At 40.9% G+C, this 72,089-nt stretch overlaps 5 protein-coding genes across 16 annotated transcripts in view; 4 read left to right on the plus strand and 1 right to left on the minus strand.

The window, feature by feature from the left end:
• hdac5 (histone deacetylase 5) overlaps positions 1–87 on the plus strand; it is a 60,720-nt gene extending 60,633 nt beyond the window's left edge. For all 10 annotated transcript variants that reach the window (XM_048246424.1, XM_048246415.1, XM_048246419.1 and 7 more), the window contains one exon: positions 1–87. This exon is cut by the window's left edge and continues 1,316 nt beyond it. The gene's annotated coding sequence lies outside the window, so the exon portion shown is untranslated.
• Positions 88–4,749: 4,662 nt separating this feature from the next.
• On the plus strand, positions 4,750–14,868 carry lsm12a (LSM12 homolog a). The gene is made up of 5 exons (XM_048246471.1): positions 4,750–5,034; positions 9,617–9,750; positions 13,553–13,662; positions 14,140–14,266; positions 14,686–14,868. Exons 1-5 carry the CDS (start codon positions 4,866–4,868, stop codon positions 14,779–14,781), a joined length of 636 nt encoding a protein of 211 aa, XP_048102428.1. The 5' UTR covers positions 4,750–4,865; the 3' UTR covers positions 14,782–14,868.
• A 2,851-nt stretch (positions 14,869–17,719) lies between these two features.
• On the plus strand, positions 17,720–19,682 carry si:ch211-237i5.4 (slit homolog 2 protein). The gene is made up of 3 exons (XM_048246455.1): positions 17,720–17,937; positions 18,130–18,532; positions 18,788–19,682. Exons 2-3 carry the CDS (start codon positions 18,260–18,262, stop codon positions 19,562–19,564), a joined length of 1,050 nt encoding a protein of 349 aa, XP_048102412.1. The 5' UTR covers positions 17,720–17,937; positions 18,130–18,259; the 3' UTR covers positions 19,565–19,682.
• A 9,602-nt stretch (positions 19,683–29,284) lies between these two features.
• nags (N-acetylglutamate synthase) lies at positions 29,285–46,235 on the plus strand. Its single transcript, XM_048246443.1, has 8 exons — positions 29,285–29,832; positions 31,122–31,384; positions 31,603–31,819; positions 32,438–32,618; positions 33,777–33,816; positions 34,033–34,164; positions 35,113–35,295; positions 45,530–46,235. Exons 1-8 carry the CDS (start codon positions 29,467–29,469, stop codon positions 45,723–45,725), a joined length of 1,578 nt encoding a protein of 525 aa, XP_048102400.1. The 5' UTR covers positions 29,285–29,466; the 3' UTR covers positions 45,726–46,235.
• Positions 46,236–53,537: 7,302 nt separating this feature from the next.
• On the minus strand, positions 53,538–57,407 carry LOC125296495 (E3 ubiquitin-protein ligase RNF14-like). 3 transcript variants are annotated; one of them, XM_048246445.1, is made up of 6 exons: positions 57,018–57,406; positions 56,729–56,859; positions 55,996–56,451; positions 55,159–55,465; positions 54,772–54,944; positions 53,538–54,472 (listed from the first exon to the last, which is right to left on the minus strand). In XM_048246445.1, exons 1-6 carry the CDS (start codon positions 57,157–57,159, stop codon positions 54,338–54,340), a joined length of 1,344 nt encoding a protein of 447 aa, XP_048102402.1. In that variant the 5' UTR covers positions 57,160–57,406; the 3' UTR covers positions 53,538–54,337. The 3 variants fall into 3 exon arrangements, with proteins under 3 accessions (XP_048102402.1, XP_048102401.1, XP_048102403.1); XM_048246444.1 differs by having other exon boundaries at positions 56,729–56,862; positions 57,018–57,404; XM_048246446.1 differs by having other exon boundaries at positions 54,320–54,465; positions 56,729–56,862; positions 57,018–57,407.
• Between the last annotated feature and the right edge of the window lie 14,682 nt (positions 57,408–72,089).

Consider the following 72,089-nt stretch of genomic DNA (forward strand, 5'->3'; position numbering starts at 1 on the left):
CTTGGTGCCTTTTCTGAGACATAATAATACTAATGAAAATAATAATAATAATGATGATGATAATAATAAAGAACACCAACAATGGAATGGAGAAAGAAAAATCTGCATGTTTTACTCTCCTCTTTCACTCAGTTTTTACCATTGATCTTGTTTAAGTTTTGAAGTTTTGGTTGTAATTGCCTTAAGTTTCTTTTTTGTTGTTAGCCATTTTAGCCATGCAGGCAATGAGCACAGCTTGGATTCCATCTCTCTCTCTCTTTTCCTCTTCATCCCTCTCTCTCTTCCATTTGTCTCTTTCTCTCTTTGTGTTGTCCCTCTATCTTTTTTTGTCCGAGTGCAGCTCCTTTTAAGGGCTATATGGTCATCTGGCCAGCAGCCTGAATTTGTTTTTGTTTTTATTTACATGTTGATTTATATGTCCATCCTCTGCTCTTGGGCAGCCTGCAGGACACACACTAACAAACTCCTGAATACGACCAATCCGTATGTTATTTCCCTTCCTCTTGGCTGTAGATGCGTTTTCCATTGTCGGCTCTCCTCAGGAGGCAGAGTCAATAATGAGCTATTTCTTTTCCTTTGATTTTGAGAGGAAAAAAACTGTACATGGTCATTTTTTTATGGAAATCTTTTTTGTAAAAAAATAATACACACACACACACACACACATATATATATATATATATATATATATATATATATATATATATATATATATATATAATATAAGACAAAAACAGATATCAGTGTTAATCCACAGCGGTTGGATTCAACTACTTGCTTATCTGAAAAGAGGCATAATGTTTTGGGAGAGAGCATAAGCACAGTGTATTATTTGTGTTTTTGTTTATTTTGTATTGATGTCTTTGTTTTTGTCACTGCACAGGAATGTGGAACAGCCCTTTGTCAGGGAAAGCTCTGTTCCCTTCAGAACTGTCTAGGAAAAACAAAAAACAAATACACACACACAATGATAATTTCCTCTAGGCAATAAGGTGTAGCACCACTTTACAAAAACATAAAACACACATACACTCTTAACCCAACAATACCACAAGGTTCTTGGTGGCTAGTTCATCACCCATGTATTGAACTCTTCCTTCAGGCTTTTGCTTTGTGGTTTGTGCAAATGTCGGCCTGGGTCTGGTTCAGCTACCTATTGAGTGGCATCCTCTGTTTTTTTGCAGTCGGGGATAGAGATGATTCTGGGCATTTTGAGCTGTTTTTGCCTTTAGATCATCCACCATAGTGATGGGTGTTGGACGTTCAGCACTGAAAGACCTAAAAAAGTGTATGTGGTGCATTATCTCTTTATCCTTTTTTGAGGCATTGCTGTTTTCAGTGCAGCCTTTTCTTTGTGGGTCTGTGTGTGTTTCAATTTGTGTTGAATATCTAACACACATTTCTTGACTCATATCCCTTGTTCTTTTTTTACTTATTTATTTGGAGTCAGAAATGATTGCAGAGGAAATTTGCTCTTATTTTTTTCTTTAAAAAAAAACTCTAAATCCAGCCATTAATTGTCATGTTTTCAAGTCTATCCAAATGTGTTCACAACCCCTTCTCCTGATGATATCTTACTGTTTCTTGGAAGTCAATCATAATGTACATCTTGTACACTGACTATGGCTAAAATCACTTTGGAACTAAGAACATGATGGCAGCCGGGTCACTACCAAACCTGTTCAACAGTGTGTTACTAGATGATAATATCACCATGCGATTGTCTTTGTGGAAGCTCTTTGTAAAATTCTGAATATCCACCTTTAGTTGGCGATGTCACCAAACATTAGCCAACTTGCGCTTTTTCCACACAAACACACACACACACACACACACACACACACACACACAGTAATTTCTGTAATGTTGGCATTCATCATTGGTGAACTCTCATTGGAAAATGTGTGCCTCTCAGCATCACAGGATTACTGACATATAAATAGGAGGTTGGTTCTGCAACACTTTGTTTGAAACACACCTTAAGCTGTCGATGCCCAGCGTGAGCACACACACACACATACTGTAAAATACACACACTTCGTCTTCTACCATGTGTGTGATTACTATGTATGGGGACATGCTAACTGTTTCAGGAACTACTGTGACCTTGTTTTGTAATGGTTTGATGTTTAACACTGACCATTTGAAGTTTGTGCTGCAGTTGTACATCTTCGACCCATATTGCTTTTCAACATTTATCGGCTGAATAATTCGGTGGGAGGAGCTTAACCGGAGGACTGTTTTCATGATCGACTTGGCTTGTTATACAGACACACACACACATCCCAGTCTGAGAGATATTGCAACACTTGAACAGTTTAAAATCATTAACATAGAGGATGTTGGGGGAAAACACAAAACACACACACACACACACACACACACACACACCTAACACACACACACAATAGAAAGAAACTGCAATTTCAAAGTTTCATTCAAGTGGCCTCACAAACAGTACAGTAGATACCTGAAGACTATGTGTGTGTGAAAGTGTGTGGGGGTGTGTGTTTCTGAAGATTTCAGCTCATTCACCATTGATGATAGCTTTATTGTTGCTGCCACACTATTTTGCTATTCAGTAAATATGTATATTTATTGATATTTCATACGTTGTGTATATGTAGTGACCTATGATCGTCAAGGTTTAAAGAGTAATTGTATATTTTTTGACTTTTAAAAGAGAGGTGTCTCTTACATTTGTGTCCTTCCACTGCATTGGTGTTTCAATCTCCACTTTCCGTGGTTGGAAGTTAAATTATGTGACTGTCTTTTAACCTTATATTTTAATGTACTTTGTCTCTCCCTCCCTCTTTTTCTCTCTCTCTCTCTCTCTCTATCTATCTTTCTCTCTGTCTCTCTCTTTATCCCTCTGTACTCCTCTTCTCTCTGTTTTTATCTTCTGTGGTCATATTAAAATGCCAATGTTTTGAAATGATCAAAGCACATTCCTTAATTTCTTGTGTTCTCTTTCAAATGCTTTCCTGTTGCGACAATACAAGTGTGTATACTACTTGTTATACACGTGTATATATAAGTGCATAAATGTGTACACATGTGCAATACACGCTATTTGAGCAATCTATTACTGTGACTATTCTTCATTAAAATCGCTGTCCCTTTGAATCAGCCCTTTGTTTCTCTTCTTGTTCTTTTTTTCGAAGCGTTGGACACAGCTCCCACCCCATGGTAGCAAGTGTGCAGTCGCAGCAAGGATCCTAAAGGGAAATATAAAGTCTCATACTTGTATTATTTTGGGTGTCTGTGTACATTTTAAAGCCCCTTTATGCTTTCATTTTAATGTTGTTGGCCATGAATTTTGTTTCTCTCTTTTCTGTCTCTCTTTCTCTTTTTTTAAGTGGGACTGTTTTATTGGTCTGAAAACTCAATAAAGCAAATCACTGCTCCTGTATGTAATGCACTGAGTACAACTACTACTTGTCTGTGTTGGACTAAAAGAAGGAAGTATAGCCATGCTGAAAAATACAGCCTGACCAGCTTGTTTGACTAATCAATATGGTTGATCAGCTAGACCAGCAAAATTCTTGCGAAAACATACCTTCAGCTGGTTGACCTGATTTTACGATGGTAATTCAGCTGGTTTAGTTTGTCGTACGACCTCAAGATGGTCATTTTAGCTGGTGTTGCTGGTCTTACATTGCTGGTTCAACTGGCCATGCCAGCTTATGTTGGTCATTCTAGCAAACCAGAATGACCATTTTGAACCAACAATGCCAAGCTTGGCAGGCTGGTCACCAGCTTGACCGTCTTACACCAGCAGTATCCCATATGACAGGCTGGTCACACCAGCATGACCAGCTTCTTCAGATGGTCACTCCAGCTTGTCCACCTGTGGCCCAACCAGCTACACCAACAAAAGCTGGAAGAAAACCAGCAAAGACCGGATAAAACAGCCTACCAGCATAAGTTGAGCATAGAGAATTTTGCTTATGTCATTTTCTCTTTTGTCTGGAGAGTATTGATTGGCTTTATGCATGTGCAAAAATATATATGTGAGGATTCATTGCAAGTCTTTACATATGTAGGCCCTACTACCATTAAATTCACACACAAAAGCATTGCAAAAGACAGTAGTGGAATAAATCAGTGTTATTATTATCCAGTATTTAATTTCTCTTACCAAACACTTGGGCTAGAGCAACAATAATGGGACAGCACTGGTTGAGCCAAGGAGAAAAGGGCACAGTTTGAGATGAACCAGTCTTTTGCCCTCTTTCTGCAACAGGAACCATGTCTGTGTTTGAGGCAAGTGTTGTGTAACCTACTGTAAACATATGGTGAAGTAAGGCTGTAAATGGCCTTGAGATCATAGTTGGTCCTTTACACTTCGTTGGCCCTCTGCTCCAAATCTCAACCCTCTCTCTGGCACCACACATCATGTAGGCCTATATTCCATCCTCTTTGTCATCAATAGACCACTACAGGTCATTCCTGGTTTCTGCCATTAAAATCAGCTGATTAGGAAATACGTCTGATGGATTGGCCTATGCTTATTTTTTACAATCACTTGACAAGCAATTTCTTCTTCTTGGGGTTTATCGGCAGCCTGCATCCAAAATGTTGCATTACAGCAATTTAATTCCGCCTGCGTAATTTTTACAATCACCTGCCCAACTTATTGTCACGTTTATTAATCACTGTCAGTCAATTTCAGTAGGATATCACGTTTACTGTCAACTTTACAACGGGCAAACGTTTATTTCGCTAAGCAGTGTTAATCACTTAACATACTAACGTGGCGAGCTCCATATCTTTCGTAATGGGCCTAATGAATTTCCAACCATTCATAAGGTCCATTCATTCCCATGCTTGAGACACACCCTTGGCCAGTGACGTGATTACGTATGTTTACGCAAAGCTGGCGCTCCGGTTTCCTGGCGGAGAAGATGGCGGCTCCTGGACCGGGGGAGTATTTTAACGTTGGGAGCCATATCTCATGTCTTACATGCTTGGGACAGCGATTGCAAGGAGAGGTTCTCGCCTTCGACTACCAATCGAAGATGCTGACCTTGAGTATCCTTTGGTATTTCACACTGTCGCTGATTTGACTGTGTCTTCGTTTGCAGGGGAGGCCTGGGGTTACTGGTCACTCTTGCCAAATAGAGATCCGCGCAAGCGTAGTTGGGACATATGTTAACACGCTAACATTGATTAGCTTTTCATCTACTCCGTGTTAGTAAACCATTGTCAGATCATGCCAGTTGGTTAAGCAGGTTTGAGTTTGTTCCACTGTTGTTTGTAATGTTGTATAGTGTGGACAATATTTGACCAATTGGTTGGCCCTGGATGGCAGTGACTGCTTGTTTTGTTAGCTAACGTTGCTAGCTGATAGTTGGCAAGGTCTCTTGTCTATGCTCTAGACTCGTGAATGTATCTGCCAACTCTCACCAGGTTTCATTTTAGCAGCTTAGCCACCTTGCTATGATGGCTCGCTCGCTAGCCAGCTGCTACGGCCAGTATGTTTGCAGTGCCAGGATCACTATCTGGCAGTTGTAAAGGGGCGTAATGGTTTTCCTCAGTAGTGCTTGACAGTCGTTTTCTGTCGGCTAACGTTACTGTTTTGTGGAAACTTTAGGTGTCATTCTATGGCCACCAATGTACGAATACAGGTGGCTCCTCTTTTCCTAAGTGTATTTAGCATAGTCAGTGATGTCTTGTAAGATTCCAACTGACAGGAACGTTCGGTTAAGCCAGATAACGTTAACCTTAGCAAGCCAAGCCTGTTAGTTAGCGTGCTACATGCCCCCTAACGAGTCCATTCTGTCGTGGGTATTGGATTCTTTAGGCTCGCAAATTCCACTAACCTTCAGTTGCTCGCTGTCTAAGCTGGCTAGCCATGTGCAACATTGTGCATGTGTTTCATATGCACGTTGTGCTGTTCGTTACATACTTGTAACGTTATTGTGCTAGCTAGGTAACGTTAACGATACTACGCGCTACTAAACTTTAGCTGGCTAACTATCTGACCAGCAAGCTAACGTTAAGGTGCCCTGCCAGGTATTGATTGCGAGGAGAATAGCACAATGTGTGCTCCTACTACACATTTTTCTTTCATTTCGATTTTACGCACACTAACGCATAATTGGTTCTTAATCTATGTGTATGTCAGAAATCCATCAAGAGCTGTAAACATGTTGCTGACTGACTGATTATGCATAGCAAGCCAACGTCAGTCTCAGATCAAATAAGAATGTGCCTACTGAGCAGCTATTGGCTGCATGCCAGTATCGAGTTGCATCATTCCATGTCTTGTTCACTGTTCTTTCCATTTACGTTATTTTCTAAGTTACTTCCCGGCCTTTGTTTGTAATGTTGGGGGGGCGATATTTCTCCAATCCCAAATCTTTAAGTGGAGTTTAAAATATATCGTACGTTTTTATTAGCAGCTTATAGTTATAGGGTGTAGTAGTGCAAGTTACCTGTTGACTCATGGCACCTATCGTTTCTATTGGAATTCGCCAATTTTGAACGAGCAGACAGGCCAAAGACGGTTATACAAGACGGACGGACCCAAGCCATTGCATCGGAATCTTTAATTGCAACTTTTACACCTTTAATACTTACTAGGCATCCACTGTACAATGCCTATGTTTGCATTGTATTGAAGTAGGATAAGGATGGAAGCCAGAAACAGTATTGTGATGGTTTTATTATGTTTTAATTTACTGTATCTCTAGATTGCCCTGGAGCAGTTATGCTGTTGTGCTCATGCACATGATGCTGTTGTGTTTGTGTTCTGTTTTGGTATATGTTATCTGTGTCCAACATGAGCATGCTTAGATCCTGTATGTATCACGTTTCTAAGACCAGGATGTACATTTCTCAGGGGGAGCGCTTTAAGACATCATGTTAGACATCAGGGGGACATTCATGTACGTCCTTTAATGTTATTCATCTTATGTATGTCTGTATGCATGTCCTCTTTCTTATATGAGCTATGCAGAGATGCAAAAGTTGTATCGTAGCGTAGCGTATCGTATAGTATCGTACATGTCAGGTTGAAGGATGGAGCCAATGTCAGGTTTCAGTGTGAGGGTAGAATTTTGATCAGATAGTAACAGCATTTGTATCAGTCATGAAGCATTACACTATCACGATAATGATACATCATGATATTGCACATTTTCTGAAAATTCACTGAAAAATAATTAAGTTAATATAACTTAGCCACATAGAAGGATCTGTTTCTTACTACATTTAGATATACACTTGATAAACAAGGCCTAAATTGCTATTTAAATGTGAGCCTTTTCAAAAACCTGGTAATTTACTTATTTATTCTATTATTTAAATGTAGTTACTTTAACACCCACTTTATAAATGGCAGCTTGGTAGGGCTATTTTTTTGTTCATAACATAATTAGTGCACTATATCATAATATCATGGGGTAGAGTGACCGCAATAGATGATGTGATGTGGCACAGCCCTACATTACCCTGTCTTTGCTTAAGATGAAATGCTACTTTGATACTTATGACACCAGCGGTGGATGAATGGATGTATAATTCCATCTATGTCCATTGATCTCTTTTATAGCATCACACAAAAATGTGGTGAAATAATCTGCAGTTGATGCAATTTCTCCCTCTTCTGTCAAGTAAACTGGCTGCAATGGTACAGGAGACTAAAACATTCCACAATAGCTTTTATGTGTGGTTGGTGAGTTGTCATTTAACAAAGCCTTTAGGGGAGGATCGTATCTTGCTGATCTACCAGGAGTCATTTATATGGACTTTACATTTATGTTTACACAGTAATTTCCCTTTGTTCTCTAATTGTCTCATCACTTTAAGTCATGTCACTGCCTTTGTAATCTGTTGTCAAGTTACTCATTTTCCAAGGCACGGATAGATGAGCAGTTATTTGGGGGTTTTCTGTGAACACATCAATCATGGGAATCGGGTAGTGAAAGAGAGCTTCAGACTGCCTTTTAATTGTAACTGAATAGCATGGCATGTTTCATGGTGCTTTTACAGCATAAGTACAACTGTGATGCCCTAGTTGGGTGGCAGTAACTGGACAGCCTATTCAACCCAGGTGAATTAAACAAAACAAAATAATCCACCATGGATTTTGAGTAGACATATAAGACATGGTAAGTAGTAGTCTAATAATATACACCGAGGCACTGCTACTCTTGCATTTTAAGCACCAGGATCTTCCCAAAGCTGACCACTCTCAGGGATACCCCACTTTTGTATATCTGCAGTTACTAGCAGCATTGTGTCATGCAAGTCGTCCACACTCTCCCAGTGACCTAGTGCTTTACTAAACAGGCCTTTTCTCAACTGTTTGGTTCTGCAGGGGTTCACCATGAGATCCCTTGCTTCAGGTTTTAAAGCCTTTGCCAAAGGGTCACCTTTTGTAATCAAAAGGTCACTGTCTGTAAATGGCACAAACTAAGGAAATTAGCATAGGCAGGCAGAAACAAATTGAGTGAAATTATACTTGAAGCTCACTGACTGAGTGGGCATGCGCTCAAGGTGCCCTCAGTTTCTGTATTTATAGCCAAGTGCTCGTTTCCATAGAAACTTATTTAAAAAATCTCAGCTAATTATTGCAAGCCAGCCTTGACTGTGCACTTCGAAGATTTAACCCTGTCTGTATTTTTTCCCCCCTTTCTATTTTCTTTTTTTTCTCTCTATCCTCTTACCCTCTTCCATCTTTGAAATGCCTAGACCCAACAGTTCCATTGTTGTGTTGTCTCCTCAGGCCCTTTGAGCTAAACAACCTCTAGGCTAGTCACCAAGACTACCGCTAAAGGTTACACTCGGCACGTTGGGAGCAGCCATTTTGCCCTGGCGCTGAACTTGACAGATAGAATGTGGTGCGTATTGGGTGGGAGGAGTGGGGAAACCATTTTTATAGCTCTTAGAAGGAAGTCCGACTTTGTATGGGGTTCTTTGTGGTGAGGCCATGGCCTTGACAATGCTGTGATTATTAGAGGTGTCGGAGTTGAGCTCTTTTGTGTCTACTGTTGTTCCAGACATTTAGCATCCCAGTGGAAAAGTCTTTTCTCTTAAACTTGCGTCCAAGCAGTATTAGTTCTAGTGAACATAGAGCGCGGATTGACATACATTCTTACTTAGCAATTACAAGGTAATGACACATTGGTTGGTCACTATGTAATACTTGAGTATATGTACAACCTATCGGTGTCTTGCTATTCCCAAGATAAAACAATCCTTCCCTGAAGATTATCCAACTCTTTTATGTGTATAATCTTCAGGGAAGGATTGTTTTATCTTGGGAATGGCAAGACACCGATAGGTTTAAACGTTTTTCCCAGAACAAATGGTGTGCACTTAGCTTTTATTGCCCTATTCTTTTCTGTCCAGTTTACAATAGTTTAGTCTTTCTGCCCCAATTTCTCCTTTCTCTTCTGTGTGTCTGTCTTGCACTCTCTTGTACTGCTATTCTTGGAATGTTTCAGCTGATATGTAGACACAAACACTGACATTTTTGGTCATTCCCCTGATCTCTTTTGCACACGACCCTCTTTCAAATCTACACACGCACACACACACACCTCTTTTAATGAGGTCCCGTGAAGAGTTCCCCTGTGGTGGTCCTTGACTCAAACCCCCCTCACAGAGTGTCCTCCGGCCAGTGGAAAGCCCAACTTGCATGATGTAGTCCTGATCAACCTTGCCTACGTGTCGGAGGTCGACATCATCACTGATCGCACGGAAACTCCGCCCCCGCTAGCCTCGCTGAATGTCAACAAGGTAACAGCAAAGATTTTTTTTATTCTTTGGAACATTAGGTTCATCAACCCTCTCTGCTTCTGGGTTCTCACCAGAGATGGGGAACCAAAGACTAGCCTCGGATTCAGAAAGTAAAAGTCCTACCACGTATTAGTTCTACCTGTGCAGTGTGCACTTAGCCTAAAAGATGATTTCACTAATCAGCTGATGTAACTGGTTGAAGAGGTATTATTTATTTATTTATTTGGGACCACGTACAATTTTTAACATAAATTTTGCTATTTGATTCGTTGTACCCGAGTTAGCCTTAGGCTAATTTATATCTGCAGTCTCTAGGCAGGGCACAGTTTAAATCCAACAGACAACATCTAACAAACAACAAGACAGATCACAAATCCTACATCAATATAATGCACATTGTAACATACACACACACACAAACACACACACATACTTGGTCAGCACCACGTTGAAAGACAAGATAAAATAAAAGTAAGAAAAGCAGAATGTCAGTGGTTGCAGAGTTGAATGGTTTTTAATAGGGGTGTCATGATTCTCCAAATCCTCGATTCGATTTAAATTTCGATTTTAAAGTCACGATTTGATTTTCGATCTTTTTAAAATATTACTATTATTGCATTCCTTATGTTATTTACTTTTTTGGGGCCTTTTCTATTTCGGGGACTTTTATTTTGAAACCGCTTTTTATTTTGAAACGTTCCAAGCAGGCTGTAATGTAAACAGAACAAACAGAGACAGTGAAATGAAACAACACAGAATAATAATTTCATTGTTTCAGCACACTCTGAAGAGATCCAAGGTTATCAATGTGCATTTTAAGCCTTACAATAATTTTGGACTTGGATCTTTTCACTTGCTAAGTTGAGTAGGCTAAGTTAGTGTTAATTGACGTGAATGAACGACAAAATACTTCCACAACAGTGATTTCAGAGTAGCAAGAGGGCCTTCGATTTCGGTAGGTTGATGTGTATATTATAACTGGCTGCAACCTAAAATTAGAGGAGTGTTGACACCGCAGTTCAGCACGTGCGTGTGCGTCTTAGCATACATGCTGGACGTGACATTGGGGGTGTGGCTGCATCGTCGATTCTACTTTTGAGTTCGAAGTTTGAGATTGAGATGTAATTTTGATCGATTTCGATAAAAAATCGAAATCGTGACACCCCTAGTTTTTAAGTAATGTTTTAAAGTGTAGTAATGTTCATATTAAAAGTAGTCATTAGAATCAGCTGGTTTATTCAATTGTTGGAACAAATATATAGGTAACCAAAGAGTATAGAGGCCCTGGGCTTCTGTCATAGGGATGCAGGTGTCATATACTTTTTGGAATTTGGTCATTACACATCATGTAGGTTTTTGTTTCTTGGCAGACTTTTATCAGAAGCGACTTAATCACTTTCCCAATCAGTTTTCCATTTAGTGTAGCTTTACATCCACCTCCACAAATAACCAGATAACTGTTCATGGGACTGGTTGGCTATACAAATAGCCTATGATAAATGTCTTCTATCCACATCCCGAACCATACAATGACAAAAACACTTGCCTCATGATGCTTTATCTCACCTTTTGGAAATGTTTAATATAATCTAGGAAACAGGAAACATACCTGAAAATTGGCAAAAAGCTTTAATTATACCCATTCCAAAACCAGGAAAAGACCACACTGATCCCAACAATTATCATCTAATTGCCTTGACAAGTTGCCTTTGCAAAACCATGGAGAGAATGTTGAATAACCAACTCGTATGGATGCTTGAAGCTGAAGAACATTTGAATAATTTCCAGTGTGGTTTCAGACGAGGAAGGAGCACAATGGACCACCTTATAAGATTAGAGTCTTTCATTCGTGACTGTTTTATCAGAAAAGAACATATGATAGCTGTCTATTTTGATCTTGAAAAGGCGTATGATACCACCTGGAGATATGGCATTCTAAAGGATCTGCACTGCATGGGACATTTGCCCCTTTTTATATCAAATTTTTTGTCCAATAGACATTTTCAAGTTCAAATAGGAACTACCTTTTCAAATCCACACCTACAACAAGGTGTTCCTCAGGGAAGCATCCTCTCTGTTACTCTTTTTAGCTTCAAAATCAATAGTATTGTAAGTGCAATTGGTCCAAACTGTTTTTGTAGCCTTTATGTTGACGATCTCTGTATTTGCTACAGAGGGAAATATATGAGCATTATTGAAAGGCAGCTGCAGTTATGCATAAATAAAATTAGTAGATGGTCAGTTGAAAATGGTTTTAGGTTTTCCAAAACAAAAACTGTATGCACACATTTTTGCCTACTACGATCTTTGCATCATGACCCTTCACTTTACTTGGATGGTGAAGCCATCAAAGTAGTAAAAGAGGTTAAATTCCTTTGACTTACTTTTGAAAACAAACTATCTTTCATTCCACACATGAAGTGTTTGAGAAATAGATGCTTCGGAGCTTTGGACATTATAAAAGTACTGGCGAAAACAAAGTGGGGGGGCTGAACAAACTGTGCTAATGCGCCTATACAGAGTGCTTGTGAGATCCCGATTGGACTATGGGAGTATTGTTTATAGACCCTACCTTGAGGATCTGAACATCAACATGGACAGTGTAACGCAGACTCATTTTTGCTCTATTCCCCCGTGGAATTTGAGACGACCTGAAATTGTTAAGGATTTAAGTCACAGTAAGTAATCAAGAACCCACCCAAATGAGTACCAGCAGCAGTATATGGATGTGCGATGTCACTTCCCCTCCCACATTCCCATTCATACTGATTGTTCCAGAGCGGATAACTGTGTCATCAGCAATGGTAGTTGGACAGAATCAGTGTGGACTACAAATACCAGGAATATGTTCTATTTTTACGGCTGAGGCTCGTGCCTTATATTTGGCACTTGAATATATAGATCCCCTGTCAGTGAGACACATTTTGATCTGTTGCCCTGCCTTGAAAACCAAAAGACAACAATTTTATCATCAAAATTCTATAGCTGATGTTTTTAGTAATGTCCCACCTTTGAAGGTTTTAGAATATCTTATTAGCATAGATTTTAAGAAACATATATTTAAGTTTCTATAACGCACACAGTGCTCTGGCCATTAAATAGCCTTAGTTGCGGAAATGGCCTTAAATTAAACAAACAAACAAACAAACTATCCACATCCCTACTGAGTAGCTGAGAAATAATCGAGTCTCAATGTGCACCGCCATCAGACATGAGCATAACTGCAGGACTGCAGCTGCCATATTAATTTTGAGTATTTGGTCATTACACATCAGTATTAAGTGGCTCTTACTATTATCACTGTTTACCAAATTTCCCTCACGGGATCAAAAGGGTATATATACATACTTACTTACTTACTTACTTACTTACTTACTTACTTATTATTTCTATGTGTTGGTTCTTTTGATGTAAACATTGTGCACTCTCTGTCTCTCCCTCTCTTTCTCTTTCTGTCTTCCTGGACTTGTGTGAAGAGCACATAGCAGACCCGCCCTGTACGACTTAATTAGCCTTCATCATCAGCAGTAACAGAAAATTTTACTCTGTCCTTTTTATTTTTTAGAGTTGAGGCTGCACATTTATTTAGAGGCTGGATAGTTTCAGTTTTTAATTGACTATTTTAATGCATGATGGTAGTTGACTTCCGTTGTTTACGCCGTCTTTGTGAAGTATTCAATTTATTTTGGCATTTGAGTTGTTGTACTTGGTGAGTTGTTCCACTGTGGTCTATTTTGTTTAATTTGCATTGTTTTGGTGATCCAGTTGTTGACTTTTATTTGTGTGTTTGTATTTCCTGTAGCTTGCCAATAGAGCCCGGATGGAGAAAGAAGACAAGTTGTCTCAAGCTTATGCAATTAGTGCTGGAGTCTCCTTGGAGGGTCAGCAGCTATTTCAGACCATACACAAAACGTAAGGATCGGTCTATACACAGACACTTTAAACAAATACTATACAAAATTCTATGAACATAGACTGTACACAAAAACACACGGCATTGTCTATACTCGCATCCAGGAAATGCTGAAAACATAAGCCACAGTCTACACGCATACACCTAGCGACGAAAGACATGGTCCACACGCAAACATGACTGTAGGCAAAGTGCAAATCTGGTAAAAAAAAAGACCACATTAAATTGATCAAAATTCCATTTATAAAAGGGTAAATATCAAAGGGAGTGAATACTTTTTATAGGCACTGTAAGTGAAAGTGCTTTCTATGACCCCAGTGCTATTACACTCTGAAAAGATGAAAAGAAGGGTTTTTTCCCCTTTATCCTCCCTTAACCACACAGACTTTTCTCCTTTCGTGTGTGTGTGTTTCTCTGCATCACACATGCAAAGGTGTGTTAACCTATCCTTGATATTTTCTGATGTTTCTCTGCAGTATCAAAGACTGTCGGTGGCAGGAGAAGAACATCATTGTGATGGATGATGTGGTCGTCTCCCCACCTTATCAGGTGGACAACTGCAAGGGCAAGGAGGGGAGCGCTTTAAGTCACGTACGCAAAATAGTGAGTCTGATATGGCAATTTCATCCTATATATATATATATATATATATATATATATATATATATATATATATATATATATATATATATATATATATATATATATACACACATATATACACACACACACTCACATGGACATCTGAAAACTCATACATCTACATGTTTACTCTCTGTGTGTGTGTGTAAAAGTGCCCATTTGGCTAGAGTGGTTGTGCATTGAACAAACTATGATTGACTGTTCACTGAGAGATTCATGTTTGCATGTGTATATCTGAATAACTAAGATAATAATAAGACAGCTTTGAGAGCATTTGCTGCTACCTCTCCTCTGCCCCCATCCATCTGGGCTCTTGCTTTTTCACACACCCTCTCCTCTTGTCTTCTCTACTAACCTCCCTCTCAACCTCTCATCTGCAGGTTGAAAAGCATTTCCGGGACGTAGAGAGTCAGAAGTCCCTCCAGCGACCACAAGCACAGCAAACACAGAAGGACTCCTCCACGTTATCATCCTGAGCAGAGGCAACCAATCAACAAACAGACAGACGAACAGACCGACAAGAAAGATCAACACCACCACGGCGAAGGCAGTTCCTCCTTTTTTTTTTTTTTTTTTTTTTTTCCCAAGTCCCCCCATTTGATTTTTCTTTCGCTCTCCACAGCCTGAGAGCAGCAGTGTGTCTCCGTCAGGGTGGGAGGGGAGTAGGGATTGAAAGAGGTCTCGATGAGATGTCAAATGTCGATCTGTTCTCGAGGGTAGACCAGCACATCCTCCGTTATCAGGAGGAGGGGAAACTATCCCCCAAGGTTTTTTTTTTTTTTTTTTTTTTTTTTTAAAGATAATTTAATTAAATAAATATTTACCCCCATACTGCCCCTCCTTACCTTGATCCCCAACCCCAACCCCACCCCCTCGGCCAAACACCAGTAACCCCACCCCTCTCCCGTGCTCTACACATGAGCTCATCTGTTCATTCTTTCTCTTCTTGTTCAACTTCTTCCTTCTTCCTCTCTCATTCTCTCTCACCCCCCACCCCATGTCTCCATCAGTCTACATGAGCAGCAGAAGGAACAGAAATTGATTTCCGTCTTTTGTCACTCTGCCTCTGTCCCCACATTTGCCCTTTTAAAACAACCAAGGACAAAAAAGGTGGCTTGAAACGCAGTGGATGGAAGACTGCAAAGACCCTGTGTTTACAGCGGGACTGAGAGTGGTGCGCAGGGTTAAAGAAGCGCAGCTGCAAACGCCCTTGTTTGGAGCCATCAGCCGACAAGAAGTCAGTACCGTATGTGAAGGGTGGAAAAGGACATGGGAGTGTACTTGCATGGGCAGGTCTGTTTTTCCCTTGACTGGTTCTGCTGAAGGTAGCAGTGTCATCCCTTACTTCTGAGGGGAAGGTTTTTTTTTTTTTTTTTGTAACTCTTTATATTTTGCCCACTATTCTTGAATGAGTTTGATCCAGGTGAGAGGTTGGACAGTTCTTCTTTTTTCTTTTCTTTTTTTTTCTTCTTTTTTTTTTAAATCCAAGTTTCTATGTTTTGTTGAGGAAGGGCTTTACAGAATACAGAAAGGGACAGGACATGAGTTTCAGTGACTGATCTTTGAGCTGGAGTCTCTTTCTCATGGTACACCTCAAGAGAGGGAGCATGGTGCCCTCCCTCCTTTCCACCCATCCACAAACATAGGGCTATGCCCCCACTTGCTCGAAACACCGATCTCATCCATAATGGTCCTCGACTCTACATTACAATATTTCTTCCACGACGGGACCACAGTAGTTTTTCTTTCTGTTCTCTGTTTTTAAGCTCTTCCTCACTCCATCCTTGACCGACATTTCCACCTGTGAGGTGTGGGAAGCTCTCTTCTCTTAGCTCGATGCATTCCTGACGTGCTCCAGCAGCAGAGCTGCTTCTTTTGGCTTTTTTTTTTTCTCTCCAAAAGAACAAAACAAGGTTGACATCCAAGCAAAAGCCAGTGAAAACCAGGCCAGTCACCACACTCTCTGCTTTCCATGCTGCTGTTGTGGTGATGGCCTTTTTTTTTTTTTTTTTTTTTTGCGGAGAACGTGAAACAAAGACGAAGGATCAACCCTGGCTCAACCCAACGCCCCTTTTACGCTTCCATTACCTAACACACCCCCCCCCTCCCCGGACACTATCAATGAACAGAAGCCGAGAGATGCGCTCCCACGCTGTGAACCAGTCCGACCTCACGGTGTGAGTGTGTATGTGCGTGCGTGAGTGTGTGTGCGTGTATGAACGAGGCTGCCGATGCCTAGGTTTCTTTCCCAGTATTTTATTTTTTATTTTTCAATAGTAACATTAAAATAAAAAGTGAAAACAATCCTTATCTTTGTATGTTTTTTTTTTTTTTTTTTTTTTGTCTATGAATGTGCTGGTAAGTCATGACTTAAAAGGTAATAGACCTGTTAACTTGAAGAGGGAAGTTGGACGTTTTCATGCTGAAAACGTCCAACTTCCCTCTTCAAGTTAACAGGTCGTAAGGAATTACCAAAGATCATCTTTCTATGGATTTACTTAAACACTCTTAAATATTATAACCCTGGACTGAATGACAACCATGATGACAACACACAGGATGTACGCGAAAATGTGAGAACGCGAATGTCGCCGGCAGATGGCGTGAAATCGCTGATTTATTTATTTTTTTTCCTGTCCAACGTGGATCTGTTCTTTATGTGGTCCACTTTTTTATGTAAACGCGAACTTAAATGTTAATTAAAGTAAGAAAATGCGGAAGTTTAATGAAACAATAAAGAGTTCCGTCAGTGTTCCGGCGATCTTTAAAGTGGAAATTGCCAGGTTTTGTATCGCAATCAACTGACTCGGCCAAATGACACCCGAGAATGACCGGTAGGCCGATAGCCTACTTCTTATACCTACCTGCATGTGATGTTAGTAGAGCGAGATGAATTCAGGAGTTGTCATCGTCTTCTCATCTGACTTGTGTCTACACCAGTCACTGCCTGCCATAACGACCAGCTCATTGTGGGGGCCCCTCCCTTTTCAATCGTTTAAGGTTAAGTGGATTGTTACACCACGGACGGAAAGGGGATGCGCTTGGTCAGAATTATGTTTTATTTATTATTTAAGCACACCAAGGTGTCACATTCCACCGATTGTCTACTTCCATTTACGTTTTTGTGCTGTCCATTGTGCTGGGGTAAAGAGAAGGCTCAGTTCTCTTCTGGAGACAGACCATGGAGCATCCATTAGGGAAATCTGAAATTGCGCTTCCCACACGCGCATTAAAGGTTTATCCTAGTGTGGACTACCCACGCTTCGACAGTTATGTAATACGGCAAAAATAATTCTTTGAAATTGTGGGCCAACTGAAAGACTATGCATCTAACCCCACGAACCCATGGTGGAACACATTTACATGCATGTGATCTAAATGTAGATCATATGACTTGGACGAATTTGTTGAGGAAAGTCAACAATGAATTGTCTAACATGATGGGACGTCTAGCATGGGACATCTGCAGAGAGAGATTACAGGATTAGAGTCCATACTCCAATAGAGGAAGAGGGGGCTGTGTCCGAAATAGGCTAGATTCGGGGGAGAGCGTACATGGGTAAAGTTGATGCGCACTGGTGTGTTCGGACGCAATGAGATCAAACGAGGATTTCAACATGGGCAAAACAAAGGTAACATACATTTTATGCTTACTTTGTTCAAAATTTATTAATAAACGTTCATTCCATCATTAGGCTATATTTTTTGACATGGAGTGACGGTAGGGTGGACATTTTGGAGTTGCTTGTCATTTTAAGTTTCATCTGAAGAAAGCAATTTAATACTGGTCTCATCCTCCGTATGGTTTCATTTTACACTTACAGATGAATCGTTCACCATCATTTCCTCATATACAATGGAAGTAGGCTACTCGCTGAACTCACTGATAACACGGAGTAAGATCACCCGAAGAGGTAACCGTTTCAGAATACGACACAATTTCTTAAACAGAATATGCTGGTCTTCACTTTCCTACTAGTCGGTCTTTCTTCAGTGGGAAGTTCCAGGTTATGCTCGTACATATGTCAGTGCTACGAGCACTCAGACCTGGTAGACTGTCGCGCCAGAAAGCTTACCAGCGTGCCGCACGGATTGCCGCATGGCACGTGGCTCCTGGACCTCGGTGGTAACGTCTTGACAGAGTTGCGGAGCAGGACATTCGCCGGACTTTGGTCCATGCGGATTCTGGTCCTTTCGGAGAGTCATATTCAGCAGATTCACCCACAGGTTGGCAATGTTTGACCTTAATGCTATGAAATTATATACAGTTCATGTTTGGTCAATTGAATAGCCTATGTAAAATGTAGCCTACTCTATAAATCCCAAACAAATATCTACATTGAATGAATATGAAATTATTTTCAGTACCATACTTTATCTATACTGAAACACAGTTGTTATTGCTTAATGAACGAATGATGCATTGGAATGTAGATATCATATGGTTTGAACCTCTTTACATTTTCCTTCGGGGCCTTCTAGGCTTTCTACTCTCTCTCCTTCCTGGAAAAGCTGGACATGAGCCGTAATCACATCTCTGAGCTACCAGTGGACTTCTCCCAGAGCCTGTCCTCTCTGAAGGAGCTGCGTCTGGACCACAACGCTCTGGAGCAGGTAGCTCCCCACAGCCTGGAGCACCTTGAGAGCTTGGAAAAGCTGGACCTGAGCCACAATCACATCCTCAACCTGGGGCCCGGCGCCTTCCGTGGACTGTCCCGTCTGAGGCACCTCTACCTGCAATCTAACTGGCTGGGCACGGTACGCGACGGCTCCTTCTCCATGCTACCAGGCTTGGAGCTTCTGCTGCTGGGCCACAACAACATCTCACTAATCGAGACGGACGCATTTGCACCGCTCCACAGCCTCGCCTTACTGGGCCTAGAGGGCAACCGCTTGGAGCACCTCAAGTTCAAGACCTTCCTAAACCTGCACACGTCCGGCACACACCTGCAGCTGGCTGCCAACCCCTGGAGCTGCGATTGTGACCTGCACCGGGTTTTTGGCAAGATCCTCAGCGTGCGCCACCTGCACGTAGACGACTACCGCAACGTGACGTGCCGCGAGCCGTGGCAGCTGGCCGGCGCCTCGCTGGCCGGCATAGACAGCCAGCTCTGCATGGCCGAGACCGCTACCGTGCTTATCATCACCGGCGCTGTGCTTGTAACAGTCATCGCGGCTCTGGTGACCGCTGAACACAATCGCAAACAGAAGACCAAGGGATGGAGAGAAGCCGATGCGCAGGACCTGCAGGAGAAGTGAGGGAGGAGAGGGAGAGACGGTATGGCAGGGGTCTCAAACTCCCAGCCCAATTCTGGCCCGCGACGTATGTCAAAATAATAATGTAATCCGGCCCTCGAAGGTATTTTTAATTGCGACAAACAACGATACTCTCCTCCACTATTTGCTAGACATCCAGAGCTTGATTCAAACCCAAAATCGCTGCACAAAGTTTTCAGGATTACACGCGAGAAACACGAAGACGTGCATTTGTAATGACACGGAAGCATGCAGGCCAAAGTTTTGCACAAATTGAAGCAGAAATAGGCCTACACCAAATGTTGAAAAATGTCTTAGGCTATGATATTCACCTATTCTATCTGAAGGAGAATATCCTTTTGTAGATTATGATCGATCGTCTATTGACAGTGATAGTCACGGTGAGTCATGTGAATGGAGGTGCGTCTTTGCGTGTATACGGTGTCCACTAAGCATACCATCAGGCGCGCCTGCAGGTGTACGTCCGTACGCACTGTGCGTACCATCAGGCTACTCAACAAGAGAAAATTTCCTGTGTGTGTTTTGGCCCACCATACCTTCCCAACTATGGACAGTATCCCATTAGCTGCATGCCATCAGGCTACAATTTTCTATTGAAGTTAGTGAACACGTTATCAAAATTAACGCGCACACATTTTGTTTGAGCAGGAGAGAGAGAATGCGCACGCAGGCACGCAACTAGGCTACTTGTTTTCTTTTACTCGGCTATCTATATTATCAGCACACAATGTTGAGCTAATTCACTAACTCAATACTCATCATGGACATCACAAGTTTAAACAACGAAAACAGAAAGAATGGATGCAGCAAACCTAGGAGTTATTCCAGATGGGCAAGAACAAGGTGGGCAATTGCTTGTCAGAACGTTAGACTGCATTAGACAGCTGTTTAAAGCCAGACGTCACGGTAAGCTAGAACAAAACTAAAGGTAACTTTAGCCTGTATATGGCTGTATCAAGTTGTCCAAATGAATAGGTCATTGAAGACGTTGTTGTTGTATTATTGCATGTGAATGTTGCTATGCAAACCGGGAAACGGACAAATATTGTCCACGCGCGAATTTTGTTTTGCGGGGGGGGGTGTGGGTGTGCGTACCATAGCATTAATTCCTGCAGGCGCCCCTGCATACCATGCTTATTTCGACCCTCTGCCCAACATAGCTTGGAGGTTGCAGTGGTAATCGTGATGATAAGTGTCCGTAATGGACGTGGTACAGACAGCAGGGCTAGTAGAAATGGGGCTCTGAAGAACAAAAAGTCACCCGCGATAGGAACTGATTTGACCAGGATACTTTATTGTAGGCCTTGTGGTTATAGGCTAGTAATAGTTGACTATTGTTGGTATACATCTTAGGTGTTTTCCTGTTATGTGAGTAATATGACAAAAAAGAAAATAAACCTGCTCAAATATGTTCATCCAGTATTTACTGAAAGGTGCATCATTTGAGGTGCTTGTCATCCAGTGGCAAATTAGATGGGTAAATTGTATCCCCTTCTTAAACTTTTGTTTGATTTTTACATTTACAGTAGGACTTCATCTCTGACCACTTTCAAGCCATGGCCTTTTGAATTTTTGATATAAAAATCCAATGGTGTTGCTTTCTTAACCCTGACGCCGTTTGCCAGGTTTAAAAAAAGTTATGAGAGGAAAATATTTGTATTTGGTGTGAAACATACACATAGGCCTACCTGTTTCTATGTTTTTTTGTTTGTTTTTATAATTTGTATTAATATTTATTTTATCATTATTTTATTTATAAGCTAAGGTTGCTAGCACAGGTGTCTAAAATTAGATAAAAAAAACTTGCACTTTCTGTTTGTAGTTTTGTGTTTGAAAATACAGTATTTGAAAAAACATAGCATTTTAGGAAATCGCCGTTCTTTTTTGTATTATTCTTTAACACTGACGTGGCCCTCCAATCAGATGACATTGGCAGAAGTGGCCCTCAGCTCATTTGAGTTTGAGACCCCTGCGGTATGGGCTTCAGAAGTGTTTTTGCATTGCCATTTCTTCGTAACACAACTTGCTTACCGTTTTTATTTATTTGGACCGTTTTTTAAATAAGTTGGATTCCAACAGTTGCTTGAAGGTATTACAGGGGATTGCAACTCTTGTAAATGTATGCAGCAAAGTTGTACAAAAGGACATACAACTGACTGGGGCAAAACTTTTACTTAGAGACAATCCCACCTATAACACCCAAGGCATATAGCCTTGAAAACATTATAGAATATTTTTTTTCCCCCTGTGAGAACTGTAATATGCATAAATGGCTGAACCTTCATTTCACCTCCACTGTATGTGAAACACAGTGATGGTGACCTCACGTTTATGAGTGTGCGTAATCTCTGGGCATTTGAGGTAGCATAAGCCTCAACTTGCATTGGATACGCCAGGCTTGGGAAAAAATCACCATTTTATTTCTGACTTCATTGAGGTCTTTGTCAATCAAAACACTGTTCGTCGTTCCCTTTTATACACTGCAGAATAATCTATACTAATATCATGTGAAATACTACAATATAATGCTATGACACATTTTGAGCACTATGAAGATAAATGGAAACTGGACACTAAATTTATTTATTTATTCACAAATTATGATACAATATTATGATGATATGAACACTCCATTTATAGATAATTTAAATGTACAAATTGAAGAAAGCATCCTGCAAATGAGTGGTAGTCTCTTGTGGGGAAGTCACTACATCCTATAGTCTCTCTTTGTAATGAGATACTCTGACACAATAAATATTTAAACGGACAACACTATTCTGTGAGCATACCGGCTTTCTGCTGCTCTAGTTTAGTGTCTCTTCATTGATGAAGTAGAGCTCCTAGGTCATCTGTTTAATTGTTGGGCAGCCGTGGCCTACTGGTTAGTGCTTCGGACTTGGAACCAGAGGGTTGCCGGTTCAAACCCCGACCTGTAGGCATGACTGAAGTGCCCTTGAGCAAGGCACCTAACCCCTCCCCGAGCGCTGCTGTTGTTGCAGGCAGCTCACTGCGCCGGGATTAGTGTGTGCTTCACCTCACTGTGTGCTGAGTGTGTTTCACTAATTCACGGATTGGGATAAATGCAGAGACCAAATTTCCCCCATGGGATCAAAATAATATATATACTTATACTTAATTGTACTAAAAAGTCATGCATACCTGTCTACAATTTTTTTTTTTTACCTGGTCAGACAATATAAGTGTGCATAATATGAGTTTTCCCTGATGAAGAATGTTTCTCATAAGCATTTGAGGTGATTTTGTTTGTTTGGTCTTGAGTTATTTTTCCATAAAAACATTGTTAATAAATGATTACTTATCAACATACTATTGCAGGTTAAGTTTATATTATTTATTTTAAGATGAAACAACATTTACATTAATAAGTGTCTGTTTGATGAGGCCCACTCTTTGTCACAGCAAATAAGAAGTAAATCAAGACTTCAGTCTTCAGACCATATTACCTGACACCAGTGCCGTAGACAGAATAATTTGACACTTTTATCCAAAGTAAATGACATAGAATAAAATGCTTATGTGGGTTCAGTTCAATTAGCATGTGCTATCTGGATCTTAGTATCAAATATCTAAAAAAAAACTATTCGTAAGGTTTGTTATGGGGATGTGTGAAGTTGCAGATATAACTGACCACTGTGCACTGTAGAGATGTTAAATTCCTAGTGCTACAGGTTTATATCACTGGGAATTTAGGAATAGGATATAGATTTCACACAGTGGCCAATCAACAACCAAGCTATTTAAATACAAAATCACTAACAAATCAACCTTTGTGGGCAAAAACATCACCAACAGAACAGCCTTCAAAAGCAATTCACTGGGATTATAATGCAGGCACCTTCCTTCATGGGTATTTCATTGAATTAGTTGCAGGGTTGTTTTTCTCATCTGTGCTTGAGGAGAAGTACTGTGAGTCTGCATTGAGTGTTGAATGTGTTGCTGTTGCTGCTGTGGAGATTACACTCCAATTAATCAGTGAGCTTTCACACAGCCCAGCAGCTTAACTATCAGATTTGATGACAAAAGCCAGAAGGCTGTGAGCCAAAAAAAACCTCACCCTGGATTATTTCTAGATGGTCCAAACAGGTCAAACTCATGGTTTATAATGTTATTTGTTTTCACCTTCTGTGAAGAACTAGAGGACTTTTTCAGGTAACTTGGATTATTGCCAAAGCTATTCTCTGTCCAATGGCTTGAGTGTTGAATAAGGTTAATTGATGGTGTTAACGGTGCAGTCAGAGATCATGCGTGATTTCAAGCCACATTTGTCACATTCAGCAATCATCTCACAATCTGCTAGCAGCCCATTCCGGAATATACGCCTGCATTGTAAAAAAACAAAACAATTGTAGGCAGCCCAAGCTCCGAAAACTGCAAACAAAAATGAATCCCTGTGGAATTTCTCTTGTATTACTGAAGGGAGGGGTGAGTTACCTCTCTGGTGTGTTTCCGCTGGTCCTTGGTTAAAATATAATGTATGTTGTTTTGGACAAGCGATTCTGCTAATAATTTTAAATATAAAAATGATCATAAACAAATGTGACTTCCTGCACATTCGCTGACTGCAACCTTAAGTGCCTTACAAAAGCAAAAAGCTCTCTGATCAGTAATGTAATCAGTGCTACTATTAAAAGTGTTATTTATGGACTCTAAACCCATGTTGACACATTCGCATTAAAGCACATAGTGCATTTATACAGTATTCTCATAGCTACAGATCAGTTGTGTTTTTATGGCCCTGCAGCAGTGGTATATTGCTCTCTTTACATGAGTGAGAGAGAGCACAGATGAAGGTCACAGTGTGGCTTAAACACCATATGGATCCTGCTTGTGCGGCAACATCCCCAGATTATAGTGATGATTAAAAGATGAGACAGAGACTATGTGAGAGAGAGGGAGAGAGTTGGTGGCCAAATCCTCTGTCAAACAGCAAGAGCAACAGGGTAGAACAGAACAGAGAGAAAGAGAGCAAGAGAGAGAGAGATAATGCCTGTCATTTGTCCTGGTCGCAGTTGACCACTGACACTCTACTCCTTTTGTGTGTCAGTCATGGTCAGTGTGAAATATCATTGGCTCTTTTTGCTAGGATGCATCTGAAAAGAAACTACTTAACTTGTTAATTAAATTGCTTATGAACATCAAGTTCAATAGACTGATTCTAGTAATGAAAATAGTGCAAAGTTCAATGCCCCACATGCTCATAAGATACAAGGATACAAGGATTTTATATGTCTCAGAGATACTTTGTAAAACAGTGATGGCGTCTGATGACAACTTTCTTATGCAGAGGTATCACTAGCTATAAGTATAAAGAAGAAAGATTTAGAAGAATTTAATAAATAGATTGAGAGAGAAGGGGGTAAAAAGTGCTGTGTGTGTAAGTGCAGTGTGGCAAGTCCATGTAATGTATTTAGAGTGTTATGTATTCAGGGTGCGGGTGGCTTGAGGAAAGAAACTCCTCCTCAATCTTTTTGTTTTAGCCCTGTGAGAGCAGAGGTGTCTGCCTGACCTCAGCAGTTTGAACAGTCCATGGACAGGATCTGAACTGTCCTTTAAAATATTTTTGGCCCTTGTTCATACTCTTTGTGTATCCTTTAGTGTACGCATCACAGCTATTTAGAGGTCAGTCTTTATTATTTCCATATGATGTGAAATTATCATTGTGCAACAGATTACAGCCTCTGTTTTAAATCATCTGACTGGAGTCAGCCAGTGGGAGTAGCTATATGTGGTAGTGAGAAACAATACTAGTCTAACCACTCAAAACAACACTGTTCTGCCTAGAAAAATGTCTCCAAGCATTTTATTGCGAGAACTGGTAATGGCCTTACACATAAATATTGAGATCCATCACTACTGGCTTTGCTGAAATCTCTGTTACCTAATGCCCCCACGAGGCAGACCCGCAGCTTTTATGTAAGATCAGAGAAATTATGGGGAGCTTTAAGGATTTAGACATCTTTTTTCATATCTAGTTCTGTTTCTCTCTCAGTACGGCACTCAAAGCCAAGGCGTTATCCAATCCTTATATTTTAGTATCCTATTTGTGCACCTAGACATTTCTCATCTTTGTCACTTGGATGTATTTGTATATAAAACTTAAACAACAATAAAGTAGGCATTAGACCAGCAATGTTCATGTCAGCCTTTCACCACCAGCAGCAGGGGCAGGCCTGGGGGTGGGGGTGTAGTATTGTTGTTGTTGTTGTTGTTGTTGTTGTTATTGATGTTGTATTCTCAGTCATATCATTTTGTTATGACATTGGAAGGAACTTATTTAGAAGTTAAAGAGGACCTAATATGCCCGTTTTCACTCTTCATGATTTTATTTGGGCAGTCTACAAGAGATTTACGTTCTTCTCTACAATATTTTTGTAATACTTCTGTAGCTTACCCTCTTTCTAAGCTCTGCAAAGAGGTGAACTGGGCTGTAGACTGGTGCAGCAACAACAAGCTCCATCTTAAAGGTGCAGTCAGCAATTGTGGGAAGCCGCGTTTGTTTGTGTTTATGTTTATATTATTTTAAATGTATTAGCAGATGCCTTTGTCCAAAACAACTTCCATTATATTTTAAAACTCTATGCATGGTTTTGTTTTTGTTTGGGGAACAGGCTGCCCCCACTTTGTTTCCATTTTTCGCAGCCTGGGAGAGAGCAGGTTTATTTTACAGTGTACTCACAGAATGGGCTGCTAGTGGTCGTGAGGAGATTTTATCTCACATATTGCTGAATGTGAGAAAAAATGTTAGGGGCTTAAAATCGTGTACGATTGCTGACTGCACCTTTAATGCCTTGCTTAAAAACTAAAGAAATAGCTGTGGATTTGAGGAGGAGGCCCAATGCCCTGGTTATATGATCAGCCCATAACCTTGACAGGCTTGATGGGCAACAGGAGATTGTTTCATGTGAGCGTTGAGCAAACATTTGTTGGTGCATTTCTATAAAGTCATCATAGAGAGCATCATCACCTCATCCATCACTGTCTGGTATGGGAGCTCAAACAGTTGCACCATAAGGAAATTAGAAAGGGTTGTCACCAACGCCTCTGACACAGCCTAATTGGCGACCTCTCTTCAGACCCTTCCAGTTTCTTCCCTCTGGAAGGCGCTACTGTATGTTCATGAACTGAAACCACATATTTCCAAAATGGCTTCTTCCCTTCAGCAATCAGACTCCAGAATACTACAACATTGATCTGTACAATGTATTAATATGTTTCCCCTCTTTATTTTCTCCTTGGATTGAGCTACGTCTTTATGTAGGCTAATGTAATAAGCCTACTGGCTATTACAAGTTGATCCAGAATATATCTATAGGTTATATATTTAGATGGGGTCGTGAGTAGAAATAAGCACGAGGAACCGGACCGCTTCTTGAACACGTCTCAAGTTTTAATCATCACCTCCGCCCAAACCAAAACACACTCTCCTCTACTCCAAAAACCACATCACCTATCTATAACCTTCTGCCCCCTAGTGACAGGTCATATAATTCCACCTAGCTTTTTAACATGGAACAAACAGTAACCACCAATATGAATTAAACAATAAATCTCCTCTTACATTCATCCCTCTCTTTCAAAATGAAATGTCCTCATTTCACAAACAATAAATCTCCTCTCAATATTATAGATCAACATTAAAATAGCCTGAATACAAAAAAAATTGAAACCTTTAAAATATAACGCTTTTCACAAAACACCAAAAACACATCTGGCAATACAGTCACAATGTGGCTTAATACATACATACAAACACAAAGGGCATCAACAACATGTGTTCCTTTTTTTTTTTTAACACAACAACTTACTACTGTACATACATACACACATAAAGCCATCAACCTTGTGCAACATGTTTGTAAGCTAACTGGGCGGGTAAATAGGGCTGTTCACAGCAACAGCCGCTGTGATGTGCGAACAACCCGCCCCGAACGAGTAGTGAGTGGAACATTGGAAAATGTGTCCCCTGCCCCTGCTGACTCCGTTGCAGCCTTTTGAGGCTGCTGTGGCTGACCTTGCGTGATCCGTCCCGACGGCCTTCGTACCAACTCGGGAACAGAAGGGCAAACAGCAGGCAAGACCTGAACGGGGTCAGATGACCCCACGTGCAAAGGGAGTGAACCAGACAAAGCTGTAGGCTATACCTGGGGGGAGGGTTGCTATTTGTCCCTGTTGATGGTGTCTCCCAAGTGCTTCTATATGGTTTCAGACGATCATAATGAATGACCTTTGGCTCAGCCTGAGGACGTCTTAAATCCAACAGCTTATAAATGAGTCCTGTATCATTGGAGGAGACCACTCTGTAAGGCCCAGTCCAGTTTGGAGACAGTTTCTGTCTCTGAATGGTAGGATCGTCACACTAAATCTCCATCCTGATACGGTGTGAACCTCACCTGCTGATTGTAGTAATACTCATGTTTAAGTCTCTGTTCTTCACAATAAGAATGAACAGCCTGGAAAACGGTATCAAGCCTGGTCACCAGTTCCGAACCGTAATTTTATGGGCTTTCTGATACCCCTGGCAAGGAGAAGTAGGCCTACACATCAGCAGGCAGTTGAGGCTCTCCACCGTGAGCAAGAAAATATGGTGAGTATTCTGTGCTAGAGTGTGGGGTGGCATTAAAGGACAAAACAACACCAAACAACTTTGACAAGATTTGGGAAAGGTTCTTGAAAGACGAGTCTTTTAACTAGCGGTCACATCCACATCAACCTCAATTCAAGCTTTACTCAAAATACCACAATCTTTCAAGAATCTTTCCCAGACCGCAGTTTCTGACACTTGAAAAACAGCAGTTATTTTTGTAGGAAATTAAGAGCTTTAGCTGATCCCTTTGTGACTTTGCAGACATTTAGGGTACACATAAAGCTACATAACAGGAAAAAGAAAACGGAAAAGCATATTAGGGCCCAGACATTGAGGAATTATTATAACCATTCTTTATAAAGTGAAACACCACATTTGAGTGAAAGTGTTCACTGACAGCCCAGAAATGGTTCAACTGGAGTCGACTTTCAGACATCTGACCTTCTGCCCCCTACACTTTCAAAATATGCTGGCTCCCTCTAGTGGCAGCCTATAGGCTACTCTTCAAAGCCTCCCTTTCTTAACGTCTTACAGGGCAATGTTTCACAGGAAAAGCGGGCCTAAGTTACCAAAATAGTTAAAAAACAGGAATAAGTAGCAAAGCAATTATATCGACTATAAATTTGGCAGACATGCAGTTTTGTTGGTTTGTTGTCACGTGGAAAGAAGGCAGCCTAGCCTCAAAATCATTTTTACTTTATGAAAATGTAGACTAATCACACAAATATAACCCGTTACCATCTGCTCTTAATATTTTTTTATTTTTTTTTAAGCTACCTGCAAAGAAACCCACCCTCTCTCTCGTCTTGAAAGCCTCCCTTTCTTAACGTCTTACAGGGCAATGTTTGACATGAAAAGCGGGCCTAAGTTACCAAAATCGTTAAAAAACAGGAATAAGTAGCAAAGCAATTATATCGACTAGATAAATTTGGCAGACATGCAGTTTTGTTGGTTTGTTGTCACTTGGAAAAAAGGCAGCCTAGCCTCAAAATCATTTTTACTTTATGAAAATGTAGACTAATCACACAAATATAACCCGTTACCATCTGCTCTTAATATTTTTTTTTTCTTTTTTAAAAAAGCTACCTGCAAAGAAACCCACCCTCTCTCTCGCGCTCTCTCTGTCTCTCTCTCGTTACGAAGCCACGCCCAGCAACGCGGGAGACTGGGCATAGAATGATGACCACCACACGGCTTTAGGGTTAGGTGACTGGGTTCATACGCTCCTTTGGCTTTTTCCTGTCAAAATAGCTGTTGGTTACTGGTATTGATATTAAACATGGCAAAAGTCAATGGTGGGACGTCCAGCTGCAGAGCCATGGTCATGGCCGGCCAGCTTTTGTCTAAACCCTCGCCACTGAGCCAGCAAAATAATCGCCAGCAGAGATTCCTGAAAATTCAGCGGAGAATGATGGCTGCCAACGCTGCCGGACGAGGCAACAAAACCCCGGCTTGGGTTCAACAAGAAATGCCCAGTTTTCTCTCACTGTCTGACCGTCACGGTGTGTCAAATCGTACATTAATCTACCGGGACGTCAAAGCATTTCTTAATGAAATAGGTGGAGATCCCAGAGAAGCTCGGTACTGGCTGAGACAGTTTCAAAAAGCAAGTCTTTCACAAGCGCCTGCATTTGCTGTTTTGGAGGTGAGTAAGTTTTGGCCTGTCTCCAAGTAAGAATGAATGGGATGGGAAACCATTCATGAACACTTAAGTGGCAGTCAGAAAAGTTGTAGTATTGCTCGGGTGCTCGAATATGTAGATTGGCTTAGTGATTAGGCTATAAAGTTGTAGTATTGCTCGGGTGCTCGAATATGTAGATTAGCTCAGTGATCATGCTACAACACAGTGAAAAGTGCTGGCTAGTCATTTTTAACAACGTATGAGTTTTACGCAGTTTTGGGAGAAGGAAAATGACAGCTGCCAAGGAACACGAGGGATGCCGCTTTATTTTGGTGTAGGCTAGTTGATCTTGGTCATAAGGAACACATAGGCTACCGGTCGTTTCATGTTTGTAAAATGCTATTCCAGGGTTTCAGATTTGAGTTTAAGCGTCTGGTATGGAGGTGATCGGTGTGGCATTTGCAAAAGGTCAACACTTAAACGTGAAGCGGTATCTTCGCATGGTGATAAAACTTCTCGAGTTTCTGAGTGTGGCCAAGTCTTGATGCAAGTAAAATCTCACGAAAATATGCTAGCCATGCACCATTCCATACCTGCGTGGTTAATTTCTTAAATGATTGACTGCAATGTGAGGTAAAACATTGTATTCATCCAAATGTAAACTAGATAGTGTATGTCCCAGATGTGTCCTGATTTTAACACAGTGAAGTGTTTCACACTAGCCTAGAAATCTAGACGCGCCCCTAGCGGCAGCCAGGGCTAGTCTAGCAACTCTCAGTTGGCTTGTGAGCTCCAGAAATCGAAACTCAATCAGGCCAATGAAATCGTGTATATAGTCGTTAGGTGGGCTTAACATAATGATTGATGGCAGAGTTGCAACGGTTTGGCTTGAATTCCCTGCTACTTGAAAACAAATAAGATGGATGTTGCTGCTGGCGAACAGTGTGACACGAGTTAAGCTTTTATTAAGTTGGCAAACGTTTGAACTAGCCAACTAGCTCCGCTGGTGGGAAACGCATGGGACTCATAGCGCTGCCGCTGTCCTATTGCGTGCAGAGGGAATTTGAAAGACAACTGATTATCCCGCCCCTCGGACTGAGCACTGCGAACGATGAGTGCCCAGACCCTACATTTCAATGTGGGTCTGGCTCGTCAGGCTAGTTTCACACACCAAAAATATGAGAGTTTAAACATTTAAGCTACATGATAAGGCACTAACACAAGTTATTGGTAATGTTTTAGGCCAATCACTTTATTTGCAGCCAAAGATAACAAGAGCACATGCCTTGACCACCCCCCTATGCTTTGGGCAGGTGGATGAGTCTGTTTTCGAGAACCGTGAGATGCTGCAGAGCCTCGCCTTTGGGCTCTCCTTCCTGCAGCGGATGGATATGAAGCCGGTGGTGGTGATGGGGTTCCTGTCCGGTGGCCCGGTGGATGGAGACGAGCCCCGGGTGGAGCTGGTGCACCGTTGTCAAGCTCTGACCGAGATGCTGCAGCAAAACTCTGCTAGCGTTATGCCCTTCTTCAGTGCCGAGGCCCTGCTACAGGTGCAGGAGCTGCCTCAGAACAGCAGGTACAGCATGCATGTCACGCACCTGTGTAATACATCATACAACACACACACACCATTTATGCCAACACTCCTTTCATGGTCATGCCATTCATAGTCAGATCCACAATTGTGTGGACACACAGGAAAAATTTAAGCAAAAATGAGTAGAATGGTAATACGAAATTTGTGCCATATTGCTTCAGGCTGTCTTTAAAATAGAACTGTTTGTTGTCGCTCAGTGTCAGTGCCTCCTCCATCACTGTGGATATTGGCCTGCTCCAGTGGAGCCTGGACTGTGGCACCATCCCGTTGGTGTGTCCGGTGGGCCGGGAGCCGTCGGGCCGCTCAGTGGCTCTGAACTCAGTGGATGTGACCGCGGCTGTGGCACGAGCCCTGCAACCCCTTAAGGTCATGTTCCTCAACAGCAGAGGAGGCCTCTTCTGCCAAAACCACAAGGTAAACCAGGAGCCTGAGAAGCCTATGAAGTCTAAGTATGTGGAATATAGGTCACAGCTACCGTGTGTGTATGTTACGTCAGGAGTATGCTTCTAAAAATATGTGCAGTGTCTGAGGGAAAGATAGTGGGTATATAGCAGTGGCACTGCCTGCACATTGCACCTCACATTAGATACTGACCTACTCCCTGCTATGACCTAAATTTATCGTACACATCTGGAGTAGCTCTTCTCTGCCAAGCCTGAGCTGTGCGATATTACAGGGGTACCGGTTATAAGCGGCTAGACGGAATTAATACCAGTCACATTCAGGCCACCAGTCTACACGTAATGCTCTCTTTCCCTCTGCCACCTCCATCTCCCTCCCTCTATCTCACTCTCTGTCTCTTGTTTTACTCACTTTCTCCTCTCACCTTATCTGGCCATTTATTTAGACTTTCAACTTCAAGTGTTGACGTTATAATATAATAACTCTGACTCAGGTCTTTTTCTCTACTCTTTGTTTATTTCTCTTTTGCTCTGTATGTTTGTATGGTGTTGTGTGTTTGTATGAGTATTTATACATGTGCATGGCTTAAATGATAACTCATGTAAGAAATCACTCCCCTGCCACCTATAGGTTCTGGATTCAGTGTCGTTGCCGGGTGACTTGCCGGCGTTGTCGGGGGCAGCCTGGTTGACTGCAGTGGAGCGTCGACAGGTGTGTGTTATCGCACAGCTCCTGAACCAGCTGCCCGGCGAGTCTTCAGCTGTGGTCACTTCCGCAAACACACTCCTGACTGAGCTTTTCAGTCACAAGGGTGAGACACGCACACACACACACACACACACACACACACACACACACACACACACACACACACGACACCTCAGCCAGTACTAACTGATCAAACTCTTCAGCCAAAAAATGAGACACACACTCCTCAGTCACATACTTATTGTAAATTCCTGACTTTTAACTGTGATTCATACATTGATTTTATACATTTTCCACTGCTATGTGGCTGCATTAAACTCTTTAATTAAGGTTCTTATAGACAGAAAAGTATTTCATATGAACACCATATTGTTTGACTATCAGAAAAGCTTTGTTTGCTAAACCAAGTTTAGATACAACACACACACACACACTAACACACCATATCAACCAACACAACGTGACTTAAACACAGGCCACATGTTTTACTGGCACACTTCCCATTAGAGGTGAGGGAAATGGCAGATGCTATGTGAGAGTACACTGTTGCATGGGCACATAACCCACTCTGGGAATCTCAGTTGGTGTGCATTTCACAGTACAAAAATCTGCTCTATGTAGCAGGCTCGAAAAATAGCATGGGGTTCCAAAAGTTGAACTGGTTGACTCCCAGGGACCTGATGCTATCAGATTACATACTGCATGTATACGTACTGTATACAAGGCTTGAATGAGGACTAGAAAACATGGGAGACCTACTGGTGTGCATCAGTGTAGTTAAATGAAGTTCCAATTGGTTGAGCATATTGCAACCGAAATACAAACCCTTAAAGGCATCTGCACAATGTATGCACATCTGTAAAAATTCCACAGATGCTGGATACTAGCAAATACGTAGAAAAAAGAAAAGATATCCGCACGCTGTCTTGTCTGCTCCCGGTTTAATGGTAAGCTACAACATTTTCACCACTCAGGTCTTTGTGGTCTGAGTGGTTGAAACATTGTAGCCTACCATTAAACTAACTGATTATCTTTTTTCCCAAAGGGGTTATCAATGGCATATTCAGACTCTCAATGAGCTCTCAGTGAGTTTATGTTGTGACCGATAACTGTAGTCTACAGTGTATGGCTGTGATATTCTCTATGAAATGTTTTTTTCAGAGATGTGGTTGAATTCCAGAAATTTGGATCTGACCAAATCAGTTGGTTGATATCGTTTTGTCACTTCTCCTGTCTCTAATGTGCCTTTGATTCATTTCAGGGTCTGGAACACTGTTTAAAAATGGAGATCCTATTCACAAGTGAGTAAGACAGTCTGACAAGTTCTTGGGCTACTCCAAACTGGTGTATGTGTCTGTGTGCATGTACTGTATATCCTGTCCTTAAAATGAAACTGCACAGTACATGCAGTTTGATTATGATCATGCTGCACCAAAAAAGTATTTATTTATTTAAGAAATACTGTACTTATACTTATGTCAGATATGATACAAATGTTTGGTATCTCTGTGGCACAGGTTCAGCAGCCTGGATGACATTGACATGAACCGCCTCCTCGTCCTCATCAACAAGTCATTTGGAAAGACACTAAAAGAGGATTACATAGCATCGCTGAAGGGACGCTTGCATTCCATCTACCTGTCGGAGGGGTAAGCCTGAGCCTTTGCAAGCTCTGAGTATAACGTCGCCTTTCGCTGTGTGACCCAGTTGACACAGCTCTATAAATACATTGACATTACTGCATCCTATAGACCCCTTCAATGTTTTTAAACATCCAGAGGCTAGGTTGGGTGCGTGCACAGCATGGAGTCAGAAAAATACTGCAGCTAATAGACAAGCACATTGAGCTGTCAAGGTATCCACTGTCATTGTCACCCCAGGACCACGAACAACTCCTTAATAAATTAGTCTTAGCTTATGGCAATTGTCTGCCTGATCCTGAGCTTATAACATAATGGGTAGATGACGTTAGCAGGTGGCCAGAGATTCCTTGGCCCTCCATATACAGCTATCTGGTTGACAAGCCCAGTGTGTATATACACGTGAAAAGATGATGGAAAGAGATGGAAAGCTTTCTGACCCCGATATGCACGTGCATTTGCCTGTGACGTGGACCGTGAAGGGGTCAATTCGCCTTATTCACCTAGTGGCCATTACGACGCTAAAGGGTACACTTGCCATTACACCTCAGTCCAGCAGATGGTGGTGGTAATGCACTCCGTTTGCAAACTGCCAAACTGCCTTTTTTAGCAGTTTGCAAACGGAGTGCATTACCACCACCATCTGCTGGACTGAGGTGTAATGGCAAGTGTACCCCTCAGCCTCGTAATGGCCGCCGGGTGAATAAGGCGAATAGTCATAGCCAACTCTCTCTCATCACATCTCTTCTGGCCACCCTTTACTATACTGCAAGAAATTGAACTGCATTAAAGTAATTTCTTTTAACTCAAGTAAAGTGGATGGAACCCAGCACCCAGTTTTCTTCTTGATGATTACACAAAGTCAGTAAAGTACCAGCTCACCTCTACGGGAAGTGCCTTCACAACCTTCTCACCTCTTTGAGTGGCCATTTAACCCACACATTGCTGCCCTGCCAGGTACAGCGCAGCAGCGATCATCACCACGGAGAGTGTGAGCAGTGGCACACCCTACCTGGACAAGTTTGTGGTGAGCAGCAGCAAGCAGGGCCAGGGCACCAGCCAAATCCTGTGGGAGTGCATTCGCCAGGACCTGGGCAAGCTTTTTTGGAGGTCCCGGGCCACCAACCACATTAACCCCTGGTGAGTGGGCAGTGTATACTGTAGGCTGGGGCACAGAGCTGGCTCGAGGCATAAGTAAACTAAGCGGCTGCAAAAAAAAATAAAAAATCCATGAAGACTGTTTTGGTGAAAGTGGGTCGATCTGCGACTGCTATTAATCAACTATGCTATAACTCTATGATTCTAATATACTGGATGTTTGTCACACTGCACTGTGTGCAGGACCTACAAGAGATTAGTCAATCAATTCTTGATTTGCCATTCAGATCAGAAATGGTTAGTTGTCCATTCCTAAACATCAAGCAAAATACTTTGTAATGATATCCTAATGTTTTCACACCGATGCATTCAGAATGGCCTAAAACGATTCTCTAGATAGATCCTATAGATAGATTCTATAGACTTTATTGTCATTGCACACAGATACAACGAGACATTGTTTGGAACAAACCTGAGATGCCCACAGATGAGCTAAAAAAGACTAAAATACATAAAATAAGTTGGTCAAGTTAAATAAGTCATAAATAAATAGATAGTTGCACATGATATGCAAATTACACTTAAAAATAGTTTGCAGTGTTACACACTAATGTGTTGACACTAGTACAGAGGTTGGGGTGGTGGGGGGCAGAGGAGGTGGAGTGTGTTCATCAGTGCAACTGCATGTGGATAAAAACTGTTCCTTAGCCTGCTGGTGCGGGCATAGAGTGCTCTCTAGCGCCTGCCAGATGGCACAAGGGTGAAGAGAGGCATGAACATTTTCTGTGCTGTAGTTATGATGCGTTGTAAGGCCTGCCTGTTGTCCACGGTACAGCCAGGATACCGAGTATGTGATGATAGACTCAATGGTACATCTGTAGAAGTTGATTAGCAGTTATTGCTGGAGTTGGGCCTTCCTCAGGCACCTTAGGAAGTACCATCCTCTGGTGGCCCTTCTTTGCCATGGCTTTGGTGTTGTTAGACCATGTCAGGTCACAGCTGAGTTGTACTCCCAGGTACTTAAAGGTGTGAACCATCTCCACCTCCTCACCGTTAATGCTGATGGGATTGTAACCATTTTTTTCTAAGCCTCCTGAAGTCCAGGATAAGTTCTTTCGTTTTCCTAGAGTTGAGAACCAGACTGTTATTTTGACTCCATTCCACTAGGTTTTCCACCTCCCTCCTGTAGGCCTCCTCATCATTGTTGCTTATACATTGTTGCTTATTTGTGTCTGCAAACTTGATTATAATGATGAGTCATCCATGGGTTTACAGTCGTGTGTGAAGAGGGAGAACAGGGGTGGGCTCAGAACACAACCCTGGGGGGCCCCAGTGCAGTGTTTCCCATACATTGACTAATCTGTGGTGGGGCGCCACTGATTAATATATATATTAAATTAAATATAAGGTCAAATCCTTGCATTGCCATTGAGCTGCGCTTTTTACGCACGCAGCCTTTCCTTGCCCCGCCCCGCTCTCTCTCGTAGCCCGCTGCCACTCCTCTGCATGTGCATTTAACAAAATATTCACGATTGTTGAAGGATTGTTGTTGCCACATAGAAGCATTGCATAGAAGACGTCTGGCTAAATTGCTATTAAATCTGCTTAGCATCGTGACCATGATGCGCAAATTTGTTCAAAACTGCTGCATTGAAGTGAACTCTGCTAAGGTCTTATCACAACATAGTAGGCTACATTGAAGAGACTAAACTAAACTAAGTTAAGTTATGAAATCAAGCAGTATCTCAAAGCTAACGTTAGAATACTGTTTGGATGTCGAATTTAGCATGCTTAGCCTACTTACAGCTGCTTGTCAATTTCGTTGAAGGGCTCATTTTTATTGACTCTGACACTGAATGTTTGCAAAATCCCGATGTAAATGGAAAAGTGTTTTCCAAAATTCAAAAGTGTTTGTCCCAAGGAGAAGTAAGTGAACCTTTATTTTAACTATGTAGAAAACATTATGAATTGCATCCACACATCAGCAGCCTTTCAACTGTGTTACAATTGCAAGGGTTCCCTCAAACGTCTTAAAGTGACAGGCACTCAATTAGACCCCCGTTGTCCAAGTCAGCTACCGCCACAAATTGAATCCAATTCTGTGGGAAACACTGCAGCGCTTAGTGTTATGGAGGAGGAGAGGTGCTTACTAGGGGTGTGAATCTCTCATGTAAAAGACGATACGATTCGCATCTAGATACATGGGCACGATTCGAGACAAGAAAAGATACATGTTTATAAAAACGATTCAGTGCGATTCGATGCAATTCGATGCAGTTCAAGAATGGAAAGCATTCTGAAATATTTTTTATAATTTGCTCAAGGTGCACATTCATTTTATATTATAAATTATCATGGTTGTCAATTAGGCAACAAAATGTGTGAATATGATTATCTAAACTGAGGTTTGTTTCATATACTGTATTGAAATGAAAAAAGAATAGTCTACATTTCAGTCAAACACAGCAGCCAAATACAACATAAAAATACATTTTTATAGACTTTACAGATTTTATAGTTATATCTGATTGTTTTCATGGAGCTGTAGCCTTGTTGAGGTAAGACAATACCGAAATAAAATAAAACAGTGCTTAAGACACTCTTGGCCTTTTCTCAAATAGCCTACAAGAATAAAATAGGCCTGCAAATCAATGAACTCTCAGGGCTTATTTTGTTCCAACAGTAGACCTAATGCAGACACCTAAAATGCCACAAGTCTGAGTGAATATGAACAAAATCATTGGCTAATAATTTATGCATCGTTTTAGCAGCAAGGGCCAAATTATTATTTAACATTAAGGAAATCCCTTCATCAAAGGTAAGGCTACTCTGCAGACTATCGTTGCTGTTTAGGAATGCTATAAGTTCATAATTTTGCTCTGGATTTCGAAAAACAAAAGCCGACCGAGTGCAAGTTGTCACATGCTTAAGTTGCAATAGATGTATGGGTAATGAGCTTTGGGCAATGAATGTAACCAAAATTACCGTGCCACGTATAGTTTTAATACCAGAAGTGGGGTGAACGCGGTGCTTGGAACGTAAATGAGCGTCTGAGCGAGCAGAAAAGGTTGTGCACCGATTCATAACAAGTAAATCGATATAACGACCGGTTAATTTTTTTTTTTTTTTTCCGATCACGGGCTTCACGTATCGATGTAGCCGTATCTTACACGTTAAAAACGGATACCGATACGTATCGGTTAATCTTTACACCCCTAGTGCTTACCCATGCACACTGTTTGTGGTCTGTTGGTCCGGAAGTCTAGGACCCAGTTGCACAGATGAGAATAGAGTGGTGAAGTCCCGCCCCTTCCGTTTTCCTCCATGGGACCTATCTTTCAAAAACATTTGAACGGCAGTCTATGGCGAAAAAGAAATTATTTTAAAGACAATTTTTCATGTAAAGACATTTGCAGTTTGTTTAAGTAACTATTGAATTACAACATTGTGAAAGATCGTAATTCCAACGACTACAAACCCATCAGTCGCGCTAGTGACGTTAGCTCATTCACAGCCACACTAGATTGTACAAGCATACCAGCAACAGGTCTTAATTGGGCTTTCCTTGCCGAAGAAAAACCATGAATCAGAGGATTAAACACATCAGGTAAGTTGTATTCGTCTATAGACTGTACATTACATACTGTTAAGTGACATAGCAGGCAGCAAGATGCAACCGTTAACTAGCATAACAGCTCTTATCGTTTCATTCGTTGGCGGACGTACATCGCTCGAGGCGAGAGATGTAGTCCACTGAGTGGATTCGCACAAAACCAACATAACTTTTGAAGTCTATCGAACAACAGTACTTTCTTGACGTGAAAAATTATCTTTTAAATTCACACACATCATATGTGAAATTTGTGGCACAATTCAAACTGGACCAAAAAATAATTGTTATCTCTCCATTAACTCCCGTTCATAATTTTTTGAAAGATAGGTCCCATGGACCGGAAGTAGAAGGGGCGGGACTTCACCACTCTATTGATTCCAAGATTATTGAGTTTGACAGCCAAGCTATAGACCTCTGAAGTTCGCCTACAAAAAAGCAGCCATCTTTGACATCCGGTATCTGGCGATTTTTCCTATGGGAAAATAACATGGGGATTTTGAATTATCGCACCTGTTAAACTCTAGCGGGGAAGAAAAAGTCTGAAATGCAGACGTTTTCCTGAACACACTTTTGTCCTCTGCCTTCAAGTGGATACCGTGATCTCCGGTACGTGAAGGCGGGACACTTAGATTTTTGCTACCCCAGAGCTAACCTGCAATGCAACTTGCCAAAGTTCGCTTCAATTAACAACCGGATCTCCTTATATGGGCAAAGATGGCCGTTTTGGTTATTTTTTGTAGGCGAACTTCAGAGGTCTATTGGGGAGGATGGTGTTGAAGGCGGAGCTGTAGTCCACAAACAGCATGCGCACATAGCTGTTCTGCTGCTCAAGATGTGACATTGCAGTGTGGAGGGCCAGTGAAACATTATCCTCGGTTGATCTGTTTGCTCGATAGGCAAACTGGTGTTGGTCCAAAAAAGAGGGGATTTAGCTTTTTATGTGTTTTGGACAGCTCGCTCAAAGCACTTCATGACTATGGGTGTCAAGGCAATTGGGCGATAGTTATTCAGGGAGGTTATTGTAGCTAATTTCTATTTTTTACTCACTCGTTCAAATGTTAATAAGACAGCAGAGTTCACACAGTTCTCACTAGGAGAATGAAAGTTAGAATGGTGGTCATTTTGGATGTTTTTTCCAGCACTTTATAAAACTCTGATAGTTTGAGAACTTTAAATTAATTGTAGTATATTGCTTGTTCACAACTTGAGCTGTGTATGCACACAGATTTCACAAATCTTAAATAAAATATACTGGTTACACTTTACGGTAAGGGTACATGACATGAATTATCATGAATTTACTTTACGTCCTTTTCTTATGAATCATCAGGACTTTATATGAGTTCATAGTCTGTCATCCGTGACCTCATACATGAACAACACATCAACTAAAGCATTAAGTATGGAGGGCACATCATTCTTAATAAATCGTAATGATCGTGATTATGTCTTTTTCTGCCAAACATGTGGTCATCACTGTTCAGATTCTGACTTGTGCAGTTCTCTAAACACATGCCATTTTGTGTAAAATCATGTTTCTAGGCCAAGTATACTTGCGTATACAAGGAATTTGGTCTCTGTATTTATCCCATCCGTGAATTAGTGAACACACAGAGCACACAGTGAGGTGAAGCACACACTAACCCGGAGCAGTGAGCTGCCTTACTACAGCGGCGCTCAGGGAGCAGTGAGGGGTTAGGTGCCTTGCTCAAGGGCACTTCAGCCGTGGATGTGGGCATAGGAGAGCAGTGCTCAACCACTGCACCCGCCCACATTTTTTCTACTGGGTCGGGGTTCGAACCGGCACACGGTTACATGCCCGAACCCCTAACCCAGTGGTTCCCAACCTGGGGTCCGCAGACCCCAGGTTCGCCAGAGATTGTAGGGGGTCCGCACAATGTATAATAGGGCTGTTGGAGTGAATTGCTAAAGTCGAATATAAATCGTATTATTCGAATTTGGAAATTACTATTCGAATGTGGTGTTTTGGGGAGTTTTTTTATGTGTTGGCTAACTTTAGCGAATATGTGAAAACTAAATGCTTTTGTCACGTCTAATCTAAATATGGCAGAAGCGATGCACCCACGGAGATCACCACTCCTGACCATTTCAGTGATGTGTGGAACGTTTTTGGATTTCCATCAGAAAACGGAAAAATAACAATTAGCCAATCTAGATTATGTTGTTACAATGTCTTAATCTGCAGAATATGAAGCAGCGAGCAGCCTGAGTGCACATCTGATAGCGCTACACCCTGACAAGCTGGGTAGGTAAACGGTCCGAGGACGAAGAACCGCGCAGCTAAAGCAGGCAAGAATTAGGTTTTTGCCTCCCTCCTCTTGGCTATGTCTAGTGCTTTTGTCACTTCTCTGATACAGGCATAATGGTTCATGGAATCGCAGGCCGATAGAAAAAAAGAAAGCAAACTTTTCCCCAATCGGGAAATACTTGCTAATTTGGTGTCATCAAACATAGAGGCATTCAATAAAGTAGTAGTGGTATGGGCGTGGGTGTGTGGTTTAAAAGTTAGCTTTTGTCATTTATTGTCCACTGAGAATTAGTTTATTGATCCCCAAGGGGAAATTCAAGATATGTTTGATATGATATATGTTTGAACAACTTGTGGGTCAGATCTCTCCTCGGCAAAACATAATAGCAATGGTAGAACAACTATTGCATAAACATACTGTATGGTGTACATACATAAAGCAAAGGATTATTAAATGACCTGTAGTATACCTTGGTGGCCATTCACAATTATGGTCAATTCATGCGTACCAGTTGTGCTTTTGTTTTATAACCTGTGACATAGCACCATTCTGTCCAACCTGTCAGGGTTGTGCAGGCGGACCCAAGTGCAAGACTCCAACAGGTAGAATTACGGACAAAACAGAATTTATTTTTAACACGAACTTTACATTTAAAGACTTTCTTACTTACGGGACTTTGACTTAGACAAACAGAGAGACGATCCGACAAGAGGGTAGAAATACACATACCAATTAACAGAAAGACCGAGGACTGGACGAAACCAACGAGACAATAACAGGGAACAGGTGAGGAGGCAGAAATGGAGGGAAAACTAACAAGACAGGAAGCACAGACCAAATAAGGAGATGGGGCGGAGACAAAGACGGGTGACAGGCAGGTAACACAAGGCACATGGGGAACAGGCAAAAACAAACACAGGACAATACACAAAATGGCCACCAGGGTGGCACAAACTCCAACAGTCTGGGCCAGATCCTGACACCAACCTATACAGTCAGCACTGGCTGAGTAACTTTCTCTAAAAAAGGTTCTTTGACCTTCAACAGAGTGCCCCCTAGTAGCATCGGTAGATTCACACCTAGTGAGGGGGCCTGGGGATGATGTTTGTTTACGAAACTGATGGTCCCCTTGGCTTAACTGTAGTTTATAAGGTTATGACTTTGTCATGTCAAGTTCATCCATTAATTCTCTGACAAACTGGCAATTTGCAAAGAAGGGAAGTTCCCATGAACAACCACTGTACTGTTGTCACTGTGCGTTATGCACATGCAGCACATCCACTATGTGAACAGTTAAAATGCAAGCAATGAGTCAAGAAAACAACCATTGTATAGGTATATATACTCTTTTGATTGCGTTACTCACATTGCCTAGTGATATAACTGGCAAAATTTATTTTTTTGCCAGTTATATAAAAAAAAAAGCATTAAATATTCAAATATAATTTGATTATTAAAAATAATATATAAAAAAATAATTAAATATTCAAATATAATTTGATTATTAAAAATAATAATGAATGAAATTCGAATTGGGTCATGGAAGAAGATTGACAGCCCTATTGTAAGGTTACCAAAATTATATCTGCGCACATTAAATGTATAAAATCCCAATAACACACCCAATTGGATAATCAAAATTCTGTATTCAACTTAAAACATATTTTTGTTCCACATTTAAAATCATGTAGCTATTTATTACCTCTGAATTATAAGTTTGTAATTAATCACTTTATTCTTTTTGTGTGTGTATGTGGGTAGGAGTTCGGGGTAGGGGGTTCCTGGCTTGTCTTAGACACAGGCAAGGGGGGCCTTCAAGGAAAAAAGGTTGAGAAACACTGCCCTAACCAGTAGGCCACGGCTGCCCCGTGTTCACAGTTTAGTTGAGGGGCCACAAACATGATGAAGTCATGAGTAATTAACCTTAAATTCATGTAATCATGATGATTATGCTTAAGAAATCATAAATCATAATGATGTTCCTAATGCTTTAATTGATTTAGTTGTTGAGGTCATAAATGAGAGACTTTGAACTCATGTCAATTCCTGATGATTCATAAGATATAAAGGAATGAAGTAATGCATCATGATTCATAATAATTCATGTACCCTTACCGTAAAGTGTTACCAATGTACTTTTGTGAATGATAAAGTCTTTTTTATTAGTATTATTTCATTTGAGCTATTGCATTTTTTATTGATATGACATGATGGAAATATAAAATAAACACAGCTAACAATGGTATGAGATTGCAATAGCCTATGATTAAATGTAATGGATTAATATATAACTAAGGTAGACTGCTGTTGTTCACAGCACTAAGCTATTTATGGATACTGACATACTCCGAGTCTCTGGCCCTCTCTTAGAACCAAGCATAGTGAGCTGGGCCTCTGAAGAAAAAGTTTGGGGAGCACTGTTCTATAGGATTATATTAGATTAGATTCAACTTTATTGTCATTGTGCAGAGAGTACAGATACAAAGACAACAAAATGCAGTTTACGTCTAACCAGAAGTGCAAAAAAGCAGAAAAGTGCAATGTACAAAGTATAGACAGGACAAGAAATATTGTGCAGTGTAGAGAGTAGTATACAGTTGGTTACAGAAGTTTAGAGTAATATAAATATAAATATGTGCAGTGTATTAGCAGTTACCTTATAAGAGCAGAATAAATATGGCTATGTAATATGAACAATGTAGTGTATTAACAGAATACATTACAAGAAAACAGAATAAATATGGATATTCAGTATGAACCATACAGTATGTACAGCTATGTGCAGTGTGGTAACAGTACCATTGTAGTGCAAAAACAGTAACATTATAAGAGTAGTAAGAATATGTGTGTGCAGGATGAATAGTATGAAGAATAGTATAATATGGATGCAGTTGTTTTGGTTTGAATATTGTTTACAATATCACATGGAGCCATGGTAATATAGCCACACAAAGGCATAGTCAGAAAGCAGACCAGAAATTTATTTTTTTGTGAGTATAGGGAGGGAAAGTAATCTCATCGCCATCTAGTGGTTGCGTTCCTAGAGTTTAGCGGAGGGGATGGGATTTTTTTTTTAGAAAAAATATATCTCGATGCACATTGGGATCTTAATTTAATGCCTTCCATATGTTAGGCACTGGGGTCACCTCTATTGCTTCAAGTGGTCATACCTTATTTTTAGGATCAGTTGAATTGTTTTGAGTTTTTGTCGTAACATGGTGATAACAAACTACAGTTGCATGTGACGTCACAGGTTTGGGCGCTTAATCTCTAACTGATCTATGCAGCAATTTGCTTAACTGGCTTACATATTTTTGTAATAACGGAAGGTGATGTAAACCGCGTGGTGATAACCTTTATGTCTGGATAACTGGTGTTGTGCTTCTACTCACATGAAGAGCTGGCAGTAAGTGTTAAGTGGCAATGCTAACCAGGCTAATAAACAAATCACGTGGCTTTTTTGTAGTTCGTTTATGAAACAAAAGGAGCAATTTCGATTTTTTTAAATAAGGCAAAATATGGTCTGACATTTTCACAGTTAGAAGATTATTACTGTATAGACACTGAAAAATATTTTTGGTGGATAAGATCGCTGATTTGGCTTCACAGTATTTTTTTTAAAAATAGGTCTATGGGACTTAACATTGGAGCTGCTCTTCGATAGGAACGCAACCACTTGGGGCGCTGGTTTTCACTTTCCCTCCCTATTTGCTAATATTTGCATTTAGAGTGGAGGGGGGGGGGGCATGATGATGCAAGCTGCGCAAGCATAAAAGGTAGCATGGGGTGAGGAAAGGAACACAAACGGATGTGACGTGTCTAGTTAAAAAATGCTTCTAGGGGGTAGTTGTTTTGGTTTGAATATCTGATGCGATCTGGGAAAACCCTTCACATGACGTTTTTACAGTGTATTCAGGGCACAGGCAGCTAGCGGATGTTTGCAATATGTGACAAAAATGTTTTAGCTTAGAAACCATGTAACATTGTTTAGAGCACCTTTAGGTAATGATGCAATAATGGGATGATAAATCTCTTTCCGTGTACAATGGCTTTCAGAGCCGCTCGGTCTTTCTCCATAGACAGTAAACTAATTGTTCTGCTATTCAGAGTAGCCTTTAAGAAAATCGTCATCCTACTACTCTCTTGTTGCCGCAACCTAATAAAATCCTATTTTTCACGGAAGCCTGGACGTTACCCTTGATTGTATCATCTGGCTGCACAGCTACAGCAATTACTCTGTTAAAGTTAAGCGATTTTGTTTCACCCTTGTTTACTACAAGGGGCAGATCTTTGCTTTGTATAACTGTACAGAGGCACTTTCTTTCTTCTTTCTCTTTTCTCCATCTCCCTCCATTCTTCTTATCTTGCACATGTCTTTCCCCAACCTCCTCAGGTACTTCAAGCACTGCGACGGCAGCTTTGTCAATGGAAGCTGGACTGTGTTCTGGTTCGGCCTGTCGGACATCAGGGATTCGTACGAGTTGGTCGAGTACGCCAAGCGACTGCCAGACTCCTTCTACATCCCAGAGGGTCCTGAAGAGGGCAACCTTCTTCACCTCTCCGCAAAACTTCCAGCTCAAGCTGTGTAATAACATCATTTAACGACTATGTTGACATAAATCATTTTCAGACACCTGCACTTAAATAAAGCCTGCTGTTATTTGAACCATTCCCAATTAGTTACAGGTCTTAGAGAGTAATTTGGTGCCTGTCCCCAGATTGGGGCAGATGTACCTGTCAGGCCAGATTTGGGCCCTTAAGAGGATGGAGATGAGATATTGTTGCAGTGTTTCATCCAAAACACTACACTTAAGTGCTAATGCCAGATGCAATAACATCCACGCATGTATCAAGAGATGTGTGGGGTGTTTTGTATTTCTGCAAAGACTGCAGTTTTGCCCAAGCTAAAATGTTTTTCTCAGAAAAGACCTTTCAAAAAGGGACTAAACTGGATAAAAAAAAACTGACAGGTTTCGCCTGCAATGGCACTAGATTCACAGAAAACTAAATGATCTTGGCAAGGTTTTTATGTCTTGGTTTACTAATGCATGGACATATGACCTGGCCCTTTGTGCTATTAATAAATTCTGTTTGCATTAGCTTGCTTGGGTGTTTTTTTTATATTTGGATATGAAGAGTAGGAATTTTCATGACCTCTGTTGCAATACAATTATTAAATCTTTTTTTTTTCTAATCATACTTTTGGAACTTTCTACACAGATATCAGTTTTGTTTGTGTGTATGTGAAGGACAGGGTTATGCATGAACATCCCTGTATCAAGACAAGAGCAGCAGGGATGATCCAGATATGATTTCATTCACCATGGATCTTGCCAAATTAAAGGGCAAAATAAAACAAATATGCATCAGTAAAACATAAAGGGAATTCCTATGCAGGAATCATTTTTCTTATATGAGCGTACTCTGTAAAGTTGAATTTGATATTCTAAAATAGCCATGATTTGAGGTAGAGCTCATGCTGAATTCCTAATCTTTTGTATTGCAGGTTACTTTTATTTGTACTGTTACCTAGGTACTAACATTATCATTAAAGGAGAATTTGTTCCCAAAGTGATTTAAAAAAAAAAATCCATTAACATCATTATGTTCTCTCACAAGTAACTTTAATGCTGCCTAACGTAACCTTGATTTTATCATGAAAAGTTTTAACAAAAACATGCAAAATGTGGCAAATCCCTAGATGGTGGTCATCTTGAATTAAAAACTGAGGCTCAGTCTCTTCGAGTCCTGCAGATGCTAGGTTAGATTGAGGTATGGTTTATCTTCATATCCACATTTACAGTGACTGAGGTGAACAACCAAATCTTGATCTTTGAACAGTTGACACTATGTCAGTATGTCAATCGGGCGAGGAACTGTCTACACTGAATCCTAAATATGCCCTTCTATAGCAGCATATTTCTCATTCAAAATAGCAGAGCAACGTGAGTGACAGAAAGAAAATAGAAACGGGGCGTCCGACAAACTCTCTGAAAAAGTCGCGATGCTGCTCGCATTGATGCAGTCAGGACATTCCCATTGAAAACAGTGTGATGTAATTAAACGGATTTTTATCGCTAATGTTTGCTCGCATCGCATCCTGTTAGGACAGAAATGTCAGAAATAAATGTAAAAACACATAGGCCCAATGAAATATTTAGATATTTACAAAATGTTATTATTAAAAAGTTTGATATAATAGAATTTTGTGGTAAAATATAATACTGAATCAACAACAATAGCCTACTGGAGAGAAAAAGAAACTAATAGATAACGTTTATAAGTATTTGGTTGAGGCACAGGTGAATAATTACTCATTAAAAATATATATGAAGGCTGGAATAAGGATCCTCATATCAAAGATACAAATAAAATGGAAAGACTGTCTAAATCTAACCAATGATATTACCACCAATGAAAAGCTTAACCACAGGTTAAGACAAGAATATATTATACCAAATCTAACATACATACACTTGATTCCTATTCTTCTACTTTGTGTGTAAAATGTGGCTCTCACAATGATACTCTTTTACATGCTTTCTGGGAATGTGAAAAAAAAAAAAGGTTGGCTTGAAATCCAAAACTTGATATTTATTGATGTAGGACCATACCAATACTGATAAGGCTACTATAAAACTGGTAAAACAGGTTTTATTGTCTCCAGGAACTCGAATAGCATGTTTTGCCCATTGCCTACACATTAAAAAAGAATGCTTAGCCCAATACCTAAATGTCTTGTATAGCATAGGCCTACCTTAAACACTATGTAACCATAGCTTCAACACATTTTCTGATTTGCACATTGTTTGCAATTCTGCAACACACTTATTGCACTTATAGGACCTATCACTAAATATAATCACATAAAACAGATCACCAAAACTTAATTTTACCATTTAAGGAACATTTCAAAGATAAGGAAGTCCTTATCCTTACCAGATGCCGAGAAATTAATCCATGCTTTTGTCACCTCAAGGATAGACTATTGCAATATTGCTCTATATGCTGGCTGCAATAATACCTTATACAAAATGCAGCTGCTCGCACACTCACTAGGACCAAAACATATGAACATATTTCCCCCATCCTAGCATCTTTACACTGGTACCTGTTAAAAGTCGCATTGACTTCAAAATATTACTTCTAACATACAAAGCCATAAATGGCCGGGCACTTGAATATATTAAAGATCTCCAGTCCCATACAACCCACCGAGACCGCTACGATCACAGAATACTGGACTTCTTCTAATCCCAAGAGTCTAAAAAATTCCAGTAGGAGGCAGAGCTTTCTGCTACCTCGCACCTCTCCTCCCTCCTCGCTTCGGACTTGTAACCGGAGGGTTGTCGGTTCGAATCCCGATCAGTAGGAACGGCTGAAGTGCCCTTGAGCAAGGCACCTAACCCCTCACTGCTCCCTGAGCGCCGCTGTTGTTGCAGGCAGCTCACTGCGCCGGGATTAGTGTGTGCTTCACCTCACTGTGTGTTCACTGTGTGCTGAGTGTGTTTCACTAATTCACGGATTGGGATAAATGCAGAGACCAAATTTCCCTCAAGGGATCGAAAGAGTATATATACTTACACTTATACTCTATTCGATTAACAGACCCCCTCCCTATTTTTAAGTCTAGACTTAAAACACACCTCTTTAGTGCCTCCCAGAGTTATATGTTGCAGTGTGGAACTTCAACCACCTCAGGTTTTTTTGGAAAGGATTTGTGTGACTGGCACGGCACCCAGGTCATGCGTGCGACGGTGGTCACTGACCATACCTGCACTGGTGTTGGTAATATCCAAAGACATACCTGAAACAGAGAAAACTGAACACCAATCAGTTTGAGGCTTAGCACTACAAATAGACTTCAGGTAAGTTATTGTGTACCTGTTCAAGTGTGTACTTTTACATTGAGTACCCGTGTACAGTTCTGTATTTGTCCCTTTACTCCCCATTTCTAAAAACCTATTACAGAATTATTTTCAGTGTGCCAATGAAAAGTATATGACCGCCAACATTTTGTAAGCAATGGAAGGGGCATGCAGAGACATTGAGGTCTGGTCAGTTCAAGGGTGGATATATGGCACACAAGGTGATATTTTCCTCTTTGCCTAGCTAGCCCGAGAGGACATTGCCTGTGAGGACTTGTGTGGTCAGATCTAAACAGAAGGCAGGATCCATAATCCCTCCCACACCCACCCCTTTATTTATTTCAACAGGGACAGTGCACAGGGAGGGACTGTCCCATGGTGGAGTACAGTGGGTTGCATAAGTATTCACCTAAAGTTGACTAAGAAGAGGAACCAGTTATGGAATAGTGTGCGTTCCACGGCACACCTACCCCTCCCCCCAACATTCTAAATAAATTTTATGCACCATATTGTTATGTAGCATAGTACTATTATACACCATTTGAAAGCTTGGACTTTTGGGAATACATATATGACAACATTTTTCATGTACAATTTGTGTGGTGCTTTACATTGTCAGATTAATCTCACTATATCTCAATTAAATTTGATAAAAAATGCCCCCCTCCCCCTCCTCCGCTTTTGGTGCTTCTCCACTTTCTAGCTGCAGTGCAATAAGTAGATGCCACATATTCTTGACATATTCACAGGAATTCCTAGAAAAGGTCTTGACATATTCACAGGAATTCCTAGAAAAGGTCTTGACATATTCACAGGAATTCCTAGAAATTGAATATTCATGTTGTTTTATCCAATATTAGTTGTGCAGATGTATTGTCCATCTTATACACTCCCATTGAAGCAACAAAGAAAATGCAAAAAAAAGAGACTTTTGTGTAATTATTCCATATTTTGTGTAGTCATTCTATATCAGAACCCCTGACATACAATCCAATCCAGTCTACAAGAAACCTCAGAGTGTTACCTTTCATTTGAGACCAGGATTATGCTTCTACACCAAGAGGTTTCCACACAGTAAGCCTTTTATTCTCAGTATGCATTTTGGGAACCCAAAAGTCCTATGGGGAGTTTCCATAGGGCATTTTACAAACCTTGGCAAATAATGGTCCAAAGCACTCATTTTTTATTCTATATATTGATCTACTTTTGCACACAGCTTCACAAGGCCTGGTGCTAGGGCTCAGTTGTGTTTCTAAGTCATCTCAAGTGACCTAGAGGGCTGAAATGTGGTCAGTTCAGAGATACTTGTTATCCGGCAGAAATATAAAACAGTATTCTAGCCTCTGTACTTCTGTACCAGTACTTCCCACAGCTATTCTGATTAAGAAACTACAAGGTCTGAGCTTTCTGAAGAGACCAAGCATTTGATGGTAGGCCAAGCTAGGTGGGAACAGTGACCTCTGAAGTAGGCACAGTGCAATTTTAAAGGGGGAAAAGCCTAAATATGCCCATTCCATATGAAGTTAAAAAATCATCTTTTGGAAATTGATCTTAATGCCTTAATTAAAATAAATGAGGAAAATCCAACCTTTAAGGACACCAATTTTCTTTGTGAAAAAATAATGTAAATAAATAAATATTCTTCATTAAAATACAGGGTGGATAAGTATACATCCCCTATGTTAAATTCCCATAGGTAGGCAGATTTTTATTTTTAAAGGCCAGTTATTTCATGGATCCAGGATACTATGCATCCTGATAAAGTTCCCTTGGCCTTTGGAATTAAAATAGCCCCACATCATCACATACCCTTCGCCATACCTAGAGATTGGCATGGTGTGTATTTCACTTAGCCTATTAGCTGGTTTGATTTGCATTGAGCTCAATGAGTTTGTCTTCTGAAACTTTCAATAAAAAGTTCATCACAAAAAAATAGCTCTCTAGCCTATTTCATGAGCCTGTATAAAAACATATTGGACTCCTCAAAATTCCACAGTACATTTCATTTTGCTCACAGCACCACTGCCCTATTGAATAACCAAGTTGATAATGGATCACTAGAACCAGTGGTTCTCAAAGTGTGGGGCGGGCCCCACTAGTGGGGAATAGAGACATGACAGGTGGGGCGCGAGGAACAGGAGGAATAATAATAAAAAGAATTGTGCCTATCTTTAATAATGCCTTTCTTTTTTGACAAGGAAGATCATAGATTCAAAACAAAACAGCCACATGCAAATATAAGAGTCTTAAACAGACCATCATATGAATTAAAATAACATCCAATCCAGCAGTAGACAGTAAAATGTAAAAACCAAAATGCAAAAAAGAAAACTAAATTGAACGTTATAATTTTGCCTGGTTGATGGAGTTAAGTGGGGCTTGAAAATTACCCACCTCCAAAGTGGGGAATGACAGAAAAAGATTGAGAATCACTGCACTAGAATTATTGTAAAAATGTATTGATGTTTTTGGCCACCAGAGGGCAACCGACACAGGCACATTTTGAAAGACAGATCCAGATCTGGATCCAGACCTATGATCCAGACACACAGTTACACACCCCCACACACACACACACACACACACACACACCAACACCCCCTACCCTCACACACCCCATTACCCCCCCCACACACACACATACACACCAACACCCCCAAACACACATGTCATCATCCATCTTCCACACACCCCACCCCCCATACACACACACACAATATACCTTTTTAATTATACTTTTTATTTATTCTTTAAAGTTGAGCTAGATCTTGAGCACAAGAATTTAATTACTTATATTCATTTTATGAGGACATGGCAATACACTACTTGAAGTTTAAGATATTGGTTAGGAGGTCATTTTTGAAATGTAATACATTTGGCCAAATGTATTTTGAAGTATGTTACCTGAAACTCATACATTTGAATATAAAGTCAAGAGCGCTTTATAAACTGACAAGACTAAATCATATGTTATGATATTGAATGGTTGCCATTTTTAATTAATTCTGTAGGCCTACCCACACAATGCCATAGCCCTACAGGGAGATACTGATTGCGTACTTTCCAAAACCCCAGTGGATCTAAAGAAGGTAACAGATGCCATCATAGCAACCACAGCAACAACCATTCATTTTAATTGCATTTAATTGAGTAGTATAGGCCTACAGACTGCAGCCATACTCATCTTGTTGTCTTCATCCAAAGTGGAGGAAACAGTATGAGAATTTGGGAATCAGGAAGTACACATATCATTAAGTGGCTAGTGAGTGATAGACTTTTGGCTGTAAACATATTTTCTCATGTTACAAGTGTGTGCTTACACATGCAAACACCTTTTAATACTTTTGTGATGAATGAAGGCAATTAAGGCTTGGAGGTTCTCCAGTGTATAACCCTGTTTTAACTCCTAAAATAGTTAGTTCTGATTTACATTAGTGAAATATACTTCACTCTGTGTTGATTTCAACACTGAAATGATAATTCAGTATGTGTGTGTGTGTCAGTGATATGATCACTGATGTCAACTGATTTGTTTCAGCATGGATCCCTCAACCTTTCTCTTTCCAACTCATCGGAGTTAATCTTTCCCTGCCATGTCATCTTGCCTCGCCCTGCCCAAGTGCATGTTTCTGTTTATTTTCCTCCTCATACCTGAACCATGACACTGTCGTCTCCTCCTCTGTCCTGCTTTCAGACCAGCATTTCTTGCCCCTCTTTCCTTTTTTCTCTGCATGCTTCAACAGCTGAGCTCTCTGGGGCTGGTGGACTAGTGGTTAAGAATCTAGGTTAGAATGCAGTCTGAAAAGTTGTGGGTTCAATTCTCGGTTTCCACCAATGTGCCCTTGAGCAAGGCACTTAAAGGGAAAATCCAGCTTTTTACATGGATCTTGATCGCCTACTGTACCTACTGTCGATACGGGGGACAAAAACCAGACCAAAATCGGTGCTACCAAACTGGAGTTGCTGCAGCTAATCGCCAGTGCTCCCAGTGAGCTACAATGCTACAATGTCCTAAAAGGTGCCGTTGTGCCTCTTAACAGCCTCAAAAGTTTTGTGTAACATGAACAGGGCCCTTAAATGACAACACAATGCGTTTTCCACTCATTTCAACTCAATGTGACATTGTGAAGAAACCATTTAAATTCAAAGTTTGTACGGTCACGTAGCCTACCTCTTTTTTCATGCCTCGATCCAAGGCATGAGCTCGGTAGACTCTTCTGGGCTTTCCGTGAAGCGACCGATGGAAAAAGAGGTAAGATAAGTCAAGAGCGCTTCTTCTAATCATTAACAGGTCAACTAAAAGGCACCTGTCACCTTAGGCAGAGGTTTAAAACCCAATGTACAATCCAAAAGTTGATATATAAATATATATGTAAATACTGATATACTTCTGTAGATATGCTGGCCTTCATGTAATCCACATGATCTGCACACTTCAATGTACATTACATTACATTTGGCTGACACCTTTTAACCAAAGCGACTCCCAACAGGGAAACAATCCAGGTAGAGTACAAAGACATCAAGGACAGGTTAGTGCATCAGTGAGTGCTATTTATTTCCATACAGTCAAGTGTCAGTTCTAATCAGATAATAAGTGCTAGAATTAGCAAGGTCCAGGCTAGTTGTAGGTAGTGCTACGAGAGGAGTTTCTCTCTGAAGAGCTGGGTCTTCAGGAGTTTTTTGAAGATAAAGAGGGTGCCCCTGCTCTGGTAGAAACTGGTAGTGCATTCCACCAATAGGGACAAAAGATGAGAAAAGTTTGGATTGCCTTGAGCATACGGGTGACAGAACCAGACGTCCTAATTGTCTCAAAAGTGCAACGGTCAGGAGGTGGCATATGCCTGTATGAGGGCATTCAAGTAAGTGGGAGCAGAACCGGAGACTACTTTGTAGGCAAGCGTTAGTGACTTGAATTTAATGCGGGCGGCCATAGGTAGCCAGTAGCTGGGTGAGCAGCGGGGTAACGTGCCCTTTTGGGTTGGTTGAAGACCAGGTTCGCCGCCGCGTTCTGGATCATCTGAAGGGGTTTCACCGTTGGGAGACCTGTCAGGAGGTCGTTCACTGCTGGGAGACCTGTCAGGAGGTCGTTACAGTAGTCAAGGTGTAAGATGACTATGGTCTGTAACAGGAGTTGGGTAGCATATTGAGTCAGGTAAGTCCTGATTTTCCATATGTTGTAGAGTGTGAAATGAAATGTACAAGCTGCCTTGTTGATGTATGGTCCAGTAAAATAAAAACATGGCATAATGAATGCTTGGTCAGTGAGATGATATTTCAGCCTTCATGTGGAAGTCCATGTCTCCATTTCCTGTCCCTGACATAACCCTCCCCTATTTGGTCTCTTCAGTACAGGTTCCAATTCTGTGCCTGTAATAGTCACCTAAGGGCTTTATTATCGCATGGCAAACCCAGCAGAAGGTAGCAGAACAGTGTGCACACCGCATTATGTTGCAGCCCCCTGTTTTCTACAAATAAAGACAGATAAAGACAGAGACAGATAAAAAAACAGAATATGGTCAATGATCAAAGTACAGCTTTACCATGTTACTTGTAGTACAGATGACTCAGAAACTCTATTTGGTAGACACTTTTGTCCACTTTGGTTAAAAGCATCTGCTAAATACCAGTCATTTTACTTTTACTTTACACCCAATCAATCAGTATTTCCCGTTCTCATGCAAGCGTAACTCTACTTAGGTGTATTTTGACGCTACATCTAGGACTCTACTTACGTGTATTTTAACGCTACATCTACTCTACTTACGTGTATTTTGACGCTACATCTAGGACACTCTTGGGTGTTGGTCTCTATCCAGTCACCACTCAGGGCATCACCTATACCGGCAAGGAACACACTCCTCCCGTATCGCTCCAGCAGAAGTTTCTTTCTCTGTTTAGTGCCGTTTTCATAGTCTTCCCACAGATGTCGCATCCTCGCTGCAAATGAGAAAAGACTGTCATTGAAATAGTGTAAAAAAGAACAGCGATGAGCCGTGCTGTAAAAACACTGACTAGTAATGTGGTGTGTGTGACATGTAATCAAACATCAAATCTAATTGAGAAGTCTTTACATACATACATATATAAAATGCTCTCTTTGGCATGCACTGGCTTGCCCGATAGTGGAAACACATATTTTTCTGGTGTTTACCTACAGTCTTTGGCAGTGATGCGTATTCAGAGCTTGAGGCTGACAGGGTACCTATATCCTGTGCTTTGGCACCTAAAGAGGTGTTCTTGGGACACACATTCACCCCATGGTACCCCTGACGGCATCTATTACAGAAGGCAAACGCACAGGATGCACAGAAAGCCCAGGACTCCCCCGGCTCCAGGACCACCGGGGAGCTGCAGTTGGCACGAGGACAATACACCACGTCTGCCATGCAGTCCAGCGTCTTCTGCAGCAGCAGCTGGTCATACCGACCGAATAGCTCCTCACCCACCAGTGCCTTAACCTGAAGAGAGGGGAAAGTTGTTAGTTATGGATAACAGTGCCTCGGTGCATGGACACAACATATTCTATCACTGACTCTGATATTCTATCACTTGACTCTGATGTATTCTATATATACTATATATTGTGTCTATAGAAGCAATTGCATGTACAACTTCTAATTACACTGCACTTCTGATATTTAATTAAACAGTCACAATTCTGTAAATCAAGGTTGTGGGTTGAATGACAGAAGATGACGTAAAGTGACATTCTCTAAATTGTGGAAAATGTTATGTATCAAGAGAAGTATTTTCAATCGAGTGTATGTAGGCCTACTGTATTTGAACTGACATCTAGTTATTATATTTACCTAGTCTATTACGGCTGCATTTTATGAAAAGGCCGTCATCAAGTTTAGTGATTATTGAGTCTTTACAATACAGCATTTACAAGCGGTGCTAATTTTAACTGTACCTTTAATATTGGGTTTAGAGAATAAACTAAGATGTTACAGTTTGTTAAAAATGCAACAAACCCCATGGAGCTTACCTCTGAGGAAGTGGCCACAGAGTCACAGTCAGTATCAGGACAGTTGAACTGGAGCACCCTTCCCTCTTCAATGGCAATCCTGAAAATGTTAGAGATGCAGTCCTTACAGAAGATGTGCTCACAGCCGGTGAATCTGTGGCACTCTAAACCATACTTTGCGAAGAAGCAAATCCCACACTCAAAACTTTGTCCTTCAAACTCCCTCTGCTGCATCTTTTGATTGTGGTCTAGGAGCCACTGCAGAAGATCTGTGTCAGGGATACTGGTAGTAGTAGTGACCCGTGGATCTCTGCCGTCTGTATCCTGAGGCTCCTCCATGCAGGGAATCTCCCAGGGAGAGTGGATGGACAGGAAGCCCAGGAGGTCCTCTCTTAGGAACTGGAACCAGGAGAAGAGCACAGCCTCTCCTCCAGAAGTCTGCCAGATGTCCTCTAGATGCCTGCATATCTTTGAAAGCTGTGGCATATCCAGTGATTAATATGAGACATTTGGTGACCATATGAATCTTAACGCTTAATGTATGTTAAGGTATCACAACTATATGGGATCTGAGCTGGGGGGAAAGTTACATAGGCCTATAGGCTTTAGCCTACCAGCAGGCCAAACATGAATCAAACCAAAGCCAACATCTTCGCTAAATGTGACCTTTGACCAAATATTGTTACGCCTCTGCCTTAACAACCTTTGTTTTGACTACAGAACTTTTCAATACAGAACACGTCACATAGCCTACCTGATTATGGCGGAGCCACTGGCAACTCAGTGTAAAAGCAGGCGAGGAATGATCTGGGTATGTTGCAGGAAGCTCAAAGTCCACTACCAGAGGCGGCAGGAATTTTACATCATATTCTTGGTTTATTTCACCTGCTGAATTAATACAGGGCCTTTCAATTTACAAATATACACTAGGCTATGTGTAGACGATAATTTACGTTACGTTCCTAAAGAAAAAACAAAACAGACTACCCTACTACAAACTTCATGTAAAACAGCTTAGCCTACTGTTGGCTAGTCTATCATACCTTTTTCAATTAGTTTGAAATCATGTGGAAGCTGCGGACACACTTTCATCACTCCACCCGAGGAAGTTTCGCTTCGGTGAAATTCATCCGGTCCAAATATATTCTCCATCGCAAGCAACTCGTCTTCCCGTGCGGTGTCCATTATGTTATTATGATGCTGTGTGGGTTTAAATAAGTGGTTGGGATGTCCCCACGAACAAACTCCAACTAACGACAGGCAAGACGGCCCTTTAATTTAGCACCGAAAGTTCCCGTATAAAGCCGACATGTGATTGGTTGAAAGAGTCGAGGGTGGCTGAGGAGTGGACTGAAAAAATGATGTAAACAACGTGCAATGACTGTCATCGGGTCCGACATATCACGTGATCTGTCAGTAGGTCTCAGCTAAATACATGAAGAATGCATAGTATTAGGCAGTTACAGTTAGGCTACAGTGTTGTCTTGCTAGGGTTGCCAACTTTTTTATATGATATATTTATTGATATAAGCTATGTGTGTGTGTGTATGTGTGTGTGTGTGGTGTGTGTGTGTATTGCAAGACGTAGGCTATATCAAAAAATGATGTATTGTTTTACTAAATCATGCAACATTTTACAAAATTGTGGGCCCGTTTACTAAATTCTTTCAAATGAACGCACTAAAATTAGTCACTATTTACTAAAAATAAACGCATAATATACTACATTTGTGGTGTTTTTTCCTTGTTTCAATAACACAGTTATATATTTCTATAAGTTTAGTCTCAGGGCTACTGCATTTATTAATCGGCTAAGCCTAAAGGTGTGACATTTATTATAGCCTAAGCTGAACTGTCAGACATGGGGAGAAGAATGAGACATGGGGAGACAGACTAAATGTTAAAGCAGAGGAGTTAAAGGAAAGGTAAAGGATCATAACCACATATGACCAAGGAAAAGGGAAGTAGACCACGTATGGCCCAGAAGCCATTCCACCAGACATGATCAGAATGTCATTAGGAACAAAGTCTCACATTACATCAGATTGGAAAGTAGCCTACTGTAAAACCCAAATCACAATAAGAAATAAGATACACACATTTTTTTAATGTACAAACAGGGAAAGGTTTCCACCATTATAATAAGCTCAGCTCAAATCTGATCGGCTGAACGGCGTTCCGGTGATCTGTCATGGGTTTGCACAAGTTGATTCTCAACAACGGAACAAAATGCGTTCCGTATCAGTTCAATAAGGAACACATCTTTTTCCTTTCAAATACAGGACGATTCCGTAGCCTATTTACGGAATGGTTGGCACTTGGCAACCCCATGTTTTGCACATTGACACGACTGTCAATGAACAAGTTGTATTCGCAATAGGCCTACACTATTACAGTCACAAGGTGGCGTTATAATGTTGGACAACTTAACCCCACCAGCACTTTCATGTCGATTTTTCGGAGCAATGATAGACTATTTTTTTAATCAGTTTTATCAGTTTTCACCCTCTGATTACAATTAATAAGTCTGAAGGAAATCCCAGGTCGAATGTGTAGGCTACATAAATCAAAGAGTGTTTTATAAACTGATTGGCAAGACCAAATCCTGCCTTTGTCTGCTTGTCTGCAAGCTATCTGTCTGATTATTTAGGCTAAACGTGGCAAACTCAGCATGGATTTATGAAGATTTTAATTAATTTAATAAAACTTGATGATGATGAACAGTTCGTTTGTTATACATCACAAACTCACCTTTTCCGACAGCGTTGAGTCGTTTCACCCGACAACCACGACAATCTCCTTCTAGGGCCGCTCATGCAGGCTCACGGTACCGATCCACTTGCACGACACTTCATTTTGTCTTGTCGCATAGATGTCGCGACAAGACGTTCAGTCGTGTGTGGGCGTTTTGTTTAAAATGTCAGTTACCAGCTCATACTCAGTTTGTTTTAACGTATCTTAATTTTTTTTTTTTTCACAAATGGACCACAATTTTAGGCATGTATTTAACAGTATACAACACATTAATAGCCTAAACAAACTATGCAAGCCATTTCGAAATCTTGTTTTATTTAAACTACTCAAAGCAATCTCAAATCCTCACCAGAAACACCAACAGTCAATATATTCATCCAAATCCTAGTTTCGTTTGTTTTATGGACTACTAGGTGGTCGTGGAAGAGATCGTTAAAACATTATTTATCTTGTAAGCGTAACCAAAGTTTCACAGGCACCGTTGTGGTACAACAAAGGACCTACAACCTCATTCTTTCATTGGAGAGTCGCCTCGCGTTCAACGGATTCATTTGCATAAAGCTGGGCATCGGCCAGCTATTTTGACGCGCGACATTATTTCAAATGCAGCGCTGCCTTCCCGGAATGCTATGCGGGCGCGTTAAAGTCGCTTGATGTCACCCATAGGACTAGAGTGGAATGCGACACGACAAAATGAAGTGAAGTACAAGTGGATCTGTACCGTAAGATCTCAGCTACTGACGAACGCTTGCAAGCTGGAGGCGTGGACTCTGTAGAAGTTTGAAACGATTGTATCTGATTTCACCCAATCGCTAACATTTGGCCGTGACGTATGTTATGCACCAGCTCGATCGTGAAGTAAGCTACGCTACGATGCTCACCGGAAATTGCGTGCGCTGTATACAACAACCATTCCCACCACCAAGACAGAGCGAACAAGATGGATGTAAATGACCGATGCCGGCTTTGCGATACAAATTTAAGAGTTAGTGGAAGAATAGCTAATAGCAGATTACTATTCGACAGTAAGGCTGAAGATAATATATCATCACAGTTGTCAAAGCTAGATGTCATCATTGAAAACACGCCGCTTCGTTCATACCGGGTCTGTCGCACATGCTGTAATTTAATATCGAGGATTCTGCGAAATACATAAGTTTTACAGCGATGGAAAGAAAAGGAGACAGCAACGGTAGTGGAGTCCTGTCCAGAGAATGATGGCGATGACACTGCCTCTGCCCCCACCGACAAAAGAGGCCGGGAGCCTACATAGTACAGCGGCTAAGCACCGGAATCGTACAGTTTTTGCAGAAAGCATGAAACTTGGCACAGTTACTGTATACTACTACCCCTAGTGATCAAAAATTGAAATGGACCCCAACACATAGCGCCCCCTAGTGGCCGCCATCTTGAATTCAAATATGGCTACCATTCTTAATAGAATTGTTGATACAACTTCAAAATTAAACAAGATAAAAAAGTCTTTTAAGTTCTAACACTAACACATGATTTCCAAACAAACTTGATGTTGGCCATTTTTAAATCCAATATGGCGGATACCAAATGTGAAAATATAGACCATCTCTATTGTTATTCATGATAGAAATATCATTCAAAAACCATTTCAAAGTTTGAACAGTCATTTTATCACGACAACCTCAATATACGAGGCATCTGGTAAGATTCCAATATGGCCACTATGTGTAAGAAAATAAGCCAATTATTCTATATCTTGGTTAATTGAAGTAACTACCTACATCATCAATACATTCTTATTCTACCTTCTTCTCTTTCTGAGCAAACCTTAACTCTTACTATACACTGCTCAAAAAAATTATACATTTAAAAAAATAAAACACACGAGGGGCCGTATTCACAAAGCCTTTTATCTTACCACTAGGAGTACTTACTAAAAGTAATTCACGAAGCATTTTAGACCTAAAAGTAGCACCTAAGTCTGGGACAGCTTAAAAGAAGTCGAGAGGACTCCTAACTCACTAAGACCTATTCATAAACAACTTTTTGTGGCATTTCACGTTGCGATGCTTTGAAATGCGTAGCCTATGCGGCAACAGCAGCTTCCAATCGCGAGGAAACAATTTTGCATTCATAAAAGGGATGCAATAACGCCACCAACAACAACCAAAACTACTCATTGTTAACATGTAAATTAAATGTAACGTTTCATTGTGAATCAAATTAAAAATGTTCTCCTCTTTGCAAACGTAGGCATATGGTGACATTAATTTAATAATGTTGCAAAGATACTGCATCAATCTGTAGGCCTATGTTTCATTAGGCTACTAGGCTATTTGTTTTGCCTTACTCTTTATTCATTTAGGCTAGGCCTTTTTATTCAGTTATTCATCATCTTCTATCCTTCGCACTACTTGTGTAGCGCACACATTCTCAGACCTGTCACCTGTCACTCATCATCGTAAGGGAGGTGTTTGGAATCATTCCCGCGTTACAATCATCAGCCAATCAAGGTGGTCACTTCGGTCAAGCTCGTGCATGAGTAATGACGTCATCCATAGCAACGAAGACTCACTCTTAGTTTAGGAGTTGTCATTTTTCCTTACTAAGAGTAGGTCTGAAAGGCTTTGTGAATAACTTTTAAGAGAAAACTCCTAGCTAAAATCTTTTAGTGCGATTTAGGAGTACTCCTAGTGGTAAGATAAAAGGCTTTGTGAATACGGCCCCTGAGCGTACAGGTGGCAGAGCTAGACGATGTTTGTCTGAAGAGCGCAACGGTCGGGGGGTATATGCCTGTATGAGGGCATTCGAGTAGGTGGGAGCAGTAGGTTTAGCTGGGAGGACCAGCAGTTTGGTTTTTGAGAGGTTTAGCTGGAGGTGGTGTGCCTTCATCCATGTAGATATGTCTGAGAGGCAATCCGAGGTCCGTGCCGAGACCAAGTGGTCAGGTGGAAAGAACAGATAAAGCTGTGTGTCATCTGCACAGTAGTGGTATGAGAAGCTGTGTGAATGGATAATCTGTTCCAAAGAAGTGGTGTAGATAGCAAAGAGAAAGGGGCCCAGTACTGAGCCCTGGGGGACCCCTGTGGTGGGCAGTGGCGATTCTAGACATTTTTAACAAGGGTGGCCCTATTAATGCTAATGGGTTATGCTGTGCTAAAACAAATTCCCTCATTGGGACATTAAAATATATTCTATTCTATTATATGGCTATCTATGGCCATCTATTTTTGTAGCTGTTAAAATAATTTGACCTGCTTTTTTTGCCTGAGCTGGCAAAGAGCTATAACAAAGTCATCCAAAATCAACAAACACCTCTCAACTAAATGCTTAAAATACTTTTGTATGAAACATGAATGAAATAAACACCAATTAAAGACTAACCTTAATCTAAACATAATGTTACATTCATACAGACCCTAAGGCTCAATCCCATTTGTCATTCTTCCCCTTCTCCTTCCCCTAGCCTACCCCTTGTCCCTCGAAACAGAGTGGCAATACATAGGGGTGAGAATATTACCCTTGGATATAGGACACCTGCCTATAGGGGACAGCTGGGACGATCAAAATACTTTTTAATTAAACATTATTTACAAAGAGACCACACCGAAAGTTAATATTTTGTCACTAGCAACTTACATCTGTCTTCTGTCAAATACAGTTGCACTTTCAGCTCTGAACAAAACCGTTCAGAATATATTTAAGCAAAAGTGGAACGTGCGCAATGTTTCATTTATCCCTCCTGGTCAGGACGAATAAAACAGGCATGGGGGACGAAAGAAACATACAGTTTAGCCTAAGCTACGTAAACTTCCCAAAATTTAAATATTTCACAACAAATCCTTGACTGGTTGAATGGTCACCAGAATTCATAGGCACTGGCAGATGCGATAGGTAAATAGATATCTTTGCCTGTTAGCACAAGCTAACCTGTAGGCCTAAACTCACATGCTAAAAACAATAAGTCATGTATAATGGCAAGCGTGTTTGCCACTTTCCGACGTCTGTCTGACACTTCAAACTAGCGCTGCAGGTGCATCAAGAAAGGTCCTGCCATAGACCGTCATAATGGCCAACCATAGACTAGGATTTTGGGGTGGCACCTGGGGTGGCCAGTCAAATTTTAAGGGTAGCCTGTGCCACCCCGAGCCACCCCTCTGGCTCCGCCCCTGGTGGTGGGATGGTGAGGTGCGGACAGCTGTCCAAGCCAAGATACATTAAACGAGCATCCTGTGAGGTAGGATTCAGACTGATATGGACTGGGTAATATTTTAGGAACAAAAGGATGCCATTTTGTTATTTGGGAATGAAAATGATCAATCTCCAGAGGACTGAATTAAAAGACCAGTCCCTCCAGGAATTTGCGATGTTGCGATCGCAACAATTAACGCAAATTCAGCAAATCCTTGTGAATTTTGGGCGACCTCGCAATTTTGTCCAAACACCGCAACTTTTTCGCAAATTTGACCAATCATTCTGGTTTCCCCGTGAAATTTCACCTACCACAACAGTCCCTCGCGCAGAATATTGAGTCAGATGCCATACTCACTTCTGTAGACACCAGAGACTGCCCTATAACTTTTCACTCCTCTGCAGTTTTGATGACAATAAATAGAAGGCTTACGTTAATGATCTGCTTTACTTGCATCTCTCAACCTGGTGTTGCTAACCTACCTAGGCTATGAAAGTAAGTTAATTAAGGCCTACTTGGTTTACTGACATTTGAGTAGGCTACAGTATGCAACCCATTGGCAAATGTTTCACCTGGAGATGTCCTTTTAGCTCGTGTCATGTTTGCTAGTTTGTGGGCTCAGTTTGTGTAGTGCTACCAAAATCATAGAAATTAATAACATTGCAATACATTTACCTCTTCTATGATCCAAGAATGATGTCATTCGAGTTATTTTTTAACATTTATTTTAAATGACATCGAAAACATCCCGAATTCCATCCACATATCGTAATGCACTATGCAAAAAGTTATTTCCACTCGTAGCCGTCTAGCCGAACACAGTGAGATGCAAGCCTTCCAATCAACTTAGAAAACGCTACTGTCACACCCTGTGGCAGGCAGTCAATTAGACTTAAACACCACGTAATAACAGTAAAGAAAAGTGTAATCTAATAGTTTAAACCAATATGAAATTAATACTTAGTTGGCTATTAGTAATTATGCAAGTCACAGATTATGAATTATTAAAAATATATGAACTTAATATGATTAACATATATGAATGTATTGAAACATAATGACATGATGCCATCTCTTTAGGGGGCTGTCTTTTTTGGACAGTTCTACGAAAGGTTATACTGCTTTGTGAATTACCCCAGTCAAAGAATTTACACAAGTAGCCTAGGCCTACTTTGATTTTCTGTAAACCATACTATTTACCTTGACTTATCCTTTTTAATAAGCATCAAGATGATTAGTGTAATTTTGGTCTTACTAACCTTAATTGCCCTCAATTAAATGTTTTTTTTTTTTTTTAAATCGCAACTATTTTTGCAATTTTCACTTCCTTCCCGCAATTTCTTCGCAACAAACAGCTAAAAACACTGCAACTTCCATCGTGAAATCAGGCATTTTAGATCGCAACAATTTAAAAAAATCCTCGCGAAATCCTGGAGGAACTGAAAGACCCCCTGAAAATCTAAGTGGGAAAAATTACGTGGCAAGCTAGTCAATTTTGCTTGAATTTCAGCGCAGCAACTCATGATGGTACTCAGTAGTTCGTATGGCCCCGACATGCTTGATGGCATCGGGGCATGCTCCTAATGAAATGGCGGATGGTGTCCTGGGGGATCTGCTCCCAGATGTGGACATGGCCAATGAGCTCCTTGACAGTCGGTGGTGCAACCTGGTGGTGTTGGATGGACCAAAATATAATGTCCCAGAGGTGTTCAATCGGATTTAAGTCAGGGGAGTGTGGGGCCCACTGCACCAATACAGGGTCAGGCAATGGGTCTGAAGTTTTCATCCTGATGCCTAAGAGGGTGCAGTTGTCTTGCCCGTAGAGGTGTGTGCGTCCTTCCAAGGATATCCCTCCCCAGACCATCACTGGCCCACCACCAAACCAGTCATGCTGAATGATGTTGCAGGCAGCATTTCATTCTCCAAGACATCTTTAGACGTCACATGTGCTCAGGGTGAACCTGGTCTCATTTGTGAAAAGCACAGGGCGTCAATGGCGAACCTGCCAATTTTGTATTCTATGGCAAATGCCAATTGAGCTGCACGGTGCTGGGCAGTGAGCATAGGTCCTTCCAGAGGCCATTGGGGCCTCAGGCCACCTTCATGAAGTCTGACAGTGTGGTCAGAGACATTCACACCAGCGGCCTGGAGGAGGTCATTTTGTAGGGCTCTGGCAGGGCTCCTACTGTTTGTTGTTGCACAAAGGAGCAGATACTGGTCCTGCTGCTGGGAGACACAGTAATCCTTCTGGCAATGGAACGTATTGGTGTGCCATTCTGGAGGAGTTGGACTACCTGTGCAAAGTTTGTAGGATCCAGGTACTGGCTTATGCTACCAGTAGTGACACTGACCCTAGCCAAATGTGAAACTAGTGAAAAATCAGTCAAGGAGGATAAAGATGGAAAATGATAAATAGATAGATAGATAGATAGATAGATACTTTATTGATCCCCAGGGGAAATTCAATGTATCATTTGCCACCACCTCCCATCTTCCTTTCTTGTCAAAGTTTTTGGAGAAAGTGGTCTTCAAGCAAGTCTTGGACTTACTATATCAGAACAACCTGCTAGCAGTGTTCTGATATAGCCAGATTGGGTTGAGTGATTTCCGCCCAATCACACTCAAAAATCCGCCCTCATCAGCAAAAAACCGCCCCAACAACGATTTTGTCATAGAGAACCATTCAACTAAATATTTTATTTGCCCGCTTAAAGCTTATTTTCCCCCGCCCGACGAAGTCAAAAGAAGCCCACTGCCTGCTAGACCCTATGCAGTCTGTTTTCAAGAGTCATTCTACTGAAACGGCTTTTCTGTCTGTGACCGAAGCATTGAGAGTAGCTAAGTCCTCATCTAAGTTGCTAAGTCATTAGTATTCATTCTACTAGACTTATCTGCAGCCTTCGATACTGTTAACTGTGACATTCTCCTTTCTACACTATCTGAACTGGGATGTCTAGGAAAGCCCTTGGCTGGTTTAAATCCTACCTTAAAGGGCACATGACCTCACACACACCTCACAGACTTTTCTCTATTTACGCACTTCCTTGGGTGAGACCATTCGCTCCCATGAATTTGATTATCACTGCTATGCGGACGATACTCAACTTTACCTGTCTTGAGCTTTTGGTGTTTCCACCACAAAGCACACCCAAGGACTGGGCGCTGAACGCACTAGCAAGTGTCCTGAAAGTGCTGGTTCACTGACTAGCATGAGCCCTAATGTGTCAGGAGGGAGATAAACTCATAAGGTATTACGTATTTAAGTTAGCTTCATTGACAGGCATAATCATTTTATGGGATGCAAAATGTTAAACTACAATAAAACAAAATGGACCTTTTCAAACAATCACTATAAGCCTTAAAAGAAACTTTCGCATATGCCAATTGGCCCCACCCACCTCAATTGAATTAGGCTAACAGTAGGATGTGTTGGACTGGGTTATGTACTAATTTATCTAACTATGACTGGGTGTATGTACTAATTTATCTAACTCTAGGATAGAAGACGAAATACCTAATTTCCCAAAAGGCAGCATATGTTTCTTTAAGAGACTTGACAGATGCTAGCTTCCATGGGTTTTAGCCTCCTTGCTAGCATGCCAGCCTCTAGGGGGCAAATTAGAAGGATTGAGCCCAGGCAAGTGCAGGGTTTAGTCACACAGTCAAAACTTCACACATAGCCTAAACGCACCCCAGTTTTTGACTCAGTGTCGGAATGTATGGCTACTTCCTTAAAATCCAACATATCTGCCATTTTAATTATGCATGATTGTCACATTATGTATTTCATAATGCTGAAAGATGGCTATAGACATGTCACATTATGTGTTAAAAGCAGTATAGCATTATAAATGTAGAAAAAAAGGGCATATTTTGGTGGCCATATTTGAAGTCAAGATATGGGCCACTAAGGGGCGCTATGTGTTGGGGTCCATTTCAATTTTTGATCACTAGGGGTAGTACTATACCTGTACCAAGTTCGTGCTTTCTGCAAAAACTGAACGATTCAGGTAAAAATCTGGCCTCAGCCGCTGTACTAACACCCTCAAAAACTCCACGAGCATTGAAGAAGTCGAGAAGATCGACCGACTTGCCAGCACCAACGAGAAGCAGTGTGACCAAGGTAAGTTAGGGAAATTAGGCTATTCAATACATTGTTTTCTGACAGTGTATGTTATGCCTTTTCATGATTTGTTACAACATATATCTACAAAAGCGCCCTCATAGGCCAATTGTTTTTTTTTTTTTAAATATGAGTTTTTGGGGGCTTTTTGCCTTTATTCGGATAGGACAGTGAAGAGAGACAGGATGGAGTGGGAGAGAGAGATGGGGTGGGATCGGGACATGACCGCAGGCCGGACTCGAACCTGGGTCCCCGTGGGCACTTTGACCCGTACATGGTATGGGCGCTGTAGCCTGTTGTGCCACAGCGCCCCCCATAGGCCAATTGTTAGGAACAGTAAGCCTACTTCTTCGTCTTCGACCTTTTCCCTCACCCTTATGACAAAATTAATGTTGTGTGACTGTTCAGTCTGTCACAACACAAAGTAGAAGGCAAGTAATAGCAGCGCTGTGAACATGTGCTGGCTATCTAAGCCTACACCTAGTTTTTCAGTGTGTTTCTTGGGCTTACAACTTCAGTGTCAGAGCCAAGAAGACAGAAGGAGAGCTACAAGCAGTGTTCACTGTTACCAACTTAGCGACTTTGTCGCCATATTTAGTGAGATTTCAGTACACCCCCCCTTTTTTTTTTTTTTAAAAGCGACTAGCGACAATTCTAGCTATTTTTTCTTGCGTTCTTGGAGACTCTGATGTGATGGCATGTACTGTCCCTTTTTACTCTTCTGAGTGAGCAGTGAGTTCGGCTGTGCTGTGTGAGAGTCTCATGCCTGTTTGTGAATTACATTGCGTTCACCCAAAGCGTTGCCCCATGATTATAATAGTAGGCCTAATGACTGGCCTATGTAGTATCAGCCCATGTTATTACATGGAAGTAGCTATAGATCTAACAGCTCAGACAACGTTATTGGAAGGTGCAGCAACTTCGGGTGAGATTACAACCAGAGTCAATGAGACGAGAGCAATGACATGATGACAGGGAAACAGGGACACAGTTGCCAGCATCGTTCAACAACCACATTGAACAAAGGAAAGTAGGCTAGGCTACAACTTCATTTGCAAGCAAAGCAGATAGTTCAAAATCGAGGATACAAGTTAGAAAAACCTATAGCATTCGATCTGTCCGAGTTACATTAAGCTAAATTTATCCAAAATATAGCCATTGTCATAAGGTTAAATTTTGTGTAGCCTATAGTCAAGTTCACTTTATATTTTTGTGGGAATGTTTTGGGGATTTGGTAAACTATACATTTTTGGAAAGGTTATTGTATAAGGAGTCAGAAAATCAATGTTTGCATTTGCCCATTTTTTTTTTTTTTTTAGGCTGTTTTTTTCCGATCTTAGGAAATATATCTTAAATCTAACCTGTTCACACATAGGCTACAACATAAATACATGCAGGACTACATGGAAATGCATGGATTCCAGGATTCCAATGCATTTCCACTGAATTATTTTTGGAATCTGATCCTTTATCATACCTGTTCGTTCGTACTCGTCGCTCGACTTATCGTGATTAAATTCAAAATGGCGTGGAACGGTAAAATTCCTTAAGGTACTGTCTGTATAAATCGTCTTGTAAATAAACTACCAGTGCTTTTTCAAAGTTCTCCATGTCTCGTTTTAAATGTCAAGGCCCTCGGAAGTCTACTAATGAAGTATGGAGCTACTTTGAGCCTCGTAAATGATGTAAAACAGTGATTTATTAGCATGGCTAGGCCGATGCCCGAGGCACCACAACGAAACACTGTTGGTAGCATTGGCTAACTAGCGCCAGATTTCTGAGTGCAGGGGACAAGCCGAGGTGAGCTATGAGATATACGTTCACACTCGGTATCATGTTTCAACACACTTTAGGTCAATATCACACCGGAATTCTCCTTTAATGATCACATCGCGTATAATACATACCTCCCCTCAGTCAATGGTAAACAGACTGACGAGAGAACGCAATGCCATTCACTCATAACTCTCTTCCCACAGAGGGCGCTGTTACACAAAATAATGTAAACTCCCAATACCAAAGCTAATTTTATACAAGGCAGAACAAGGATTTTGGAGAAATAAAACATATTGACCTGAACCAAACACAATTAAAAACAAAAAAGACTTACACATTTTCTTTTATCTGTTACATATAAAAGTCAGTGGTGCCAAACATACTAGAAGGTCCACAAAGGTAATTTGGTATTATGTAAAATGTCAACCAAATTTCTGGCATATTTCCATACCACTGATACGGAAAAAAAAAACGTGCTCTACAAAAAGATCAGAATAGTCATTTGTCAAGACTGCATGTGCACAATAGCTGACTGTCAACCTTTAACACAAGGCTGAGGGACATTCAAATCAGTTGACGGTCATATTCAAAATTTGAAAGAATTATTGGCACCTCTGCTAAAGTTGATTAAAAAACGGGTATAAAAAATCATCCGTTGGTGATTTATTGTAATCTCACAATGAAAAAAATAGGAAAAAATCAACCTTGAAGGAAAGCAAATTTATTTTGAGAAAAAGGAAAATCTCATAAAGAAATAAATATTTTTTAACAAAAACACGTTGCTCACAATTATTGGCACCCCTGCTGATAATACCTTCTTAAGAGTCCCTTTGCCAATAAAACAGCTTGTAATATTCACCTATGACACCCCATAAAGTTGGAGAATACAAAGCAATAGATTTAAGACCGTTGGTGTTTACAAAATCTCCCCAGATCGTCCAGATTCCTAGGTCCACAGTTGTGCATTCTCCTCTTTGACTCACCCCACTATTTCTCTATTGAGTTTAGATCAGGGGACTTGATTTTGTCTTCAAACCATATTTGTTTCGATCTGGACGATTGTTTTGGTTCATTGACCTGATGAATGATCCAATCATGACCAACTTTTAGTGTCTTGTCAGAGATTGACAGATTTCCTTTGAAAATGTTCAGGTTTTTCTTGTTGTTCAGAATACCATACACCAGGGCTATTCAATTACAAATTAATTTGGGCCACAGACTTGAGCCGGGCCACACATTTTCAGCGACCAAAGCAGGAGGTAATTATTTAAACCAACACAAAATCGTGTAATGCCTAGCCAGTAATGTTTATTATTTGATTGACCTTTCAACTTGGCAACATGAATAATGTCACTTCAACAATAAAATAGTTACAACCAATTGAGGTAGCAGAAAAGACGTGGTAGACCATCTTCTGAACCTGCAGCAACACCTGCAACTGCATCAAGTCCATCTAGAGGCACTTTGTACACTTGTTCAGCAGCAGCTGCTGCCAGCATAGATAAGTGCTTCTTCTGTCAGAAGCAGACAAAAGAGCGTCTTCATGCGGTGTCCTCTTTCAATGCAGGCAACCAACCAAGAGATATAAGTAATATTTTGAAGTCAATGACTTTTAACAGGTAGCCAGTGTAAAGATGCTAGAATGGGGGAAATATGTTCATATTTTTTTGTGTGTGTGAGCAGCTGCATTTTGTATAAGCTTTTTAGAAAGGTATTATTACAGCCAGCGTAATAGCATTGCAATAGCATTGCAATAGTCTATCCTTGAGGTGACAAAAGCATGGATTGTTTTCTCGGCATCTGGTAAGGATAAGGACTTCCTTATCTTTGAAATGTTCCTTAAATGGTAAAATGAAGTTTTGGTGATCTGTTTTATGTGATTATTCTGGTCCTGGTCAATTATAACTCCTAGGTTTTTAACACTTGTGGATGAGGTCAGTGGAAGATCACTATACAGTCTGTGATGTAGATGGGATATCCCTCATCTTTTTAGAACCTAAAACCATGACTTCTGTTTTATCTGAGTTCAAAAGCAGGAAATTATTCGTCATCCATGTCTTTATATCTCTTATACATGTTTCAAGTTTGGCTAATGGGGTTAATTCATCAGGCTTTATGGAGAGGTATAGTTGTGTATTATCTGCTAAACAACAGGAGACCCAGTACTGAGCCTTGAGGCACTCCATATTTTACCATAATCTGGGTAGATGGTTTATTATGGACCTGTACAAATTGTTGACGGTTAGGAAGATCTAAACCAAGCGAGTGCTGAGTCTTTGATGACTATCAAATTTTCAAGCCTAAGAAGTATGTCGTAGTCTATGGTGTCAAAGGCAGTGCTGAGGTCCAGGAGGACCAGTATTGATACAAGGCTAGGTTTTTTGAGGGAGGGCTTAATAACAGATGTCTTAAACGACTGTGGTACATGCCCTGATAGCATTGAATTATTTATAATCTAGAGCAAAACATTATCCAGGAAGGGGAGAGCAGTCTTAAGAAGGTGAGTAGGAATAAGGTCTAGTAGACTAGTTGTAGATTTTGATGAGGAAATTGTGGAGGTGAGGTCTAATATGTTGTGTATATGTAAATGAATTAAATGTTGTTCAAGGTCTCATCTGTGATTCTGTTATGTTTTTGCTATCTTTCAGCAATGGAGTATTAGCCTGATGAGCCAGACCCACATTAAAATGTATGGTCTGGGCACTCACCGTTCGCAGTGCTCAGTCCGAGGGGCGGGATAATCAGTTGTCTTTCAAATACCTCTGCACGCAATAGGACAGTGGCAGCGCAATGAGTCCCATGCGTTTCCCACCAGCGGAGCTAGTTGGCTAGTTCAAACGTTTGCCAACTTAATAAAAGCTTAACTCGTGTCACACTGTTCGCCAGCAGCAACATCCATCTTATTTGTTTTCATCAGGGAATTCAAGCCAAACCGTTGCAACTCTGCCATCAATCATTATGTTAAGCCCACCTAACGACTCTATACACGATTTCATTGGCCTGATTAAGTTTCGATTTCTGGAGCTCACAAGCCAACGGAGAGTTGCTAGACTAGCCCTGGCAGCAAATGTGATTTGCTGCCGCTAGGGGCGCGTCTAGATTTCTAGGCTAATGGAGTATGTGTATATGGTGAAACTGATTGGTTATTGATCTTATCTCTAATTGTTTGACATACAATCATAATACTGACATACAATCATACTGTTGAAAATTACTGTTTTGTGAACTTTATTCAACATAGCCAGTGATTTAGGCGAGATTTATGGTGTTAATTACAGTGAAATATACAATTAA

This window comes from Alosa alosa, chromosome 6 (assembly GCF_017589495.1).
Source record: "Alosa alosa isolate M-15738 ecotype Scorff River chromosome 6, AALO_Geno_1.1, whole genome shotgun sequence".
Classification (NCBI taxonomy): Eukaryota; Metazoa; Chordata; class Actinopteri; order Clupeiformes; family Clupeidae; genus Alosa; species Alosa alosa.

Excerpts from the sequence above, each read along its gene's own strand:
- lsm12a (XM_048246471.1), top strand. The coding sequence starts at position 4,866 with ATGTTTACGCAAAGCTGGCGCTCCGGTTTCCTGGCGGAGAAGATGGCG. Across the intron at positions 5,035-9,616 it reads ATCGAAGATGCTGACCTTGA|AGTGTCCTCCGGCCAGTGGA; the intron begins GTATCCTTTGGT and ends CCCCCCTCACAG. Across the intron at positions 13,663-14,139 it reads TTTCAGACCATACACAAAAC|TATCAAAGACTGTCGGTGGC; the intron begins GTAAGGATCGGT and ends GTTTCTCTGCAG.
- si:ch211-237i5.4 (XM_048246455.1), top strand. The coding sequence starts at position 18,260 with ATGCTGGTCTTCACTTTCCTACTAGTCGGTCTTTCTTCAGTGGGAAGT. Across the intron at positions 18,533-18,787 it reads TTCAGCAGATTCACCCACAG|GCTTTCTACTCTCTCTCCTT; the intron begins GTTGGCAATGTT and ends GGGGCCTTCTAG.
- nags (XM_048246443.1), top strand. The coding sequence starts at position 29,467 with ATGGCAAAAGTCAATGGTGGGACGTCCAGCTGCAGAGCCATGGTCATG. Across the intron at positions 34,165-35,112 it reads TCCATCTACCTGTCGGAGGG|GTACAGCGCAGCAGCGATCA; the intron begins GTAAGCCTGAGC and ends CTGCCCTGCCAG. Across the intron at positions 35,296-45,529 it reads ACCAACCACATTAACCCCTG|GTACTTCAAGCACTGCGACG; the intron begins GTGAGTGGGCAG and ends CAACCTCCTCAG.
- LOC125296495 (XM_048246444.1), bottom strand. The coding sequence starts at position 57,159 with ATGGACACCGCACGGGAAGACGAGTTGCTTGCGATGGAGAATATATTT. Across the intron at positions 55,466-55,995 it reads CTGTGGCCACTTCCTCAGAG|GTTAAGGCACTGGTGGGTGA; the intron begins GTAAGCTCCATG and ends CCCTCTCTTCAG. Across the intron at positions 54,945-55,158 it reads ATCACTGCCAAAGACTGTAG|CGAGGATGCGACATCTGTGG; the intron begins GTAAACACCAGA and ends TCTCATTTGCAG.